We start from the raw sequence: 61,751 nt of genomic DNA on the forward strand, positions 1-61,751 counted from the left end.
ATTTTTCAACATTTTTCCTGTATAGATTTTTTTTTCAACATTTTTCCTGTCAACATTTATTTTTACAACATTTTTCTTGTACAGATTTTTTTTCCCAAGCGGGTAGTGCGGGTAAATTAGGGAACGTCTGGAGGAGGCCCTGTCCAACAGACTTTCAACTCACACCTCCGGCGGAGCTTTTCGTGCATCCCTGTGGAGGCTGGGGGCATTGAACCCGAGTGGACAATGTTCAAAGTTTCCATTGATCAGCACCTCTAAATCGGAGGCCTTGGTTCTCAGCAGGAAACCGATGGAGTGCCTTCTCCAGGTAGGGAATGAGTCCTTACCCCAAGTGAAGGAGTTCAAGTACCTTGGGGTCTTGTACGCGAGTGAGGGGTCAATGGAGTGGGAGATTGGTTGGAGAATCGGCACAGCAGGTGCGGTATTACATTCAATTTATCGCACCGTTGTGACGAAAAGAGAGCTGAGCCAGAAGGCAAAGCTCTCAATCTACCGGTCAGTTTTTCTTCCTACCCTCACCTATGGTCATGAAGGCTGGGTCATGACCGAAAGAACAAGATCCAGGGTACAAGCGGCCGAAATGGGTTTCCTCAGGAGGGTAGCTGGCGTCTCCCTTAGAGATAGGGTGAGAAGCTCAGTTATCCGTGAGGAGCTCGGAGTAGAGCCGCTGCTCCTTTGCATCGAAAGGAGCCAGTTGAGGTGGTTCGGGCATCTGGTAAGGATGCCCCCTGGGCGCCTCCCTAGGGAGGTGTTCCAGGCACGTCCAGCTGGGAGGAGGCCTCGGGGGAGACCCAGGACTAGGTGGAGGGATTATATCTCTAACCTGGCCTGGGAACGCCTCGGGATCCCCCAGTCGGAGCTGATTAATGAGGCCCGGGAAAGGGAAGTTTGGGGTCCCCTGCTGGAGCTGCTACCCCCGCGACCCGACCCCGGATAAGCGGATGAAGATGGATCGATGGATGGATTTCGGTCCACATGTCCGACATTTTTCCTATCAACATTTATTTTTCAACATTTTTCCGGTCCAGATTTTTTTGCAACATTTTCACATCCACTTTCTTTTTTAAGACATTTTTACTGTCAACATTTTTTTTTACGAAATTTTTCTGTCCACATTTCGGTCCACACGTCTGACATTTTTCCTGTCAACATTTATTTTTCAACATTTTTCCTGTCAACATTTTTTTTTAACGACATTTTCCTGTCAAAATTTCTATCCACATGTTCACATTTCGGTCCACATGTCCGAAATTTTTCTTATCAACATTTATTTTTTCAACAATTTTTCCTGTCCAGATTTTTTTTGCGACATTTTTCCTGTCAAAATCTTTTTTGCAACATTTCTCCGGTCCAGATTTTTTTGCAACATTTTTCGTCCACTTTCTTTTTCATGACATTTTTCCTGTCAAGATTTTTTTTTACGACATTTTTCTGTCCACATTTCGGTCCACATGTCCGACATTTTTCCTATCAACATTTATTTTTTCAACATTTTTCCGTCCACTTTCTTTTTTATGACATTTTTCCTGTCAAGATTTTTTTTTACGACATTTTTCTGTCCACATTTCGGTCCACATGTCCGACATTTTTCCTGTCAACGATTTTTTAAGACATTTTTCCTGTCAACATTGTTTTTTACGAACTTTATCCTGTCAAAATCTTTTTTGCAATATTTTTCCAGTCAACATTTTTTTTAAGACATTTTTCTGTCCATATTTCTATCCACATGTCCACATTTCGGTCCACATGTCCAACATTTTTCCTATCAACATTTTTTTTTCAACATTTTTCCGGTCCAGATTCTTTTGCAACATTTTCACATCCACTTTCTCTTTTAAGACATTTTTACTGTCAACATTTTTTTTTACGAAATTTTTCTGTCCACATTTTGGTCCACACGTCTTACATTTTTCCTGTCAACATTTATTTTTCAACATTTTTCCTGTCAACATTTTTTTTTAACGGCATTTTCCTGTCAACATTTCTATCCACATGTCCACATTTCGGTCCACATGTCCGAAATTTTTCTTATCAACATTTATTTTTCAAACATTTTTCCTGTCCAGATTTTTTTTGCGACATTTTTCCTGTCAAAATCTTTTTTGCAACATTTCTCCGGTCCAGATTTTTTTGCAACATTTTTCGTCCACTTTCTTTTTCATGAAATTTTTCCTGTCAAAAATTTTTTTTACGACATTTTTCTGTCCACATTTCGGTCCACATGTCCAACATTTTTCCAGTCAACATTTTTTTTTTACGACATTTTTCTGTCAACATTTTGGTCCACACGTCTGACATTTTTCCTATCAACATTTATTTTTCAACATTTCTCCTTTCAACAGTTTTTTTAAGTCATTTTTCCTGTCAAAATCTTTTTTGCAACATTTTTCCGGTCCAGATTTTTTTGCAACATTTTTCATCCAATTTCTTTTTTATGACATTTTTCCTGTCAAGATTTTTTTTTACGATATTTCTCTGTCCACATTTTGGTCCACACGTCTGACATTTTTCCTATCAACATTTATTTTTCAACATTTCTCCTGTCAACATTGTTTTTTACGACATTTTTCCGTCCACTTTCTTTGTTATGACATTTTATATTAATTTTTGCAACATTTTTCTGTCCACATTTCGGTCCACTGGTCCACATTTCGGTCCACATTACCGACGTTTTTCCTATCAACATTTATTTTTCAACATTTTTCCTGTCAACATTTTTTTTAAGACATTTTTCCTGTCAACATTTACGAAATTTTTCAATCCACATTTCGGTCCACATTACCGACGTTTTCTGCAGATGTTTTTTGGCCATTTTTAGGCCTTTATTTGAATACTGACAGCTTACACTTGAAAGGGGGAGAGAGGGGGAATGACCTGTAGCAAACGTCGGAGTTGAACCTGCGGCCGCTGCGTCGACAAGTAAACCTCTATATATGGGCGCCTGCTCTACCAACTGAGCTAACCCGGCGCCCCGTTTTTACAGTTTTCAACGGTGATCCAGAATGAAAATCAGCAGAATTTACTGTTTGTCTGATTTATTTTTTGACAATTTTTTTTGACAGTTTCAACACTTTTTTAACGTGTTTTTCAACTTTTTTTGACGCTTTCAACGCTCAAGTTTAATTTTATTTATTTTTTACATTTCTTTAAAATCTTGCAGAGACTTTGTGTCTGCAGTGTGACCCTGTTTAAAAATGCCTTGACTAACTGTTAGTAACAGTTAACTAAGGTGTCTAATTTACCATTAGTTAATGTCTTGACTAACTGTTAATAACAGTTAACTAAGGTGTCTATTTTACCATTACTTGATGCAGTAAAAAGCCTTCACTAACTGTTAATGATAGTTAAGGTCTCTATTTTACCATTATGTGATGCAGTAAAAAGCCTTGACTAAGTGTTAATAACAGTTAACTAAGGTCTCTATTTTACCATTAGTTAATGCAGTAACAAGCATCACTTGCCAGTCAATCATACAGTATTGAACATTAGGTAAATGTTAACAATAGTCTCTTAATAACAAGTAAACCCTTAGTTGATGTTAATTATGGTATTTCATAATATAGCATGTATGTCTTAAGGTTCACAGCCAAGCCATCTCATTATGAGAAAACTTTTTTTTATTGTTTATTTAAGGGTTATGGTTGTCCACATACATTTGTCCACTATATGTGTCCATCCTCCAACATATGACTTACTTTTGGTAGAGGGTGAGATCAGTGAAACGACTCGATAGTCTCCATGCAGAGGTTTCCTTGTTCCTTTGTCTTCATGTAGAAATTGCCTTAAAGCCTAACCTATATAAATTATTCTGCATGCTATACAATCATTACTTAACCATAACTGCTCACTTGATTAATGTATATTAATACTGAATAAGCCTTACCAAACCATAACTAAACAGTTATTAATGCTCTTTGGTAGACTTATTGTAAAGTACAGAACATATGTGTTGTGTGGCAGGAAATAATAGGACCCAAACGCAGAGAGAGGCAGGCAGGCAGGAGAAAGGTTGAGCTCGAGGATTTATTTATACAAAAAACAGGGAGCAAACCAACAAAAGGGATCCAAAAAGCAAAGGCCAACACAAGGAGTCTAAAACTGAGGAAGGCAAAAACAAAGTCACAAATCCAAAACGTCCCCAGAGAAAAGGATAACAAAAAACCACAGGGAAGATTTCCAAAAACAAACTTGACAGGACACAGACACAAACTAACAGGGCAAGGACACAAGCTCAGGCAGGACAATGGACACAAAACGATCTGACAAGAGACAAGGGAAATACAAGGGCTAAATACACTGGGTAATGAGGTAACGAGGGGCAGGTGACACAGCAGGTGAAACACAATTTCTCATAGGAGAGACAAGGTAATCAACAAAAAATATTTGTTGAAATATTTTTTCAACAAAAATGTTGAAAAATAAATGTTGATTAGAAAATTTTTGGACATGTGGACCGAAATGTGGCCATGTGGACAGAAATGTTGACAGGAAAAATGTTGAAAAATAAATGTTGAAAGGAAAAAAATCACAAAAAAAATGTTGACAGGAAAAATGTCGTTAAAAAAAAATTTTGACAGGAAAAATGTCGTTAAAACAAATGTTGACAGGAAAAATATCGCAAAAAAATCTGGACTGCAAAAATGTTGAAAAATAAATGTTGATAGGAAAAATTTCGGACATGTGGACCAAAATGTGGACAGAAAAATTTCATAAAAAAAATGGTGACAGGAAAAATGTCGTAAAAAAAAATGTTGAAAGGAAAAATGTCGCAAAAAAAATGTTGAAGAAAAAAATGTTGAAAAATAATTGTTGATAGGAAAAACGTCGCATATGTGGACCGAAATGTGGACAGAAAAATTTTGTAAATGTTGACAGGAATAATGTCTTAAAAAAAAATGTTGACAGGAAAAATGTCGTAAAAAAATCTGGACAGGAATAATGTTGCAAAAAAGATTTTGAAAGGAAAAATGACATTAAAAAAAGATGTTTAAAGGAAAAATGTCGTTAAAACAAATGTTGACAGGAAAAATATCGGAAAAAAATCTGGACAGTAAAAATGTTGAAAAATACATTTTGATAGGAAAAATGTCAGACATGTGGACCGAAATGTGGACAGAAAAATTTCGTAAAAAAAATGGTGACAGGAAAAATGTCGTAAAAAAAATGTTGAAAGGAAAAATGTCACAAAAAAAATGTTGACAGGAAAAATATCGAAAAAAATCTGGACTGCAAAAATGTTGAAAAATAAATGTTGATAGGAAAAACGTTGCATATGTGGACCGAAAATTTTTGTAAATGTTGACAGGAATAATGTCTTAAAAAAATCTGGACAGGAATAATGTTGCAAAAAAGATTTTGAAAGGAAAAATATCACAAAAAACATGTTGACAGGAAAAATGTCGTTAAAAAAAATTGTTGACAGGAAAAATATCGCAAAAAAATCTGGACAGGAAAAATGTTGAAAAATTAATTTTGATAGGAAAAATGTCAGACATGTGGACCGAAATGTGGACAGAAAAATTTCGTTAAAAAAATGGTGACAGGACAAATGTCGTAAAAAAAATGTTGAAAGGAAAAATGTCGCAAAAAAAATGTTGAAAAAAAATGTTTTAAAAAAAAATGTTGACAGGAAAAATGTCGTAAAAAAAATGTTGACAGGAATAATGTTGCAATAAAGATTTTGAAAGGAAAAATGTCATAAAAAAAAATGTTGACAGGAAAAATGTTGTTAAAAAAAATGTTGACAGGAAAAATGTTGTAAAAACAATAAATCTGGATGGAAACATTTTGCAAAAAAAATGTTGACAGGAAAAATGTCGTAAAAAAAAATCTTGACAGTAAAAATGTTGTAAAAACAATAAATCTGGGCAGGAAAAATGTCGCAAAAAAATATCTGGACGGAATAATGTTGCAAAAAATAATCTTTGGTGACGATTTGCGGTGCCTGAGTGCCGCGCAAATGCACAGTCACAAGCAGCGGCGTCCGTCAGAAACCCAGACGCGCAAGGGCCCGTCCAACGTTGCTTGCAGCTTTATTTATTATTTTATTAATTAGCTTTTACTTACAGCGGGTGGAACTTCATCATAAAGCTAGCAATACCAAACCCCGCCCATTTAGAGTGAAGATTTGATTGTCATTTGAAAGAATGCCCTCTGTAGATGTATAGCTTATTCCCTCCAGGATTTCGCGATGTCGCAATTTTGACCAATCACCGCAACTTTTCCGCACATTTGACCAATAACCTGAAGTTTCCCGCGACTTCAACCAATCACAGCAGTCCCACGTGCACTCTGAGAGCCAATGACCAATCGGGAGTGAGAACGGGTTGATGATTTCCTTGTTTTAAAATGTTGACAGGAAAAATGTCCTTAAAAAAAAATTGTTGACAGGAAAAATATCGCAAAAAAAATCTGGACAGGAAAAATGTTGAAAAATAAATGTTGATAGGAAAAATGTCGGACATGTGGACCGAAATGTGGACAGAAAAATGTCGTAAAAAAAATGGTGACAGGAAAAATGTCGTAAAAAAAATGTTGAAAGGAAAAATGTCACAAAAAAAATGTTGAAAAAAAAAATGTTGAAAAATAAATGTTGATAGGAAAAACGTTGCATATGTGGACCGAAAATTTTTGTAAATGTTGACAGGAATAATGTCTTAAAAAAATCTGGACAGGAATAATGTTGCAAAAAAGATTTTGAAAGGAAAAATATCACAAAAAACATGTTGACAGGAAAAATGTCGTTAAAAAAAATTGTTGACAGGAAAAATATCGCAAAAAAATCTGGACAGGAAAAATGTTGAAAAATTAATTTTGATAGGAAAAATGTCAGACATGTGGACCGAAATGTGGACAGAAAAATTTCGTTAAAAAAATGGTGAAAAAAAAAATGTTTAAAAAAAAAATGTTGACAGGAAAAATGTCGTAAAAAAATGTTGACAGGAATAATGTTGCAATAAAGATTTTGAAAGGAAAAATGTCATAAAAAAAAATGTTGACAGGAAAAATGTTGTTAAAAAAAATGTTGCCAGGAAAAATGTTGTAAAAACAATAAATCTGGATGGAAACATTTTGCAAAAAAAATGTTGACAGGAAAAATGTCGTAAAAAAAAATCTTGACAGTAAAAATGTTGTAAAAACAATAAATCTGGGCAGGAAAAATGTCGCAAAAAATATCTGGACGGAATAATGTTGCAAAAATAATCTTTGGTGACGATTTGCGGTGCCTGAGTGCCGCGCAAATGCACAGTCACAAGCAGCGGCGTCCGTCAGAAACCCAGACGCGCAAGGGCCCGTCCAACGTTGCTTGCAGCTTTATTTATTATTTATTATTTTATTAATTAGCTTTTACTTACAGCGGTTGGAACTTCATCATAAAGCTAGCAATACCAAACCCCGCCCATTTAGAGTGAAGATTTGATTGTCATTTGAAAGAACGCCCTCTGTAGATGTATAGCTTATTCCTTCCAGGATTTCGCGATGTCGCAATTTTGACCAATCACCGCAACTTTTCCGCACATTTGACCAATAACCTGAAGTTTCCCGCGACTTCAACCAATCACAGCAGTCCCACGTGCACTCTGAGAGCCAATGACCAATCGGGAGTGAGAACGGGTTGATGATTTCCTTGTTTTTTTATATGAAGACGAGACGTGTGTGTGACTCATTTACCAACAAAACGTACACCGAAAGACCGTGCAAAACATTTCAGACCGTCCGATACATTTTAAAATCAATGTAGACTTTAATGATTTAAAAGTCGCTGAAGTTGCTGATAAGTTAAATGATGATTGATTGCAATGATAAGTTAAAATCCAATAAGTACTTTATCGAACCGTATGAATGTGTGTCCCAGGCCAGGTTAGTGTGTGCGTGTGTGTCTGTGTGTCTGTCCCAGTAAAATTATTGTTTTTTGTCTTAAATCCACCAGCCATTTTCATATTACACCAACATTTGCAGCATCCTGAGCCTTTTTGGTTACTAGGAAAACTCAGCCCAGAGTAATTTTATTCTCCCCAAAACAAAACAAAAACATAAAAAAAAAAAAATCGCAACTTTTTTGCAACTTTCACTGCAACAAACATACAAAAGACATCGCAACTTTTATCACAATTCTTTATAAAAGCTCCCGCGAAATCAACGTCAGCAACAAGCTCAAAAAAGGTTGCGAAATCCTGGATGGACTGAAAGCAGAACTTTTTCTTCTTAGCAACAGCAGAGGCAGCAAAAGGTGGAAAATTAATTTAACCCTTTACATTCCAACACAAAATGACCAGGCAGCTTTGAAGGGTTTATTTCCTCTAAAACACGTTTTTTAGATGTTTGTCAAACAATACATTGACAAAATATAATTACAACTGATGGCTTTTTAAATATGAATTTTCAGAATATCAACAAGGTGCATATGCTTAAATATGCTAACATGCGTATGTATGTGTTAGCATGGCTTGGCATGGCTAGCATATGTAAACATCTTAGCATATGTAAGTATGTTTGCATGTGTATCACTCCAACATTGCATCTAACTCTCTGTCTGTTTCTATAGAAAGAGAAAAGATACGAAGAGGCAGACTCGCACATCACAGCTGTCAGCACTGTGGAAGTTTAAAGATTCATCAGAGAGTTCACACGGGAGAGAAACCATACAGCTGTGAACAATGTGGGGCAGCTTTCAGACTGTTAGGTGCACTCAAAGATCATCAACTCATTCACACCGGAGAGAAGCCTTTCTCATGTGAACAATGTGGAAAAACTTTTTCTCAGAGTGGTAACCTTAAAGTCCACCAACGCATTCACACTGGAGAGAAACCGTACAGCTGTGAACAATGGGTGGCAGCTTTCGCAACGTCAAGTAGTCTTAAAGTACATCAACTCATTCACACTGGAGAGAAGCCGTACAGCTGTAAAGAATTGGGAAAACTTTTTCTGTGAGTGGTACCCTTAAAAGACATGAACACATTCACACTGGAGAGAAACCGCACAGCTGTGAACAATGCGGGGCAGCTTTCGCATGTTTAAAAAGCTTAAAATGCCACCGATGTGTTCACACTGGAGAGAAACCGTACAGCTGTGAACAATGCGGGGCAGGTTTCACACAGCTATCAAACCTAAAGGTCCACCGACGTGTTCACAATGGAGAGAAGCCGTTCTGGTGTGAACAATGTGGGAAAACTTTTTCTCAGAGTGATCACCTTAAAGTCCACCAACGCAGTCACGCTGGAGCTAAGCCGTACAGCTGTGACCAATGCGCCACATCATTTACAACGTTATATAACTTAATATCCCACCGACGTGTTCACACTGGAGAGAAGCCGTTCTGGTGTGAACAATGTGGGAAAACTTTTTCTCAGAGTGCTCACCTTAAAAAACACCAACTCATTCACACTGCCTCCTCTTGAACATTTTCTAAAGCCAAGCTGTTGTTAGAGTGGCGAGAGGGAACAAATAGCGTGAGTCAAGATGCTGTTTACTACCCAGATAACAAAAGAGAGCAGTCAGAGCCCAAAGTAGCCGAGGTCCAGGACCACTTGATAACCTAACCTAACGAACTAACTAACCTGCTTGATAAATATGGAAGAAAAACAAAGTGTGGAATTTGTCAGAGCACATAACATTGGTTGAAAGTTGTCCACACAAAGAAGAGCATGTAAAGATGACAAGTGAAAATCAGTGCAGTGAAAAACACGATGAGTGTGACATAACAGTTGTTTTCCAATGAGTCAGATTATGAGATATTCATGGTTGAAGCTTGTTGGAGAAAATAATTTACCAGTTTTAGTCTCATTTTATCCTAATATCCTCTTTCTGTTCACTGATTAAGTTGATCATATTTTACCATTATTAAAAAAAACATGTTTATCTTGTATTGTGTAACTGAATGTTATTAACAATATATGTCAAGAGATGGAATTGTTTTAGGATTTATGACTGTTATCATTTATTTTACTTTTATTACTTCATGTATTCATGTGTTTTGAAGAATATTGTGAGTTGGGTTTATAGTTTTATTTTTTTTCATCCTATTTTGTTGAAGCTGGTTATGTTGGTTCATACGTGTGTGTGGTCACTTGAAGAGTAGTAATGTAGACTCACTATAATCTGAACACTTGATATTACCCCACAAACTATGAATAAATACTGTTTTGACAAACAAAAATGGACATACTATACTGAATTTTTGTGAATTTTAGAGATTTCATTAACTTTTTATGGCTCTTATGACATACTACACTTCGACCTTCATGCCTTTTTCCATTAGCATGTGTTAGCATATAGGGCTGAACGATTAATTGCATTTGCAATAATATCGCAATATGTTAAAACACAATTTCCTAATCGCAAAGGCTATGATTTGGTCACATGACTCACGAGAGCAAATCAGCACTGCACTCTGCAGAGAAAGCATCAACTTAGCACGCTAATGGCACACCGTACCTTGAGCAGATTTCTGTCTTCAAACAACTAAGTTGTAGTTTAAAACTTTTACAGCCATGTATGCTTGGATGTGTGTGTATGTGTATGTGTCTGTGTGTAATGAATGTTTTTGTGTCCCCCATGTCAGTCATTTTTATTTTATTTTTTAACCTTTATTTATCCAAGTAAGTCGATTTATGAACAAATTCTCATCTGCAACAATGACCTGTCACATTCACACAGTTCCACATTCATACCTGGAAGCTGCCCAGTACAACCACAGTCTGATCTGATCACATTCATACTGGAAGCTGCCCAGTACTACCACAGTCTGATCTGGTCACATTCATACCTGGAAGCTGCCCAGTACTACCACAGTCAGATCTGACCACATTCATACCTGGAAGCTGCCCAGTACTACCACAGTCTGATCTGACCACATTCATACTGGAAGCTGCCCAGTACAACCACAGTCTGATCTGATCACATTCATACCTGGAAGCTGCCCAGTACTACCACAGTCTGATCTGGTCACATTCATACCTGAATGCTGCCCAGTACAACCACAGTCAGATCTGATCACATTCATACCTGGAAGCTGCCCAGTACTACCACAGTCTGATCTGACCACATTCATACTTGGAAGCTGCCCAGTACTACCACAGTCTTTTTTTATAAGAATCAAGTATAATATCATTTTTTATTTTAATCTTTGATATATTTTAATGTGTGTGATATATGCTCTGTGTACTAAAAAGCTTACTGTGGCTTTAAGAAAGCTTTGTTACAGTTGAACGTGTTGGAGCGAGAGACAGGAATGGGGGGAGGGTTGTGGGAGAGACTAGAGGGGGACATGAGGCTATCGGGGCTCAGAGAGAGAGAGAGAGAGACCCAGTGCAGAGCTGCTGGATTTCAGAGACCAGGACCAGGACCAGAACAAGAGCGGAATGGAGGAGGAGCAGCAGAAGCTGGAGCAGCGGAGCAACAAGGTCCCCAGAAGAGTAGCAGCAGGCTCGACCTCTGATAGCAGCGGTGTTCAGGTCATTGTTAGGACACAACAAGTACACTAAAGACACAAGATGGCCGACTCTCATGGAAACAACATGGGGCTCTGTGTGCATTAGCACACATGTTTCTCTCCGTGTGAAAAGGGACCATAGGCGTAAAAAGAGGTTTTTAAAAGTCTTGGTGTGTCCAGCTCTCAGTCCATTACTTAAACCTTAAATTTCTTTTATCTTGAGTGTGCAAATCAAATCCATTATTTTTCAGATGGAAGATTGAGACAACATATGATGAATGTTGCACAATGTGTGCATCTTCGCCGCGGCCCTTGATCCAAGATTCCGAAAACTCAAGTTCCTGTCCACAGACGACATCCTGAAGGTGAAAATAAAACTTCAGACCCTTGCACTTGAAGCCAGACGAGTGCAAGTGAAGGAAGAGCCTGAAGAAGATGACTCCCCCAGTGGTCAGCAAGATCACTCCAGACAAAAGCCAAAGTCTGTTCTGGACACGTTGCTTGGCACAGATGATGAGGAGGAGCTGGAAGATGAAGACCCAGGCCAAGACCAGAGGGAAGATGCTGTCAGGAATGAGCTTCTTGTGTACCATAGGGAGAAACCCCATCCCAAAGGACAAAAACCCACTCCAATGGTGGAAGGAACATGAAACGAGGTTCCCCGGCCTGGCTGTTGTGGCGAAATCCTATCTGGCTGCCCCTGCAACATCCACACCTTCGGAACATCTGTTCTCAGCAGCAGGGACCATCGTGAGCAAAAACAGAGCAAGCCTCACCAAAGAGCACGTGGACATGCTCACATTCCTACACAGTAATTCAGAGTAGGTAGTGTAGAAGAGGAGTAAAGAGTGGTGATGGATGAGGAGGAGAGAAGTGGAGGAAAGTGGACAGTACTATATTGCACACACTTCATTAGCATGTAAGCTTACAGAATAGCAGTTAAGAGAGTCAGTTTGATTGTGCATCAGGTTTTATGTTGGGACTGTTATATTGTGTTAAACACTCTCAGGAATGTCTGTACTGTTCACTGCACATTGTTGGTTTTTGCACTGCATTTTTTTCTTTTGTACAGGAGATATTTATGTTGGGACTGTACAACTGAAAACAGGACTTTTATATTGTATTAAACACTCAGGAATGTCTATACTGTGCACTGCACAGTGTTTTTTTTGTATTGTATTTGGCTTCTATTATTATGTTGCTAACATAGACTCTTACAGTGGGCTTGTTTAGTGATTGCACTGCCTTGAATATGGAACTTGTTGCTTTAGTATAGTACACTCTTAAAGTCTTTTGAGTTTTGTATGTCTTTTGCATTCATTAATCCTTTATTGCTTTGGCAGCATATTCTCTTAAAGTCTGCTTAGAACTTGATCTCTTTTTATAAGAATCAAGTATAATGTAATTCTTTATTTTAATCTTTGATATATTTTAATGTGTGTGATATATGCTCTGTGTACTGAAAAGCTTACTGTGGCTTTAAGAAAGCTTTGTTACAGTTGAACGTGTTGGAGCGAGAGACAGGAAGGGGGGAGGGTTGTGGGAGAGACTAGAGGGGGACATGAGGCTATCGGGGCTCAGAGAGAGAGAGAGAGAGACCCAGTGCAGAGCTGCTGGATTTCAGAGACCAGGACCAGGACCAGGACAAGAGCGGAATGGAGGAGGAGCAGCAGAAGCCGGAGCAGCGGAGCAACAAGGTCCCCAGAAGAGCAGCAGCAGGCTCGACCTCTGATAGCAGCGGTGTTCAGGTCAGTGTTAGGACACAACAAGTACACTAAAGACACAAGATGGCCGACTCTCATGGAAACATGTGGCTCTGTGTGCATTAGCACACATGCTTCTCTCCGTGTGAAAAGGGGCAATAGGCGTAAAAAGAGGTTTTTAAAAGTCTCGGTGTGTTCAGCTCTCAGTCCGTTTGTAGCTTCTAACTGAATCTCTGTGGTTAGTTTAGTTTCTAGTTGATATCTGCTTTGGTTTACATTTCGGCTCCGTTTATAGGAGTCTTGTTAAGGTAATGCTGATGAAGAGCAACATTTCCTTATGTTTCCTCTTCAAAATAAAAGCATGTATGTAACAAAGTAACCAGGGGCTTTTATTGTGAAGAATGTATAGGAAGTTAAACCGTTTTACTGCTTTGTGAACACAGCGCTATGAAGATAGATATGACAATGCTTGACTAATAAATACCAAAGTAGACAACATAAGAGCAGGAATGTGTGAAGAAATAAAACAAGTTAACATGCTAAGGATACACCAAGGCCCTGATTAAAAGATAATCATAATGTCTTCTGAAATGTCTTTAGGTTGAGAGGGAGAGACGGGTGAAGGGAGTCAAACAGTCACTCTCAGAGTAGAAAGGAATGTGGCCATAAAAAGAGGGGGTTGCCACATCTGTTGGTTAGATATCTCTTAACTAGGTGAGGGGTCACAGGGGAACTATATGTTTTATGGCTGAAGCAAAGGATCCTGGCCCCAGCCCACCAATAGGGACGAGGTGACACCCCAGAGTAGAATAGAAAAGTGTCTGTACTAGGAAGTCTGGGCCATTCTGCAGAGCCCCAGGGTGAAGTAGGGTGGTCTTTGTCAGCCACTGACAGGTCTGCAGTACTACCACTAGGGTTGGGTACCGAAACCCGGTTCCACTATATTCCACACTTTCTCTGTAGTCTATGTTAGCTAGCTACCGTTAATGTAGGCTACTTTTACAATGCCATATTTCCCCTCTGGGCTCACCAAAACGGACCTAAAAGCATATTAACCAATCACTGCACGGTATCGCTAGTAAACATATTACACTTACTCTGCTAGTCTATCGTTCAGGACGAGACCCTGGAGCCTGGTGGTGGGGGAGGGGAGGGGGGGGTCTGCCCTTTCTAACTCCTCCTTGTGTGTCCAGGCCTCTTGGACACCATCTGAGAGAGGTTTCTCCTGTGCAGGACATCCATAAGTCAGGAGAGGTGTCTATCTCGCCAGAGAAGGCAAATATGGCCATTTTCCTGCAAAAGAAGTGCTAAAGTTTGAAGCTGGTTCAGTTAGCATACCAACTCAACATTTATTTTGTTGTTACTTGTTAGGGCCCGAGCACCGGCAGCGGTGAAGGCCCTATTGGAACTGAAGGAATTATTATTATGACGGCAAATGAATAGCCTTTTTGAGGAACTTAACATATTCAAAAACTCACCAACATTGGCGGACGCATCAAGTCTGGTGAATATTTACGTATTTTAAGGGTTTCGGGAATAGGTGCACAAAAATGGCTCGCTAGCACCCCTACAAAGATAAAGAAATGTAGCCCCTGCAGTGTGTTTAACGTAGACTCACGAAACTTGGTACACATATGGAGCATGTCAAGAAGTATAATAAACGTCATTGTAGCCATACCCTAAACCCAACAGGAAGTCAGCCATTTTGATTTCAAAGTTCAAAATTAGTGTGATTTTGGCCATTTCGACATGCAGTACTTTAACGAACTCCTCCTAGAGATCTCATCCAATCAACTTCAAATTTGGTCTGAACCATCTTAAGACGTTAAAGATGAAAAATTGTTAAAAGAAAATCTTTTCGTCAGACAGTGTGGGCGTGGCGGCCATTTTGTGTGTTTAGCGATGAATGACAAAGTGGCTGTAACTACAGTGTACATTGTCATATCTGCTTGAAATGTCCCACAATCTACAAGAGTCCAGTCCTGAGGACATCAACAGGCCAATATTGACTTTTGGTCCTAGCGCCCCCCGCTGGCAACAGGAAATGCGCCTTATATGACAAACATCATCCAATATACATGAAACTTATAATGTGCAGTCTACATTTGATACTGAGCCGCCCTCTATACTTTAACCACGCCCACGTATTCAGGCCACGCCCCTTTTATAACAATTAAACCATTTAAGGTAGACCCTTGTGTGACGTATCATTGAACTCAGCAGAGACTTCCTCCTTCATTGGTCATGGTTTAGCCCGCCCCCTATGCTTAAACCACGCCCCCTTTAATAACTAATGACCCGTTTCTTGTACACTATTGTGTGAGGTATCATTGAACTCAACATAGAGTTCTGTTTTCATTGGTCATGGTTTGGCACACCCCCCATGCTTTAGCCACGCCCCCTTTCACAGCTAATGAACTGTACGACTTAGGGTCTTGTGTAAGGTATCTTTGAACTCAGCAGGGAGTTCCCTTTTCATTGGTGACGATTTGCGGTGTCTGAGTGCTGCGCAAATACACGGTCGCAAGGAGCGGTGTCCGCCAGTTACCCCGACGTGCGCAGAGGTGCGAGGGCCCGTCCAACGCTGCTTGCAGCTTTAATAAAGTCTGTGATTGTTTCTGTGTTGATCTGCAGGGCTGTGCCTCCTGGAAGTCGTACTTCCCGTTCCACTACACTCCGTTTGCCTCCGTCTTCAAAGACATCAAAGGCATTTGCACCGACTTTGAGAAGGACACCAAACCGGTAAGAATGGAGTAAACCCTTACTTTTCTACTTCTTTCTTTTGTTGTCCCTGTTCTTTTGTCTCCTCTCCACCTCCAGATCACGATCTTTCAAAGAAGACTATTTTGTTGAGTAATTACAATCAAATGCTGGTAAACTCATTGCAAAGTGAAGTCATTTTGTGTGATGCCACCGTGGAGGCATTATTCTAAAGATCCACTAAAAAGGATCTGCTTTTACACACCTTTTTAAAGCTGGGGTTGGCAGTTTTCAGGAAAAGGCAAAATAAATGACAGGATTGTAAAACTCTTCCTTCCTCCTACAGCTCTCCCCTCTCTGTCGTCAGCCCCTCTCTTTATACAGTAACCTGTATGAGTACTAGTCATTCATTTCAATCATCCCCATTGTCACGGTTATCCCGATGCTGTTATATAAGCTGTTTTCTTTGTAATGTTTTCTTGAGATGACGTACTTTGATTTGAGGCTCTAACTCGCTACAGGACACGAGCTTCTATTAGCCCCAGCTAATCTCCTGATATTTAGGGCCCGAGCGCCGACAGTGGTGAAGGCCCTATTGGTACTGAAGGAATTATTATTATTATTACGGCAAATGAATTGCCTTTTTGAGTGGCTTAACATATTCATAAACTCATCAAAATTGGCGTTCCGCATCAAGTCTGGTGAAAATGTACGTATTTTAAAGCTTTCGGGAATATGCTCACAGAAATGGCTTGCTAGCGCCCCCTACAAACTTAAAAAAATTGAGCCTCTGCAGTACGTTTAACGTAGATGCGATGTTGGCCATTTGCACGTCGTACTTTTTTTGCAACAAAAATTTTGCAAAAAAAAATGTTGACAGGAAAAATGTCGCAAAAAAAATGTGGACAGGAAAAATGTCGCAAAAAAAATGTGGACAGGAAAAATGTCGCAAAAAAAATGTGGACAGGAAAAATGTCGTAAAAAAAAATCTTGAAAGGAAAAATGTCGTAAAAAAAAAATGTGGACAGCAAAAATTTTGTTACAAAAAAAATGTTGACAGGAAAAATGTCGTTTCAAAAAAATCTTGAAAGGAAAAATGTCGTTTCAAAAAAATCTTGAAAGGAAAAATATCGCAAAAAAATCTGGACCGGAAAAATGTTGCAAAAAAGATTCTGACAGGAAGAATGTCGCAAAAAAGATTTTGACAGGAAAAATGTCGGACATGTGTAGAGAAATGTGGACAGAAAAATATCGCAAAAAAATCTGGACCGCAAAAATGTCGTGAAAAAATGTTGACAGGAAAAATGTCGTAAAAAAAAATGTGGACAGGAAAAATGTCGTAAAAAAAAATGTTGACAGAAAAAATGTCGCAAAAACAATTTTGACAGAAAAATGTCGTAAAAAAATGTTGACAGGAAAAATGTTGGATGTGGACAGAAAAAAAAAATGTCATAAAAAAGATTTTTACAAGAAAAATATCGCAAAAAAAAGGTGGACAGGAAATATGTCGGACATGTGGACCGAAATGTGGACAGGACAAATGTTGCAATAAAAATGTTGACAAGAACAATGTGGTAAAAAAGAGAGTGGACGGAAAAATGTCGCAATAAAAATGTTGACAGGAAAAATGTGGTAAAAAAGAAAGTGGACGGAAAAATGTGGTAAAAAAAAAATGTTGAAAGGAAAAATATCGTAAAAACAAATGTTGACCAAAAGATTTTGTGAAAAAAAATGTTGACAAAATTTTTTCGTAAAAACAAATGTTGACAGGAAACATGTCGTAAAAAAAATGTAAGGAAAAATGTCGTAAAAAAGATTTTTACAAGAAAAATATCGCAAAAAAAACGTGGACAGGAAATATGTCAGACATGTGGACTGAAATGTGGACAGAAAAATGTCGCAAAAAAAATGTGGACAGGAAAAATGTCGCAATAAAAATGTTGACAGGAAAAATGTGGTAAAAAAAAAATGTGGACAGAAAAAATGTCGTAAAAAAAAAATGTCGACAAAAAAATGTCTTACAAAAAAATTCGTAAAAACAAATGTTGACAGGAAAATGTCAAGAAAAAAAAATGTTGACAGAAAAAATGTCGCAAAAACTATTTTGACAGAAAAATGTCGTAAAAAAATGTTGACAGGAAAAATGTTGGATGTGGACAGAAATGTTTGACAGGAAAAATGTTGGATGTGGACAGAAATGTGGACAGAAAAATGTCGCAAAAAAATGTGGACAGGAAAATCGTTTTTGACAGGAAAAATGTCGTAAAAAAAAATGTGGACAGAAAAAATGTTGTAAAAAAAATCTGGACCACAAAAATATTGCAAAAAAAATGTTGACAAAATTTTTTCGTAAAAACAAATGTTGACAGGAAAAATGTCATAATAAAAAATGGTGTAAGGAAAAATGTCATAAAAAAGATTTTTACAAGAAAAATATCGCAAAAAAAAGGTGGACAGGAAATATGTCGGACATGTGGACCGAAATGTGGACAGGACAAATGTTGCAATAAAAATGTTGACAAGAACAATGTGGTAAAAAAGAGTGGACGGAAAAATGTAGCAATAAAAATGTTGACAGGAAAAATGTGGTAAAAAAGAAAGTGGACGGAAAAATGTGGTAAAAAAAATCTTGAAAGGAAAAATATCGTGAAAACAAATGTTGACAAAAAAAATCGTAAAAAAAATGTTGACAAAATTTTTTCGTAAAAACAAATGTTGACAGGAAAAATGTCGTATTAAAAATGTTGAAAGGAAAAATGTGGGTAAAAAAGATTTTTCTAAGAAAAATGTCGCAAAAGAAAGTGGACGGAAAAATGTGGTAAAAAATAAGTGTTGACAGGAAAAATATCGCCAAAAAATCTTGCCAGGAAAAATGTCGTATAAAAGAAAGTGGACGGAAAAACGTCATGAAAAAAATCTTGAAAGGAAAAATGTCATATAAAAGAAAGTGGACGGAAAAATTTTGCAATAAAAATGTTGACAGGAAAAATGTCATAAAAAAGAAAGTGGATGGAAAAATGTGGTAAAAACAAATCTTGACAGGAAAAATGTCATATAAAAGAAAGTGGACGGAAAAATGTAAAAAAAAATGTGGACTGGAAAAATGTTGTTTGTGATTGTGAGGAAGTGGGCCAAGGCTTGAGTGTTAAACTGATTCCATCTTTGCATTTAACAGGTTGATTGTTTAGTCACATTAGGTTTAGGGGTGCTGTGAGTATTGTGTTTTGTTTTGTAAAGTACTTTAGTTAGAGAGGATTTTTGTTTAACCTTGTTGTTTTATAAGTGTAGAAATAGTCTTCCTTTTGAGGATCTCTTTTTGTTATAGTCTGTTGTTTATTTCCACAGCACCCACCGGCCCCATTTTTCCTTGTTGTAAGCTCCTTTGTTAAATTTGCCTTATTCAAAATAAATTTCCACTCAAATACCAATTCCATCTGGTTTTATGTTTATGTCCTGATACCCCTAGCTACAGGACGTAACAATCAACAAGGTGCATTTGCTTAGATATGTTAACATGCATATGTAAGTATGTGTTAGCATCGCTTGGCATGGCTAGCATATGTAAACATCTTAGCATATGTAAGTATGTTTGCATGTGTATCGCTCCAACATTGCATCTAACTCTCTGTCTGTTTCTGTAGAAACGGAGAGGAAGAGGCAGACTCGCACATCACAGCTGTCAGCACTGTGGCATCTCCTTCACAACATCTGGAAATTTAAAGATTCATCAGAGAGTTCACACTGGAGAGAAACGATACAGCTGTCAGCACTGTGGCAAGTCCTTCACAACATCTGGAAGTTTAAAGATTCATCAGAGAGTTCACACTGGAGAGAGACCATACAGCTGTGAACAATGTGGGGCAGCTTTCAGACTGTTAGGTGCACTCAAAGGTCATCAACTCATTCACACCGGAGAGAAGCCGTTCTCATGTGAACAATGTGGGAAAACTTTTTCTCAGAGTGGTAACCTTAAAGTCCACCAACGCATTCACACTGGAGAGAAACCGTTCAGCTGTGAACAATGTGGGGCAGCTTTCACAACGTCAAGTATTCTTAAAGTCCATCAACTCATTCACACTGGAGAGAAGCCGTACAGCTGTAAACAATGTGGGAAAACTTTTTCTGTGAGTGGTACCCTTAAAAGACACGAACGTATTCACACTGGAGAGAAACCGCACAGCTGTGAACAATGCGGAGCAGCTTTCACAACGTTGTGTTATCTTAAAGTCCACCAACTCATTCACACTGGACATAAACCGTACAGCTGTGACCAATGTGGAAAAACTTTTTCTCACGTTGGTTGCCTTAAATCTCACCAACGCATTCACACTGGAGAGAAGCCGTACAGCTGTGAACAATGTGGGGCAGCTTTCGCATGTTTAAAAAGCTTAAAATGCCACCGACATGTTCACACTAGAGAGAAGCCGTTCTGGTGTGAACAGTGTGGGAAAACGTTTTCTCGGAGAATTGTCCTTAAAAGACACCAACTCATTCACACTGGAGAGAAACCGTACAGCTGTGAACAATGCGGGGCAGGTTTCACACAGTTATCTAACCTAATGGTCCACCGACGTGTTCACACTGGAGAGAAGCCGTTCTGGTGTGAGCAATGTGGGAAAACATTTTCTCAGAGTGGTCAACTTAAAAAACACCAGCTCATTCACTCTGGAGAGAAACCGTACAGCTGTGAACAATGTGGGGCAGGTTTCACACAGTTATCTAACCTAAAGGTCCACCGACGTGTTCACACTGGAGAGAAGCCGTTCTGGTGTGAACAATGTGGGAAAACCTTTTCTCAGAGTCCTCACCTTAAAAGACACCAACTCATTCACACTGCCTCCTCTTGAACATTTTTTAAAGCCAAGCTGTTGTTAGAGTGGAGAGAGGGAACAAATAGCGTGAGTCAAGACGCTGATTACTACCCAGATAACAAAAGAGAGCAGTCAGAGCCCAAAGTAGCCGAGGTCCAGGACCACTGCAGGCACTAACCTGCATGATAAATATGGAAGAAGAACAAAGTGTGGAATATGTTAGAGCACATAACATTGGGTAAAAAAGAGCATGTAAAGATGACAAGTGAAAAACAGTGCAGTGAAAAACACGATGAGTGTAACATAACAGTTGTTTTCCAAGGAATCAGATTATGAGATATTCATGGTTGAAGCTTGTAGAAGAAAATTATTTACCAGTTTTAGTCTCATTTTATCCTAATATCCTCTTTCTGTTCACTGAGTTGCTAATATTTTACCTTATTTTTTTTTTTAAATACACACGTTTATCTTGTGTTATGTAACTGAGTGTTATTAACAATATACATCAAGAGATGGAATTGTTTTTGGATATATGATACGTTTTGAGTTGGGTTTATTTTTTTCATTTTTTCCTCTTATCATACTCAACATAGTATACTATTACTTTTTTAAACATACTATACTATAACATTTTTATTAATTGTTTCGACATGCTATACTATGTCTTTTTATTACTTTTTCAACATACTATGACTTTTCACGACCTTTCGACATACTATACGGGGTTTTTTAAACTTTTTTTGACATACTATACTATGACTTTTTTTCAAAATACTATACATACTATCAAAATACTGTACTACTGTACTACTACTACTACTGTACTGTGACTTTTTAAGATTTTTTTCCAACATACTATACTATGACTTTTTTTTTTTACATACTATGAGTTTTATGGCTGTTTTTGACATACTATAATATGACTTAATGATTTTTTTCAACATACTATGCTATGACTTTTTTGCAACATACTTTACTGTTGATAGGTTGAATATAGATTGCATGCTTTTAAATATCGCCTATGAATGTATTACATAAGGTTATGTGTGTGTGTGAACCTCACATGCCAACTGATGACTGTTGATGTGGGGGGTCCCGTGTGGTGAGAGTTATGGGAAACATCTGGGTATGACACCATGACAACATCGGGAGACCATGAGAACCAATATTCTCCAGGGGCCTCATTTATAAAACCTGTTATGCAAGAAAAAGTTGCGTGAAGCAGTGTGAAGCAACATTCCTCGCAAATGTCGGGATTTATAAAGAATTTCCATGTGTAAAAATGTGCCCAGTTTTCCGCAACCTTTTGACCACATGTGAGATTGTGCGTAACGCTCCTAAGGTTTTGTAGACTGCGTTTTAGTGAACTCCGACGGGATCCCCGTTTTCCGAACCCAACCTAGTTTTTGTTTTCCTGAACCCAACAATCCCGTTCTTTCCAAGCCGACCCAGAGCCGGTCGCGATGCCCGGCGAGGGGCTGCCAGCGACGGGGAGAGGCAGGGGATCCTCTACCGTGCAGCGGACGCTAAAGGAGACTTTTAGCGTCAATAAGAACGACAAAGGCACCTGACCAAACGTCCGTATTTTACGAGATGGGAGTGAGAATCTGTTGTGAGCAAACTGTAAATTTGAATAATAAAGACATATTATGCTATTTATTATTTCTTCTAACTCAAACTCATTGGCCATTGCTCATTTTCTGTGAAGAACATAACAAAAAACTTATTTTCAATGACTGCACATGGTACACCCCCCCCCCCCCTTCACTTAACTATTACTTATGAGGTGTTCAGGTCGACTGGACCCGTATGTAATAACTGTAGGTGCTATGAAACTTAACGGTGTCCTCCTCCTAACTGGGCCTGCTGTCTGTGTGTCTGTATATGTGTGTGTCTGATTGTAGGTGTCTGTGTGTGTGTGTGTCTGTGCGTCTGTGTGTGTGTGTCTGTGTGTGTGTGTGTCTGTGCGTCTGTGTGTGTGTGTCTGATTGTAGGTGTGTGTGCGTCTGTGTGTGTCTGATTGTAGGTGTGTGTGTCTGTGTGTGTGTGTCTGATTGTAGGTGTGTGTGTGTGTGTGTGTGTGTGTGTGTGTGTGTGTGTGTGTGTGTGTGTGTGTGTGTGTGTGTGTGTGTGTGTGCGTCTGTATGTAGGTGTCTGATTGTAGGTGTGTGTGTGTGTGTGCGTCTGTATGTAGGTGTCTGTGTGTGTGTGTGTGTGTGTGTGTGTGTGTGTGTGTGTGTGTGTGTGTGTGTGTGTGTGTGTGTGTCTGATTGTAGGTGTGTGTGTGTGTGTGTGTGTGTGTGTCTGATTGTAGGTGTCTGTGTGTGTGTGTGTGTGTGTGTGTGTGTGTGTGTGAATGTTGTCTTTCTGTACCTGCTATTCCCACACAAACTTACAAAATGTTTACATTTCGAGCCCTTCCATCTGTTCTGATTGAGTTCTAAGAAATAAGCTCCAATCTATTTTTTACCTTTTTAATAATTGAATTTCCTCGTTTTCTCACAAAAAAAACGAAAATGATCATATGATCGTAACTGTGCTCTCACAGGGGTAAATGGCAAATATGAACCATAAATGATGTAAATATCATTGGTAATTGAGCTAAATCTGTTAAGTATTAAGGCTGTGTAACAAACATATGAACACCACACAGGGGTTAAGGCCTCCAAACAGGATTTAGCTTCGATGTTCGGAGCACCTCGATCTCACAATCACTGAATCATGTTTTGTCATGATTGGTCATCAAGGGCTTCTTTACAAGGCTGCTATATTCATTGATTGATTAACATGGACCTTATTAGGACAAATATGGGACGACCTTGGGAGGAGCGTGACCGCATAAGGTAACACACGTCCGTATTTATAACGAGAAGTTTTATAAACGAGGCCCCAGGTGTAATTATTTTTTTTCAGTTTCACGTGAAGGAGAGCTGAAGGACAACTTCAATGTAATCTTCACGTGTGACCTTTGGAGGGGGCCTACCCGACAGCAGAGACCACCTAATTGGGGGACCCTAAGTTGTTATGGTGACGTGATTGACAGCTGGTTCTCCAGATGTGAGGTCTAAACTGTATAAAGGACTGTGTTCACTTCGTGTTCAGTGAGAAGCTGATCTGTGCATGTGACCGTTCTCTCACTCGAGCGTATGTTATGTATCTGAATAAAGCTGCATCTGAATCTGTGAAGTCTCCTCAATCTATTTCCAGATATCAACTATGACGTTTTTGACTTTTCTCAACATTCTATAATATTACTTTATATTACTTTTTCGACATACCATTATATGACTTCATTAGGGCTGTCAAACGATTACATTTTCTTAATCGCAAGTTTATTTTTGCAAAATTATTTTGCATTTCAGAACAGTTTTTAAGTCCATATTAACAATGGAAGCCGTTCTTACCAGAGGATCTTAACTGGGAATCAAATGGATGCAAAGAAAGTCACTTTATGAACTTTAAGATTTGTATTTGTTTATTATTTATTTAATCTAGTCACACATCTGAATTTAACAATAACTTCAAATGCACCATGAGGCTGTAGTTTACCAGTTTCATTGAACACACCGTCTGTGTTGTTTCTCCGACGGCAGCTGCAGATTGTTACATCCCGGTGTTGAATCCTCTACAGTAAAACACAGTCACACTTTACACCGTTTAGTGTTAGCTGTCAGCATTTAACCCTGTTTAATCCAGCTACTAGCTAGTGGTAGGCTAACGTTAGCTGCTGTCGAGTATAGTGTTAACTAGCTAGTGGTAGGCTAACGTTAGCTGCTGTCGAGTATAGTGTTGACTAGCTAGCGGTAGGCTAACGTTAGCTGCTGTCGAGTATAGTGTTGACTAGCTAGCGGTAGGCTAACGTTAGCTGCTGTCGAGTATAGTGTTGACTAGCTAGCGGTAGGCTAACGTTAGCTGCTGTCGAGTATAGTGTTGACTAGCTAGCGGTAGGCTAACGTTAGCTGCTGTCGAGTATAGTGTTAACTAGCTAGCGGTAGGCTAACGTTAGCTGCTGTCGAGTATAGTGTTGACCAGCTAGCGGTAGGCTAACGTTGGCTGCTGTCGAGTATAGTGTTAACTGGCTAGCGGTAGGCTAACGTTAGCTGCTGTCGGTATAGTGTTAGCTAGCTAGCGGTAGGCTAACGTTAGCTGCTGTCAGTATAGTGTTGACTAGCTAGCGGTAGGCTAACGTTAGCTGCTGTCGAGTATAGTGTTGACTAGCTAGCGGTAGGCTAACATTAGCTGCTGTCGAGTATAGTGTTAACTAGCTAGCGGTAGGCTAACGTTAACACTATACTCGACAGCAGCTAACTAGCTAGCGGTCGAGTATAGTGTTAACTAGCTAGCGGTAGGCTAACGTTAGCTGCTGTCGAGTATAGTGTTGACTAGCTAGCGGTAGGCTAACGTTAGCTGCTGTCGAGTGTTGTGCAATCCACACATTACATTTCAGATGACTGTCTATTCATTTCATTACAATCATCTAACTATCAATCGATACAACTGCTCACAATGATGAGTACCTGTTGCAGTACTCTTAATGTATAGTTGTATAGAAACAGACAAACAATACTCCATGTTTAGATCATGAACGTTTCAAGATAACCAGATTTATTGTCACCAATTAGTGTGGAGCATGAACCAATCAGAATACAGTATCTATGGATGTAATATTTCATCATCATTCTTTACTGTAATGTACTACTGTTTACCAGACACTGTTACTATGCTCCCATGTACTACCTTTGCTGTAATGTACTACTGTTTACCAGCTACTGTTTCTATGGTCCCATGTACTACCTTTACTGTAATGTACTACTGTTTACCGGACACTGTTACTATGGTCCCATGTACTACCTTTACTGTAATGTAATACTGTTTATCAGACACTGTTACTATGCTCCCATGTACTACCTTTACTGTAATGTACTACCGTTTACCAGATACTGTTTCTATGGTACCATGTACCACCTTTACTGTAATGTACTACTGTTTATCAGACACTGTTACTATGGTCCCATGTACTACCTTTACTGTAATGTAATACTGTTTATCAGACACTGTTACTATGGTCCCATGTACTACCTTTACTGTAATGTACTACTGTTTACCAGACACTGTTACTATGGTCCCATGTACTACCTTTACTGTAATGTAATACTGTTTATCAGACACTGTTTCTATGGTCCCATGTACTACCTTTACTGTAATGTACTACCGTTTACCAGACACTGTTTCTATGGTCCCATGTACCACCTTTACTGTAATGTACTACCGTTTACCAGACACTGTTACTATGGTCCCATGTACTACCTTTACTGTAATGTACTACTGTTTACCAGACACTGTTTCTATGGTCCCATGTACTACCTTTACTGTAATGTACTACTGTTTACCAGACACTGTTTCTATGGTCCCATGTACTACTACTGTAATGTACTACTGTTTATCAGACACTGTTTCTATGGTCCCATGTACTACTACCTCTGAGACTATTTACAGTATTGACAGTACCGCACTGTATGCATGCAGGCCCTTGGAATTGCTTGTCCAATTCTGCCAACTCGTTACTGATGATTGAGATTGTGTATATATATATATATATATATATATACACACACATACATACATATGTATAGTCGTACCACATTGTTCGCCATGCCGAAGGTTTTTTCCAAGATGTTTGGCCAATTGCGATGTAGATGAGAACCTGCGGCCAAATCCACAAGACGGAGTTGATGAAGATGTAGAAGTACAGTAATCACTTCTTTGTTTTGCTTTTTACAGTACAAGCAAGTTGAGGAATACTGCATTTGATGTTTTACAGTACTACTGTCTTTCCTTTTCTATTTTGTAGCTAATTATTTAGCTTATTTTTTATGTTGTGATCGTACTGTATTGCTTTCATCAATACATTTCAGATTTTGTTCAATGATTCCACTGTGTCTGTAGTATTCTCTCTACTACTGCAGTACTTTTACAGGGATGTATGTACATGTATCACCTATTTTGTACTACAGTATTTAATGATTGTACCAGCGATGACCCAGTGAAACTACAGGTATCTTGTGTGTGGCTGATTTGAAGTAACGGTTCAGTAGTATTTCACTATATACTAGTTTTTTGAACCAATGATTGTGCGAGATGTATTTAAAGATATGAATGATGTCATGTTTTGAACATTGGACATCCTGAGTTACAAGTGATGATCGTTCTGAAATTAGTAGCAAAGTGATTATAAAAAACTGTAACAAGCCCAGCGCAGTTCTGCATTGCATTCAGTTCATTTAAACGGGTCTGGGCTAAGACCTGAACCTCCTCAAGTCCTCCAAACGCCCCTGGCACCAAATGTTGTGATTGTATTATGACTATTCAAAATACTAAACTATGACTTTATATTTTTTTTGGACAAACTGTATCATGACTTTTTTTGACATACTATAACATTACTTTATATTACTTTTTTCGACATACTATAACATGACTTTATATTACTTTTTTCGACATACTATAACATGACTTTTTTCGACATACTATAATAGGACTTTATATTACTTTTTTCGACATACTATAACATGACTTTATATGACTTTTTTCGACATACTATAACATGACTTTATATTACTTTTTTCGACATACTATAATAGGACTTTATATGATTTTGTTTACATACTGACTTTTTTTTTTACTCTTTTTGACATACTATACTATGAAATTTTAGGATTTTTTTCAACATACCATACAATGACTTTTTATTTACTTACACATATATATATATATATTTTTTTTTTAAAGATTATTTTTTGGGGCTTTTCCCTTTATTAGAAAGTGGATAGATATGAAAGGGGGAGAGAGATGGGGGATGACACGCAGCAAAGGGCAGCGGGTCGGATATTTCCATATTTAACCTTTATTTAGTCAGGGTAGGTTCACTGAGAGGCAGCTGCTCTGCAGGACGCCCTGATCACATTTACACAGTCGCAGGGCCTTGCTCAAGGGCACCTCAATGGTGGTAATGAGAGAGGGACAAGCACTGCCCTTTCACTTCCCCCACCCAGATTTTATCCCGTCGGTCTGGGGATTGAACCCACGACCTCCCGGTCACGTGCGTCTCTAACCTTCAGGCCACCACTGCCAAGCTGTCTTCTCTCCACTGTTCCAATTGGATTTTATTGTACTTATAATTTTGCAATGCAATTGTTAAATAACCATTCCTTCATTTATCTAGTTTGGTTTGTATTTCACTCCAGATTTTCTTATCATAAGAAAATATTCTAAACTCAGCGATGTTTCCAAATGTTATTTTTCTTACCATCCATTAAAACAGTTGTCCATTAACCTGTCTGTGAATAAAATGTGACTGTGGCTGGATGTTCTGACTGTCCAGCGATGTAAGAGTCCCACTTGGATGTTTACAGTTGTTTCTGTTGAGTCAGCAGAGTGTGGCTTAAAAAATATATTTTTTGTCCAAACTAAGAAAATTAGTCCAGGGTACAAGCGGCCGAAATGGGTTTCCTCAGGAGGGTAGCTGGCGTCTCCCTTAGAGATAGGGTGAGAAGCTCAGTTATCCGTGAGGAGCTCGGAGTAGAGCCGCTGCTCCTTCACGTCGAAAGGAGCCAGTTGAGGTGGTTTGGACATCTGGTAAGGATGCCCCCTGGGCGCCTCCCTAGGGAGGTGTTCCAGGCACGTCCAGCTGGGAGGAGGCCTCGGGGAAGACCCAGGACTAGGTGGAGGGACGTCCAGCTGGGAGGAGGCCTCGGGGAAGACCCAGGACTAGGTGGAGGGACATCCAGCTGGGAGGAGGCCTCAGGGGAGACCCAGGACTAGGTGGAGGGACATCCAGCTGGGAGGAGGTCTTGGGGAAGACCCAGGACTAGGTGGAGGGACGTCCAGCTGGGAGGAGGCCTCGAGAAAGACCCAGGACTAGGTGGAGGGACGTCCAGCTGGGAGGAGGCCTCGGGGAAGACCCAGGACTAGGTAGAGGGACGTCCAGCTGGGAGGAGGCCTCGGGGAAGACCCAGGACTAGATGGAGGGACGTCCAGCTGGGAGGAGGCCTCGGGGAAGACCCAGGACTAGGTGGAGGGATTATATCTCTAACCTGGCCTGGGAACGCCTCGGGATCCCCCAGTCGGAGCTGGTTAATGTGGCCCGGGAAAGGGAAGTTTGGGGGTCCCCTGCTGGAGCTGCTGCCCCCGCGACCCGACCCCGGATAAGCGGATGAAGATGGATGGATAAGAAAACTAGTGAATTTTCTGAATCAATGCTTTGAAGACTAAAACAATGAAAATGCTTTCTGCTGGGGCGGCCTCTAGCTCCCCCAGTGAGAGCGTCCCCCCATGTTGGCTGAGTCCTGCAGCGGTGCGGGTTCTAATCCGACCCGCTGCCCTTTGCTGCGTGTCCTTCCCCCATCTCTCTCCCCTTTTCATGTCTATCCACTTTCAAATAAAAGGGAAAACCCCCAAAACATTATCTTAAAAAACATAATGCTTTCTGCTTGAAACAATCTTTTTTGTTGACAGAACTGTGACACACGCTTTATGAAATAAACCTCAAATAGTTCAAACTCTTTTATTAGGAAGTGGTTTTACAGTCTTTCAAAATAAAACATTCATGCGACAAAACTTCAATGTTGGATTGAACAGAAATAAGTGGCTCCAGATGTTTCCATTTCCATTAGTATTCTCTATCAAAACTACGTGTTCTTCTGATGTTCCTGCTGCAGACATTTGTTGAAATTAATTCAAACTCTTCAAAGTTCCACAACAAGAAATCGGAAGAATAAAAGAATCCAAGTCAGTGTGTTGTTTATGATGTCGTGTTCGCCCACGGATCTTTCCCCGTCTTCTCCTGGAAAACAACGTTTCACGTTCAGCGGTGTGAAACCAGCACACTTTAAATCATGTGTAAAAGTGATTTTAAAGAGTTTAACTAGGGCTGTCAAACCATTAACATGTTTTATCACAATTAAAAATCTATTATTTTGCATTTCAGAACAGTTATTAAGTCCATATTAACAATGAAAGACGTTCTTACCAGAGGATCTTAACTGGGAATCAAATGAATGCAAAGAAAGTGACTTTATGAAGTTTATTATTTATTTACTGTAAACAAATGTGTGAATCTGTCATTATTGTACAATTCCTCCAAGTCCCTAACTAACTGAGATGTAACACTAACAACCACCGTTAAGGCAAACGAGCGGAAAGTCCAGCCAGAGTCCATCTGGTGTTTAGTAACTCCTAAATAATGTAGATTCCTCACTGACGTCCAGTGATCAGCGGTTAATGAGACAGAGTTTGGACTCTGCAGCAGTTCCAGTGTGGCTGCTTTCTCCGTGTCCTACAGGCTGTGTGGGGCTGCTGTCCCCCCCGACGTCAACGAGACGGGTCAGAACATGCCAACCGTAGTACGTCTTTAAGACCTGAGTCCTCTACATGCTGACAGGTCTGCAGTTATTTGCCACCCATTTTGCAAGAGCTGTAGTCATTTTTTTGGATTTGGTTTCATCAACAGGTCGGCGAGTAGCACTCTCTAAAATACTGCTTAGCCTGAGTCCGCTAGCATCAACCTGAGTCACGTTAATTAGCTCGTAGCTGGTAGCTCCAGCTTGACGTGCTTCGTGATATTTTAATTGGCTTTACACAACGTGCATATGGCTTAGACTTGTCTCCGAGCCGTCCGGGAGGTTTTTTTTTAAAAGAAAAGCGCCATCAGAAGTGTGTTGCTGCTGTCTTTCTCCGTGCCGGCACGCGATTAATACGATTAAAATAAATGAATCGCATCGCGATTAAGGCGATAACGCCGACAGCCCTAGTTTTAACCTACCTGGTACTTCCTGTAGTGCGTCAGGCTTCTGCAGTGCTGCAGTTTGGCTTCGTCCTCATCAGCGTAGATCAGCTGACACAAGTTACAGAAGTAACCAACAACCGGTCGAATAAACTCCGCTCCTGGAAGAAATATAAGATAATGTGCATTCATATTTGCACAAATAGAAAATAATTTTGAACTATGAACATTGAACACTGAGTTTTTTCGACATAGAATACTATGACCTTTTTGTTTTAAACTTTCGACATTCATACTATGACTTTCTATGAAATTTTTCAACATACTACACAATGACTTTTTTTTTTACTTTTTTCGACATACATAGTATAGTATGTCGAAAAAAGTCTAAAAAAGTCAGTCATTGTCAAGTCAGAGTTTTTATGACTTTATTCAACATACTATATTAGAACCTTTAATGACATTTTTGGACATACTATACTATGACTTATTTCAACATACTATGACTTTTCGATATACTATACTGTATTTGACATTTGTATTGGGGTATACTAAATCTTTTTCTGGAGTACTAAATAGCATGGTGGTGGTCTGGGTAGTAAAGCTCAGGGAGTCTAAAGTCGCTTTTCCATCACGTGGTACCTGCTCGACTCACCTCGACTCTACTCGCCTTTTTTGGTTTTCCATTACGAAAAAAAGTCCCTGGTACCTGCTAACAGGTACTTTATTTAGTACCACCTCAGTCGAGGTTCCCAGCGAGCTGAGGCGATACCAAAAGGTGACGTGAAAGTGACAGACGGGGGTGTCCTGAACAAACCCCCCATCTTTAAATAGTTCAGCCAGCTGTGTTTATTTCTGCTGCCTCCAGCTTCATCTGAAACTAAATGTGTCTTCTGGCAACAACAACACACCTTCCACGTTCTGTGTCGCGTTAGGTCACGGCAGTTTCCTGCGGCGCCGCTTGTTTTCCAGTTCTGCGGAGGCTCCAGGCAGAGCTTTCTCCGTAGCCACGTACACACACACGTGGCCGGCTCGACGCACGCACCAGCACACAAGTATAAACATCAGGCCACTTACATAGGCTACGGAGAAAGCTCTGCGTGGAGCCTCCACAGAACTGGAAAACAAGCTCAAGTGGCCTGATGTTTATACTTAACGACCAGCCACGCTGAGGCGGTACTAACATCTGCAACGGAAAACGGACGCACAGTGTCGAGTAGAGTAGAGGTGAGTCGAGCAGGTACCATGTAATGGAAAAACGCCATATGTTCTTACCAACAGGTCTGGTGGGTTCCTGCAGCTCTGCAGCGCCCCCTGCAGGTCCAGGCTCTTGCTCCGAGACCTGCAGCTCTGCAGCGCCCCCTGGTTCAGATGGCTCCTCCTGAACTTCAGGGGACTTTTGAGTCTTGTCCGTGTCTGGAGTCTTTTTGCCTTTACATACGTCCTCCTTTGGAGTATGTTTTTCTTTACACCCATCTGTCTCTGAAATCTCTTTGTCCTCACACTCGTCTTTCACTTGAGACGTCTTGCCTTTACATACGTCCTTCTTAGACGTAGGTTTGTCTTTACACTCATCTGTCTCTGATATCTCTTTGTCCTCACACTCGTCTTTCACTTGAGACGTCTTGCCTTTACATACGTCCTTCTTAGACGTAGGTTTGTCTTTACACTCATCTGTCTCTGATATCTCTTTGTCCTCACACTCGTCTTTCACTTGAGACGTCTTGCCTTTACATACGTCCTTCTTAGACGTAGGTTTGTCTTTACACTCATCTGTCTCTGATATCTCTTTGTCCTCACACTCGTCTTTCACTTGAGTCTTTTTGGCTTTACACTCGTCCATCTCTGGACTCTCCTCAGTCGATCCTTCCTTTTCATGGATCTTTAGCTTTTCTTTCTCCGGAGTCTCTTCACTCTTCTCAGTGGCTTTCTTGTCTTTCTTTTTAGTCACTTTGGAGTCTTCCTCGTGGGTCCTTTTTCTTTTTAACGCCTTGTTTTCTGGACTGGTTTTAGACATGGATTCTTTTTCTGAAGTGGTTTTACTGCCCGAGTCTTTCTCTGGTCTTGTTGTGGTGGTCTTTTCTGACACGGTTTTGGCAACAGGTTCAGTTTCTGGAGTCTTTTTCGCTTCCGGCTTCTTCTCTGGAGTCTGTGACGCAGACTCCTTTTCTAAAGATTTTTCTTTGACAGTTTTGGATTTGGACTCTTTCTCTGGAGTCTCTTTAGACAAGTCTTTCTCTGGTGTGTTCTTAGACATGGACTCTTTCTCTGGAGTCTTCTTCGAGGAATCCTTCCTCCCCTTAGACTTCCTCTCGTCAGACTTGTCCCTGCTTCGTCTCTCGCTCTTCTTGCTGTCCTTCCTAACCTCCTTGTCCTCAGCCACTGGAACCGGCCAACTGTGTAGACTAGGGGTGCAAGAAAACATTGATATGTTTGAGTATCATGACATTGTGTGTTGAAAAGAATCGCCTTGCTTACAGTATCCAAAATATATGGAATAGGGCTGAGGGTCGAGTATTCTACTGATTATTCCATCGATTAATCGAAAAAAAAAACTAACGGAGCCCAACAGCCCCCGGTGATCCCCGAAGGCAACGCAAGTGGGGCCTGCATGCCCGCAGATGGGATGTATGTTACAGGTTGAGAGAAGTACACCCAAATTTTGAGAACAGCACCACTTGTGGCCGATCTGCTCCATATTGTGCACACAGCCTCAGAGGACCATGAGACGCACACGCGCGCACACACACACACACACACACACACAGAGTAAATGAGCAGAGAAATGTGAAAAGAAGAGGCGTCTCTGACCCGTCGCTGAGTCTCTGGTATTTGGTGGAGATGTAGGCACAGACTTTGTGGCCGTTGATCCGGACTCGCTCAGTGGCCAGCTCATTAACAACTCTCCGAGCCTCAGAAGAAGTCGACATCTCGATGAAAGCCTGAAACACACAAGAGATGTCATCATACGTAAACTTCATTTCTTTTCACATTGGTTTTATTCCCGCTCATAAAAACAGACACATTTTATAATCCAGTCATAACTTATTGGCTGTATTATCTCTCAGATGATACAACAAACAGAAGTCAAAACTAACTATACTTCTAACTGAACTGCTTTGAGGTGCACAAGTAGGGCGGTGTGTATCGCCACTGATTTCCCGAACTGAATTCCCTCTAATCTGCTGACAGGATTGATGTTTACATTACGAATTGACCCAAAAACAGTTACATGAATGTACTTTTTTATTTAAGATAAACACAATGAAGTGCAGCTCTACAGACTCCACAGTCAGTGAGTTTTGGAAGATGTCATTTACATATCTGGGCCCCATCTTGCACCTGGCGCAGCACAACGTCCGACCCAAGTATCTTTGCTAGTTTAAAGGTGCTGACACACCAACCAGACGGCCGACCGTCAGCAGTAAAGCCAGTCGGACTGATCAGTCAGGTCCCTGAGGTCCAAAAAAATGACTCAAAACACATTGAGGCGACGCCGACTTGAGCGAACGAGAAACGTAATACGCCTCCATAGCAGCAGGCGGCGCTGCTCTGTATTGTTTCCCAGAAAATTAAAACCGGCAGCTGATTGGACGAACGCGTCACGTGGGTCTGGTTTCTCCAGAAATTCAAAGCCAGACTGTCATGGCGTCTCGTTCAGAATACGATCTCATGTTGGATTCTGTTTCTGAAAACATTGTAAGAGAGAAATAGGCCGTGCAGTTGCTGAATCTGTCTTCATTTCAAATCAACGAAGGTCAGTTTGAAAGATCATCAGATTTTGAGAGACTCTGGTCACGCTCATCCTGCTCTCCGTTTCCAGGTGAGTCCCGACTGCCCTGTCTCTGACTGAACATGTCAGGTCGGCCCAAATGAAGGCCGACAGCTCCTCAACGGACGACGGCACGGACACACCGAACAGACTCGAGTCACCGACCTCGCCAGACTGTCAGATGGACGATTATCGGGTTGGTGTGTCAGCTCTCTAAGACCAACGCAGTTGTCAGTTTCCTGTCCATCGCCCACGTCGTTTAAATAACAAATGCACCTAACTATGCTCCCATCTGTTGTCCATGGGCGTGCTGGTCTTACAGGGAGGTGTGTTCAGGTGCATTCTGGGCGTGCTGGTCTTACAGGGAGGTGTGTTCAGGTGCATTCTGGGCGTGCTGGTCTTACAGGGAGGTGTGTTCAGGTGCATTCTGGACGTGCTGGTCTTACAGGGAGGTGTGTTCAGGTGCATTCTGGGCGTGCTGGTCTTACAGGGAGGAGTGTTCAGGTGCATTCTGGGAGTATTGCTATCTTGAGGCAGTGGGAAGTGATGGCACCATTGACCAACAAAAACCTGGTCTAAAGTCAATAACGCAGCATTTCATTGTTATTTTAACAGAGCATTAGTAAAATGCTCCTAGGCTCGTGCACAGCACGTGCACACTATGCTTGTTACACACACAGGGACGCACAGCAGCACACACACACACACACATGCAGAAGATTACAAATACAAATATTAATGTGCAGATCCTCCATCATAACAGCAATGCTCCAAGGTCCAAACGCGCCTGGCTTTTAAAGGGAATGGGAGATGATCTCTGATTGGTTGATTACATGTTACGCCCAAAACACACCTCTGATTAATGAAGACACTAAGGTCAACCCTTTAGAACCATGCGCCCGGCACACGGACACTTTTTTCCGCCGTCAAACTAGCAAAAGTGGATTTGGACACGCCCTAAACACACCTGCACCAGGCGCTTCACGCTGTGCCCTTACAGTTGTGTTCGAAAAATAATAGCAGTCCAACATCACTAACCTCATAAATCTAATTTTTGGGTAGAAATGATATTTCTACATGGCAAAAAAAGTGTTGTAGAGTCATAGAAAACCAACAGAGCCAACAGTCATGACATGCATGCTGCTCATTCTTTGTAATTGAATCTGTAATTGAAAGGGGCATGTTCAAAATAATAGCAGTGTTGTGTTCAATTAGTGAGGTGAGAAACAGGTGTCAGTTATGGCCCATATTTAAGGAAGGAAGGAAGCAAATGTTGTGCATGCTGGTTATAGTGCTTTTCACACTGAAATATTCAGCAAAATGGGTCGTTCCAGACAATGCTCTGAGGAACAGCAGACTTTGATTAAAAAGTTGATTGGAGAGGGGAAAACATAAAGTAGTGCAGAAAATGATCCAAAATCATTTCAAATGCCTTTGAAATGGCATCCAAAGCCTGAACGACGTGGGAAAAAACGGTCAACTACCATTCGAATGGATGGAAGAATAACCAAAATAGCAAAGTCTCAACCAATGATCAGCTCCAGGAAAATCAGAGAAGACTTAAAGTTACCTGTGAGTACTTTTAGCATCAGAAGAAGGCTATGTGAAGCTAAGCTATCAGCTAGAAGCCCCCGCAAAGTCCCATTGCTGAAACAAGACATGTACTGAATAGGTTGAAAGTTGCCAAAGGAGAAATGATGCAGCATTCAGTGGACTGATGAGAGCAGAATGGTTCTTTTTGGGTCTAGGGGCCGCAGACAGTTTGTCCGACGACCCCCATGCACTGAATTCAAGCCACAGTACACTGTGAAGACAGTAAAGCAGCCAACCCCAATTAGCGGCCCGCGGGCCAAATCCGGCCCGCAAGAGCCAAATGTCTGGCCCACACTGACAGCATTGGTATTCACTTGTTATAATAAACATGAATTTAATATCCCCGGCTCAGCTTTATTTTGAAATTATCCCACACCTTCCACTTCACCTGTGGCCTTTACCGCGTGCATACGTAAGACGTGCTTCGCGCGCTTTGCGTACTCGTCTCCACTCAACTAGCTAGTGTAGTATCTCTCACACACAAACACACACACACACGCCGCTCGCCAGCTAGCCCTCTTTCATCAAAAGGACTGACCACTTCCTCACAAAAAAATATTAAATGCAGTCAAACCAACATGGCATTCGCCAAGATACGCAAGGTAGACCAAGAGAACCGTCAGTTCAAAACTGACTGGACTGAGAGGTATATATATATATATATATATATATATATATATATATATATATATATATATATATATATATATATATATATATATATATATATATATATATATATATATAGTCTCAGGACTGTGTACCTTACCCCCCCCCCTTTCCTTTGCAGTACTTATTTTATTACATGTTCATTTCTCCTGCGTACATGTTGACACTGAAAAAGGAGTTGCTTTCAATCTCGTTGCCACGTGTATAACGACGATAAAGGCATTCTATTCTACATGGAAACAAGACCTTTTAGGTGTGTTTCAGGGAATAGTTTCTGACCTTATTGCCTCTGGGGACCCTGTAAAAGTAGACGGCCGTCCCCAAACCTTTGACCAGATTGAGGAAGTTGGCGTCGCTGTAGGGAAGTGACGGGATGTGGTTGAAGAAAACCACTCGGCCGGACCAGGAAGAAGACTGCAAACACACAGAGACACAATGTACAACCGTAACGACAGTCTGAACCAGCACCAACGGCATTATCACATGCGGAGTTGTTCCGATACTTTCTAAAAACGCTGGCATCGTGAGTTTACGCATCGATCCGGAACCGCGTAACTTAGCCCTGAAGAAAATCTACCTTAAAGAAAAGTATTGATGTTTTTATTCCGTTACGACTGACTGTTAGTACATAATAAAACTAAGGTCTACGGCGTTCATTCTCTGCATTCTGGGTCTAAAAAAAAGAAAAAAAAAAGGGTTTTAACTGAGCATACAGCTGTTAAAACATAATATATATATTTTAAAGGCAGGGTTGGTAACATTTTCCAATATAGATTTATATTTACTGTTTGAAATGGTCTTCACACTCTGCCAGCAATAAATAACTTCTGGGCTCTGTAGCTGCCACACACACACACACACACACACCTCTAGCTGCTGTAATCCTGTACACCAATACGCCCAAGGAGAAGGTGGAAGAGGATGAAAAGGAGGAAGGAGAGGAGAGTCGACACAACACACTGAAACATCACGTTTTAATAGTATACGCGCGGCTGAAAACGTAAAAATATTTTATCAAATGTGCCTTTCGTTTAGACGGCGACAAAAAAGTGAAACCACCCTCCAGACTGGAAATCTTAAAAACACTCCACCGTCACGTTCCCGTCTAAAGAGTAAAAACGTACTCTGTGTGTGTGTGTGTGTGTGTGTGTGTGTGTGTGTGTGTGTGTGTGTGTGTGTGTGTGTGCATTGTTTGAAGCAGTAACTCCACCTCCTCGTCTGTCCAGACTGAACTGTCAGCTTTTGCTGTTCTCTTCGCCATGTTTTGTTTGGTTTTACTAGGGAGTGAAGTAGAAGGAAGGTTCTACGTGGGCGCGTGGACTTGGTGGCGTTGTGTGTCAGTGCTTCACACCGCCACCTAGCTGCCTGCCGTGCATACTACATGGAATTTCACACACTTTTGCGTCACCATATGCACCAGATTTCCCCCCCAAAACGCTCGTCTAAACGCGGAATAAAAAGTGAGAACGCAACGCCACTTTTGCGTTTTCTCTTCAGACTGTTTCCGTCTAAACACAGCCTCAGTGAGGACCTTTTCCTGCTTTTAAAGCTCTGGTATTGGATCTGTACTCGTTACCGGTTGATACGCAAGTTCAGGTCTCAGAATCGATAGCAGGAAGGAAAAAAACATCTCTGGAACATCTCCATTCACATGATGCCAATGTGTGTTAGTTACGTTTTATAAGCATTAATATTTACTACTTACTTTGTGTTTAGCTTTGACTTCTTCACCTGCAACAAACAGACCAGAAGATACAAATCTAACGGTAATGAAAACAACATTACTAAAAGACTATATGTTACATTTGATGATCTCTGCAGTGAGTCTGAAATGAAGGACTTTGCAGAGCTCCTTTCAGTCCCTCTGGGTTTACCTTTAACGTCTTGGGACTGGTCTTCTCCCAGTTCATCCAGAGTGATGCAGTTCTCCAGGTCGACTGGGAAATCTCGCTCCTTCTGGAGACCACACACACACACACACACACACACACACACAGTTGAGGACTAATCCATTCATCTTTGAGCTGTAGCCTGAAACTGATAAGTCTGGCAATGAGAGACTAACTAAAAATATTTAAATATAACTCGCTGTAGATACTTCAACTTCCTGTTGCAGAACGTAAGACTGACTTAAATATCCTGCAGCGTAAACTGCATTTTATTGCTCTTTATTAAAATGTGATGTTTCAGTGTGTTGTGTCTGTACCCTGTTATCTTCCAGCCGACTCTCCTCTCCTTCCTCCTCCTCCATAGATTCCTCCTCCTCTTCGTCCTCTTCCACCTTCTCCTCCTCCCCTTCCTCCTTTTCGTCCTCTTCCACCTTCTTCTTCTCCTCCTCCTCCCCTTCCTCCTTTTCGTCCTCTTCCACCTTCTTCTCCTCCGTTACTTTCTCCTGTTCGCCAGCCTCTCCATCCCTCATCTCCTCCTCTTCTTCTTTATCTGAAACAGACATCAGAACAGTTGTTTTAAAGGGCGACCTGCGTTCGCTGAACCCACCAGACTCCATGTAAATAAACAGTAAGTTTAGCATCTTTAAACACACTTCATTCAAAGTCCACAGAAACAAAATAAAACTATGAAAAGCCGTTTTTGGTCGTCTTTCCACTTTAACCAACCATCACAACTCTAGTTTTGATTGAAATAAACACATAGTTTACTGATTTACATGTGCAAACATGTTGGCTCTATAGACGCTAAAAGTATAGTTTTTCTAAATGGAGTCTGGTGGGTTTAGCGCTAGCGACTTCAGAGCTGTTTCTGGTTAAACAGAAAGGTCTCAAAGAGGTTTTTAAAGGTCTATCTCTGTAGGGATCCTTTCATAATGTTGTCAGACACTTAGAATAACAAGCAAAATAGGGTCCAGGTTGAAAATAAAACGAAATTACCCATTAAAATCTGTCTCTGTTGGAACATTTTCTGTTTTTCTTTTCCAGAACACAGCTTAGTTTGTAGTTCTACCTTGTTCAGGTGAGTCTATTGTGTCTGTTTGACAGATGTCTTCCTCCTCTTTTACATCAACGTCTCCCAGAGTGTCTACATCTTCATCCTCCACGCTCTCTCCATCCTCTCCGATCACCTCCATCCCCTCGATGTCGCTCTCCTCTGCAGACGACCTGCAGGGGATCACAGCCACGTTTTTACACACAAAGTCAGAGAAACAGCAGCCGGCTGTTTGAAACTACAGCTGTGCGAAGGACAAAAATATGCGATGATAATAATATATATATAAATAAATATATATATATATATATATATATATATATATATATATATATATATATATATATATATATATATATATATGTGTGTGTGTGTAAGTGTGTATATATGTGCTATATGTATGTGAATATGTACATAAATTAATAAGTAAATCATGAAATTGTTTTGTGTTTAATTAAAGTACAAACATAGAAAAAGTGGGTAGGACCAGAAGAGTTCTTTAACTTCTTCCTGCATCATTATCTGAATCAGTTATTGTGAAAGATATGTTTGCGGAGGATTGTTTTTGTTGGTTTTTCTTGCCTGTTCTGAAATAATTGCGCCAATGACGAAGGAAAAGCTATTGTGAGGCTCTAATTTAAACGTTTTAAAACAGGAGAAACTCACTCTGCTTCCTCCTCCGTCTCTTCTTTGTTTTCGGCTTCAGGTTTGGAGTCTCTGACAGGATCTGGATCAGGATCAGGATCAGTCCTGCACTCGGAGACTGAGGAGAGAAGTAGTAGAAGACGGTGATATATCAAGTCGACTTTATCGCCCGCTCTGCAATACATGCCAGACATACAGAGGAATACGTTTCTCTCGGAGCCGCAGTGCAGTAAGGACACGTACAACAAGTATAATATAAAAGATCAGTAATATATACAGTACAGTAATACATTCTAAATAGTGAAAATGTAACACAGACAAACTAAAACTAAAGCAATACAGGATTTAACGCTACGGTTGTCCGTCAAAAAATAAATGTCACACGACTAAAGCGTAAAAAAACATTTAAAAACCTGTCAAAAAGTGTTAATAATGTAAAAAATGTCCAAAAAAAGTCAAAACGTTGAATGCATCAAGTGCCAACTCAATTCTTGATTGGCCAACAGCACATTTAAATTAAGGGTGGGGGAAAAAATAAAAAATAATCGATACAGCACACAGGTAGTATCACGAATCGATACACAGACGCCAAGAATTATACATGTGTTGGTCAGTTTGTCTGCTTGACAATCCCATTTTGCAGCAATAAACTTGAAGTGAGATGAACAAACAGAGACATGGATCTTTTTAGATAAAACAGATGTTAAAGTTTCCTTTTGGGGACATCATTTGAAATTGGGAAAAATGTGAAGTTGGAAAAAAGGTCATGAATTGCAATATAGTCGCAGAATATTAGCCTAGAAATCTAGACCCCCCCTAGCAGCAGATGTAATCTGCAGCAGGGTCGTCTAGCAACTCTCTGTTGGTTTGCGAGCTGGAAAAACCAAACTCTGGTCAGGCCAATCACATCGTGTATAGAGTGGGTGGGCGGGGCTTATGGCTGCTGCTGCTGCTGGAGAACAGCGTCTCTGGAAGACTTGGAGTTCAGCTTTTCTTTGAGAAAAGAACAAAGAACGGCCCTGAAGTCATTCTTAAAAAAGGAAGATGTGTTCAGAGTTTAAAGTGTAATCTATCAGCTAGCCTTGCTCTGATTGGTTGGAGAGCTGTCCTATTGGTGCAGAGGGAATTTGAAAGACAACCGTTTGTCCCGCCCCTCAGATTGAGCTCAGCCAATGGGGAGTTCCCAGACCCAACATCTGGACGTGGGTCAGACCCAGACCCAACATCTGGACGTGGGTCTGCCTTGTCAGGCTAGCCGAATATTGCTTGTTGTTGTTGTTGTTGTTTAAAATCACAATAATATTGTATCGTGACATAAGTATCGTGATATCATATCGTGGGGCCTCTGGTGATTTCCCAATTCATTTAAATAAATTATGATGCGATGACGCCTTAACGGGCAACGTGGTTGTTATATTAACTTGCCCCGGGCACCTGTCTCTGCTGTTCATCTCGTTTTCTTACCCGTCGTCTCAGTTTTCTCTGGTACCCCCGGCTTTTCTCTGGACCGGTTCTTCCCAGAGTCCCTGCTGCGGGACTTTTCTCTGGACCTGGATTTAGATCTGGACTTCCTGTCTCTGTCACACTTTTCTTTAGATTTATCTCTGGACCTGGATCTGGTGTTTTCTTCTTTTGTCGACTTTTCTCCAGACTTGGACCTGGTTCTGGCCCTCTTGTCTCTGCCGGATTGATCCCTGGACTTAGAGCGGGACTCCCTGTCTCTGCTGGACTTTTCTTTAGATTTCTCTCTGGATCCAGACTTAGTGGTGGCCCTCTTGTCTCTGCTGGACTTATCTCTGGACTTAGACCTGGACTTCCTGTCTCTGCTGGGTTTCTCTATGGACTTAGACTTAGACCTGGACTTCTGGTCTCTGGACTTTTCTTTAGATTTCTCTCTGGATCCAGACTTAGCTGTGGTCCTCTTGTCTCCAGTGGACTTATCTCTGGACTTAGACCTAGACCTCCTGTCTCTGCTGGGTTTCTCTCCCTCCTCCTTCCTGTCCTCCTCTCTGTCTCTGCTGGGTTTCTCTCCCTCCTCCTTCCTGTCCTCCTCTCTGTCTCTGCTGGGTTTCTCTCTGGACTTAGACCTGGTCTTCCCGTCTCTGCTGGGTTTCTCTCCCTCTTTCTTCCTGTCCTCCTCTCTGTCTCTGCTGGGTTTTTCTCTGGACTTGGACCTGGTCTTCCCATCTCTGCTGGGTTTCTCTCCCTCCTTCTTCCTGTCCTCCTCTCTGTCTCTGCTGGGTTTCTCTCTGGACTTGGACCTGGTCTTCCCGTCTCTGCTGGGTTTCTCTCTCTCCTCCCTGTCCTCCTCTCTGTCTCTGCTGGGGTTCTCTCTGGACTTAGACCTGGTCTTCCCGTCTCTGCTGGGTTTCTCTCCCTCCTTCTTCCTCTCCTCCTCTCTGTCTCTACTGCTCCTCCTCTTCTTGGTCTCTGTCGTCTTGTCTTCCGTCTCTCGGCTAGGACTCCTCGTCCTCTTGCCCAAACTCGTTCCTTCTTCGTACCTCTTGGCTGAAGCGACCCGCCTGCAGGGAGAAGGAACCAGTCACAGTGATCAATAATCAAAACTCCCGGATCACAATCAGCCCGTCGCCCCCCCCCCGTCGTGCGTACTCACATCAGACTCTTGTATTCTCCGGAGAAGGAAACGTTGATGATTTCACTGTTGATCTTCAGGGCTTTGGAGGAATAATAATCCACCAGCTTCTGAGCATCGGGAGTATTTTTCATCTCTACAAACGCCTGAAAAACAAACACAGCTCATGTTACAGTCACGGTGTGGTACAACTACAAACACAAAGACCAACAATGAACTAAAGACCTCTATATCTCCTGCCTAATATGAGGAAAATATGCAATAGAGAGGAGAGAGAGAGAGGCCAGCCAGCGTGGTAACTTTATTGTGAATGGAGAGAAGCGAGAGGTGAAGTGAGGGAGAAGGAGAGAGAGGCAGGGCAGTTTTGGGCAGTGGTGGCCTAGGGGTTAAGGAAGTGAGCTTGGGACCAGGAGGTCACGGTTCAATCCCCAGACAGACAGAATCAAATCTCCACCACCACTGAGGTGCCCTGCACTGTGTGAATGTGACAGGTCTGGGTGAAAGAAAGGAGGCCAGGATGGAGAGAAAAGGAAGAATAAATAAGGAAGGAGGTAAAAAGGGAAGGAAGGAAAGACCACAGAAGAGGAAGTACGTAGGGAAGGAGGAAGGGAATAAATGCAGAGAAGGAATGATGTCACAGAGGAGTGAAGAAACTACAAAAAATCCACCTTAAAACAGACTTCTCCTGAAAACAGGTCAGTAATGAAATCACTTATGACATTTCACATAGCTTTAAAAGGAATACGCCGACTTACCTGGATAAATAAAAGGTAAAATGCATATGAACACATAAAACACAAACAAACCTGGTAAAATACGGTATGTGTCGGCACATTTTTATTAATTTGTTATTGAACCTTTATTTATTCAGGGGAAGGTTCACTGAGAGGAACACCCTGATCACATGAGTACGGCTAAAACAATATATAATATAGAAAGGTAACGCAGGTGCTGATCACTGGAGGTAGACTTGAAAATAAGAAAGTGTCGCACACTATTTGGAGAAGGCCTGAGGGCCAGAGTGTGCGACACATTCATCTTATTTCAGTCGACCAATGATCAGCACTTCACTACAACTCTGTAAAGTGTAAAAAAAGCACTATATAAATAAAATGCATTATTATTACTTATCTATCTTACAGTATATATTGTGCAACACTTTGTTATTCTCAAGTATGGCTGAAACAAACAACAACGATGGCGATATAAAACAAACAAACCTGGGAAGGGTGCGTCTGCAAATGACCGATCAATGATGGCTAAAATATATATTTTTTTAAATAACACACTTTACGACGACGTGTTCTCGCCCTGGGAAGACCTAATGAAATATGTAAACATATGTCTGGTATATAAAGTCACCCACAACCTAGCTCCACCGCTACTTGTTGCCTATATCAACAGAAGATCAGACACTGCTCGAGTCACAAGGGGCATCCTCAAGAGGAGACGGTGTTATTCCGCTGCGGAAAAGGTTCTTGTAGTCAGTCAGCCTGGTCCATCAGAGGGTCAAGAGAGTGGAACTCAATCCCAAACCACAGACAGTTAAACACATACCGTACTTTCCAGACTATAAGTCGCTCCGGAGTATAAGTTGCATCAATCAAAGAATGCGTCAACAGCAGCCAGAACAAGGGGCTGAATACGGTGTCTCTATGTTAACGTAACACATTAACAGTTATTAAACTACCCAACAGCCCCCAGAACAAGGGGCTGAATACGGTAGGTGTCCTCTACGTTAACGTAACACATTAACAGTTATTAAACTCCACAGCAGCCCCCCAGAACAAGGAGCTGAATACGGTAGGTGTCCTCTACGTTAACGTAACACATTAACAGTTATTAAACTACCCAACAGCCCCCAGAACAAGGGGCTGAATACGGTAGGTGTCCTCTACGTTAACGTAACACATTAACAGTTATTAAACTACCCAACAGCCCCCAGAACAAGGGGCTGAATACGGTAGGTGTCCTCTATGTTAACGTAACAGCTCTGTTGACGAGCCTCTCCCAGCAGCACGTTGTTCAAGCCCCCATCTGTGGACTCCTTCCTCCAGCTCTGGCCATCTGGATTTCAGCGACTAGCTTTCTTTGTTTTCTTCATTGCAGTAAGACTAACCTTTTCTCCAGTCCCTCACAAGTTTCTCTCTCACTCCAAACTCTCCTTCTGCTGCTCGATTACCGTTTTCGGCTGCGTGTTTTACTACCTGCATTCTCCTGCAGCTTCTTTTCTTTCTCAGTTGTCTTTAGGAGCAGCATATAGTCGTCACGAGCCTAGAGCGCCTCTCGCGGCTGTAGACGGTGATGTTTTCAGCATGAAATAACATTTAAAACATGTTACATTATATATATTTTGATATATAAGTCACACCTGACTATAAGTCGCAAGACCAGCCAAAGAATGAAGAAAAGTGAGACTTATAGTCCAAAAAATACTGTAGTTTAAAAACAGCTTCTACATGTGAATTTCATGTGAAGAAAGAGTTGCACCAACAGACCTTAGACGGCAGGAAGAGCGTGTAGAGCGGCTCTCCGAAGCGTTTGACGATGGTGATCAGGTCCGATCGGCTGTCCTCGTCTGTCGGAGCCGGAGAGAAACTCAACACCCGGGAACTCTGGGAGGACAAGCACTTTGTTTAACTCCTGCAGAGGGCAACATCAGGCTTCATCTTTATTGGCCCAAAAGGGGAAATTATTTGTGTGGACCTCTTCGCTCGCACACAGACACACAGACAGACACAGTGACGCGCACACACACAGACGCACACAGTGACGCGCACACACACACACACACAGACACACAGTGACACACAGTGACGCACACACACAGACGCACACAGACACGCACACACACACACACAGACGCACACAGTGACACACAGACAGACACAGTGACGCACACACACAGACACACAGAGAGAGAGGGAATCTAACATAGGGGTGTACTGACTTATGCCCCCTGTATTTTAAGGAAGAACATTTATTTATTTACGATACATTATTCATTCACAAAGAAAATTGGTGTCCTTAAAAGTTGGATTTTTCCTCATTTTTTAATTAAGGCATTAAGATCATTTTCCTAAAGATGATTTTTTTTATTCCTCTTTTTAGTCAACTTTAGCATGGGTGTCCTCATTTGTTCACATGGCTGTATCTAAACTTACAATGTATAAACTACAGCTGCTCATTTAAAAAAATAATAATCAGGATTATTTTGGTCAATATTGAAATCCGGATTATTTACGCGTTGACTTCCATATATTCCAACTTTTACCCCCAAATTATTCCTGACTGATAAGACCCAATCAGGAGGGGAAGACTGGCGTCCGAGTGCCGTTTGTGTCCGTCCAGACTACCAAGCAACCTCGGAGACTTTGGAGAAAGAACAATGGAGGACAGTAAGAGCAGGGATGTATTATCTTGGAGCGAAGACAAAGTGGAACTGGTACTGAAAGGTCTGGAAGATACCGAACTGATTAAAACTGACTGACGCATCAGAGACAGACAGACAGAGAGAGAGACACAGACAGACAGACACAGACAGAGAGAGAGACAGAGACAGACAGACAGAGAGCGACAGACCGACAGACACAGACAGAGAGAGAGACAGACAGACAGAGAGCGACAGACAGACAGTGAGAGACAGACAGACAGAGAGAGAGAGAGACCGACAGAGACACACACAGACAGACAGAGACACAGACAGACAGACTCTAGACAGACAGGTAGACAGACAGGTAGACAGACAGACAGACAGACAGACAGACAGACAGGCAGGCAGGCAGAGGGTTAACAGTCAACGGTCTGGGTGACGAGGGGCTTGAATCTGCCCTTGTGTTGCCTCAGTGTTTCAGTCATCATAAAGGAAGCGCTGTGGTTGGTTGATGAATATCTACCTGGAGGAAGTTGAAGGTGTGGGAGACGCTGAACTCCATCAGCTCTCCGTTCACAGTTGGAGGATAGTTGGCGTGGAACTTCACCAAGTCCTTGGCCTGATCGACAGAGCCCAGCTCCACAAACGCCTGCAGGGTTCACCACAGGTTGATTAGAGACATTTGTCACAGCAGACATGTTGACATGTCATAGTAGGAACAGCACAGGTGTATTCAAACCCAGTAATGATGGCTGCATTCCACTTAGGAGAGGCCCTGGTATTGAGCATGCTGACTCACTGAAATAGCTTCCTGGGACACTAGATGGAACTGAGCCATCGTTAAGGTGATCAATCTCAGCTGTGCTCTTCCTACTATGACAGGTCAACATGTCTGCTGTGAAAGAGGTCCATAAACAGGGTACCAGAGTCAGGATTCACTGAGCTGCATGTGTGTCTGAAGGGGGGGGAATTCTTACCAGAGTCCAATCAATCTTCATTTGAATGATCCAATATCAATATATTAAATCCTAAACCCTCCTGTTGTCCTCGGGTCGAATTTGACCCATTTTCTATATCAGAAAGGGTTTTCTTTCTACCCAATTGTTAAAGAAAAGTAACGTGGATGGTTCTCTACAATGCTCTTCACAAGTTAAATAAATGATCAGTTCCCTACTTTCATTGCATTTGGTTGTTTTATTCAATTTACCGTATTTTCTGGACTATAAGTCGCTCCGGAGTATAAGTCGCATCAGTCAAAAAATGCGTCATGAAGAGGAAAAAAACATATAAGTCACACTGGACTATAAGTGGCATTTATTTAAAAATGTATTTCACAAAATCCAAGACCAAGAACAGACATTTAATCTGGAAAGGCAAGTTATTAAACTCCACAACAGCCCCCAGAACAAGGGGCTGAATACGGTAGGTGTCCTCTATGTTAACGTAACACATTAACAGTTATTAAACTACCCAACAGCCCCCAGAACAAGGGGCTGAATACGGTAGGTGTCCTCTATGTTAACGTAACACATTAACAGTTATTAAACTACCCAACAGCCCCCAGAACAAGGGGCTGAATACGGTAGGTGTCCTCTATGTTAACGTAACACATTAACAGTTATTAAACTCCACAACAGCAGCCAGAACAAGGAGCTGAATACGGTAGGTGTCCTCTATGTTAACGTAACGTAACGGCACTGTTGACGAGCCTCTCCCAGCAGCACGTTGTTCAAGCACCCATCTGTGGACTCCTTCCTCCAGCTCTGGCCATCTGGATTTCAGCGCGACTAGCTTTCTTTGTTTTCTTCATTGCAGTAAGACTAACCTTTTCTCCAGTCCCTCACAAGTTTCTCTCTCACTCCAAACTCTCCTTCTGCTGCTCGATTACCGTTTTCGGCTGCGTGTTTTACTACCTGCAGTCTCCTGCAGCTTCTTTTCTTTCTCAGTTGTCTTTAGGAGCAGCATATAGTCGTCACGAGCCTAGAGCGCCTCTCGCGGCTGTAGACGGTAATGTTTTCAGCATGAAATAACATTTAAAACATGTTACATTATATATATATATATATGTTGATATATAAGTCACACCTGACTATAAGTCGCAGGACCAGCCAAAGCATGAAAAAAAGTGTGACTTATAGTCCAGAAAATACAGTAACAGCATTTAGAGAGAAATAAAATGATAAAAGGACGTTGAAAAAAGTAAAAAAGGCGCTGAAAAAAATCGACAAAGACATCGGAAAAAGTGAGAAAAACTGGGTTCCTGGGTGGCCTAGTGGTAGAGCAAGCGCCCATATAAAGAGGATCAGTCCTTGACGCAGAAGTTGCGGGTTTGATTCCGACCTGAGGCACTTTCCCTGCATGTCATCCCCCCCCATCTCTCTCCCCCTTTTCATTTCTAAGCTGTCCTGTCACTAAAAGGCCTAAATGTCAGAAAAAGACGACCAAAACGTTGAAAAATGCAACAATACGTTGCGTGGTTGACGAGAAGACAACAGGAGGGTGAAGACAACAGGAGGCTGTGTGTTAAAGCTGGAGTGAAGATGTTGGTATCGTATGGAACTAGACGATAACCCTTGCCTTGTCTTCCATTGGACCGTGCACTTGTCGATGCTTTGGTCCCGTTTTTCTAGGCGCTTTTTTCAATGTTTTTGGCGTTTTTTTGCCGTCTTACACTTCTTTTCACTAACATGTATGAACACCACTAACACCAACTCATTACTAGTTTCACACTTTCTGGATTTCATGCTCAATAAACATAATTTATTAAGGAAATGATACCTAATCCTTGAGTTCAAAAAGCTGAAATTATGAATTATTTTGACTAATATTAAAAGGAAGGTCAACGTTCAGTCAGTGATTGGAGTGATTTACACCTCCAACACCTGAGAAGCCCCGTTGTTACTCTCTGCTCCTCACCACGGGGCTCCTCAGGTGTGTAAATCACTCCGCCCAAGTAGCAGTGCTTCGCCTTCTGAGAATATAGTTCCCAGTATGTATACGGTTAGAAGATGGCTGTGTGTCATGTGACCTTGTTATTTGTTCACGCTGTGACTCTACAAATCACAACATGTAAACAGGAACATGTTGGTGTTATTTTGTCACTTATTGGGAGCAGTAGGCTAGATGGAGCCAGTTACCTCCAGGATCTGTGCTAAGCTAGGCTAGATGGAGCCAGTTACCTCCAGGATCTGTGCTAAGCTAGGCTAGATGGAGCCGGTTACCTCCAGGATCTGTGCTAAGCTAGGCTAGATGGAGCCATTTACGTCCAGGATCTGTGCTAAGCTAGGCTAGATGGAGCCGGTTACCTCCAGGATCTGTGCTAAGCTAGGCTAGATGGAGCCATTTACGTCCAGGATCTGTGCTAAGCTAGGCTAGATGGAGCCCATTACCTCCAGGATCTGTGCTAAGCTAGGCTAGATGGAGCCAGTTACCTCCCAGATCTGTGCTAAGCTAGGCTAGGCTAGCTGGAGCAGGTTACCTCCAGGATCTGTGCTAAGCTAGGCTAGATGGAGCCAGTTACCTCCAGGTTCTGTGCTAAGCTAGGCTAGATGGAGCCAGTTACCTCCAGGTTTTGTGCTAAGCTAGGCTAGATGGAGCCAGTTACCTCCAGGATCTGTGCTAAGCTAGGCTAGGCTAGTTGGAGCAGGTTACCTCCAGGATCTGTGCTAAGCTAGGCTAGACTGGAGCTCAGTTACCTCCAGGATCTGTGCTAAGCTAGGCTAGATGGAGCCGGTTACCTCCAGGATCTGTGCTAAGCTAGGCTAGATGGAGCCAGTTACCTCCAGGATCTGTGCTAAGCTAGGCTAGGCTAGCTGGAGCAGGTTACCTCCAGGATCTGTGCTAAGCTAGGCTAGATGGAGCCGGTTACCTCCAGGTTCTGTGCTAAGCTAGGCTAGATGGAGCCAGTTACCTCCAGGGTTTTGTGCTAAGCTAGGCTAGATGGAGCCAGTTACCTCCAGGATCTGTGCTAAGCTAGGCTAGGGCTAGTTGGAGCAGGTTACCTCCAGGATCTGTGCTATGCTAGGCTAGCTGGAGCTGGTTACCTCCAGGATCTGTGCTAAGCTAGGCTAGATGGAGCCAGTTACCTCCAGGATCTATGCTAAGCTAGGCTAGATGGAGCCAGTTACCTCCAGGATCTGTGCTAAGCTAGGCTAGCTGGAGCCATTTACGTCCAGGATCTGTGCTAAGCTAGGCTAGATGGAGCCAGTTACCTCCAGGATCTGTGCTATGCTAGGCTAGATGGAGCCAGTTACCTCCAGGATCTGTGCTAAGCTAGGCTAGATGGAGCCAGTTACCTCCAGGATCTGTGCTAAGCTAGGCTAGATGGAGCCAGTTACCTCCAGGATCTGTGCTAAGCTAGGCTAGATGGAGCCAGTTACCTCCAGGATCTGTGCTAAGCTAGGCTAGCGGTGGGGGTGTCAGACAGAGACAACACGCACTGAGATGAGAAGGGTATGTCTGGACTTATCTAACTCTGGTGGATACGGGGAAAAGGACAAAGTCCCAATAAGTCGCCGTGTTCCTTTAAACACAAAAAACATATCGATCCAAAAGAAACATCAAGTAAATATTTCAACACACTAATTTTTAGGAGTGTTGAGGTGTTTTGTCGGATTCATGTGCAGCTGATTACAAACTGTTGCACGGTACAGTATGCGTGCTGTGTTACGCTGCTGTGTGAGGAACCAGGTGGACTCACCAGAGATGGAAACATGAGGATCTTGACGATCTTTCCGAACGGTTCCACCAGTTTCCTCAGGTACGCCTCGTCCACAGACTGAGCCGGGAACTTCACACACACCACTTTACCTTTCTCTGCCGTCTGACAGGACAGGACACACACACACACACACACACACACACACACACACACACAATGTATTATTGAAGAGTTCACGCAGCAGCAGATAAAGTTACCTTTAATGCCGTCTGACTTCTTGAGGAGTCTTTACCTTCTTTTGGGGTTTTTTATGTGGCTGTTCTGTTAAACACACAGAAAAACAACACGTTAGTGCAGAAAACAAGAAGGCCAATCGGACAAACACTGATAGAAAACAACAAGGTGTCTTTACTGGAGCTCTGATTGGCTGTCTGGGGCGGCTGGGCGGGTTTTTCGTCATCCTTCCTCTGCTCCGATTGGTTGTCGACGCTTAAATGACAGAACAGTTGTATTTAAGATTAGAGATGCACCAATTACAATTTTCTAGGCCGATTCTGATTTCTAACCACTTTACAGCACACAAATATTTATTTTCTATCTTTTCTTTAATAGAACATTTTACATTTTGCATAGAACATGAACAGATAATCTATCGCTATATAAAACTCTAAACTTCTGTATGAAAACAGCAATGCATGTATACAAAAGGCCGTCTATCAGCAGTGATTGCTAAGGTAGTTACACACCAACCAGACGGCCGACCGTCGGCAGTAAAGCCAGTCGGACTGATCAGTCGGGTCCCCGAGGTCCAAAAAGTGCCTCAGAAAGACGCCGACTTGAGCGTACGCTCTGCGCGTGCACGAAACGTAATACGTCTCCACAGCAGCAGGCGGCGCTGCTCTGTATTGTTTCCATTAACAGTCTGATTGTTTCCAGAAAATGAAAACCGGCAGCTGATTGGACGAACGCGCCACATGGTTCTTTTTTTCTCCAGAAACTCAAAGCCAGACCGTCGTGGCGTCTCGTTCAGAACACGATCTCATGTTGTCCTAAAACAGTTCACCGAAACGTGTTTCTGGAAACATCTGAAGAGAGAAACAGGCCGTGCAGCTGCTGAATCTGTCTTCATTTCACATCAACAAAGGTCAGTTTGAAAGGTTTTCATCAGACTTTGAGAGACTCATCCTCATCATCATCATCATCATCATCATCACGCGTGCCACCCGGCGGAAAGTGGAGATCGCGTGTGTGCGTCCTTGAGAACTGTAAGTTGTATAGCTGATGTCAGTTCATTGTTAGCTGGTGATTTAGTTTTGCGTTCTTCACCTGCTAGCTAGGTTGCACGTGGCTGTTGATTCGATATAATGGCAATTGTTGAACGTTTGTATTTTAGGTGCATTATTTACATGCTACAGTAGTTACACTGCATTAAGATAATGTCGTTATAGTAGGTTTTATATATGTGGGTTCAAACATCATCTTTAGTTTTCTGTTTGTCTGTCATACATTTTCACTATTTAGAATGTATTACTGTATTGTATATATATATAATAATAATAATAATAATAATAATAATAATTCCTATGCATTGTGTATGGTAGCCTTCACAATGTTATTTATTTACAGCATTTGACCAGCATAAAATCAGCATATGTCAGACTGGCCAATCACGTGAAAATCAGCCAGTTGGGGTGGTGATGGCGCAGTGGATATGACACGTGTGGGAGACCTGGGTTCGATTCCCACTGCCATACATCAGCCAATGTGTCCCTGAGCAAGACACTTAACCCCTAGTTACTCCAGAGACGTGCGGCCTCTGACATGTAGTGTAATGTAATGTAATTCCGGTCAATCGGTGCATCTCTATTTAAGATGTTGATCTGTAATCTGAGCATCTCTTTATTAAACCTTGATACCAGTTCCTCCTTGTTAAATAGTGTTTAGTTATTACGTCCACAGTTTTTACAGACAGAGCACAGAGCATCAGTTTGTTGCGTTAGGTTGAAGTGACATGGGACACTGACCTGTTGATTGTCTCCATGCGACAGTCCCAGCTAGGAAACCTGCAGAAGAGACGGGACAGAGTGATGAACACACAAAAAATAAAATAAATCAGATTGTCTAAGGCTGCATCTCCAGCGCTACGTTTTGGTTTTTAAGCGTTTGAGTTTTGAGCCCAAAGTGATCTCAGTGCACCAAGAGGTTTAATCTCCAGTAGAAAAACTGATCTCTGTTTAAACTAACACGCCCAAAACCTCATATTTCATCATCATCCTGGTATACTGGGCATAAACAGGAGGCAGCGTGGAGACTCCGCCCACTGCTGGTAGTTAGGTAGGTAACGTTGGTCGCTTTAAGTCTCAGATCGTACCGATAAGTATCGTGACCGATAAGTATCATGACCGATAAGACCCAACCAGGAGGAGAAACGCTGGCGTCAGTTTTGGTGTTGCCAAAGGTCTCCGTTAGGAGACGTTGAGACTGCAATACAACCCCGCAGATTACCAACCAAAACGGGTCAGAAGTGTTTCCAAATGTCTCCGGTTTGGGGGCTCGGAAGTTAAAGCCCGAGCAAGAACAATCTTTGCTGAGTTGTGTTGGGGGCCATGATGTTGTGGCCCTCCCCTTTCCAGCTCGCTCCGTTAGTGGTGAAGGAGTTGGCTAAGGCTAACGCTAGCGATGCTAATGCTAAATATAAGCCGATAGTTGTCAGTCTCCCCTCTTGTTGCACATGCGCATGACATACGTCACGACCAAACGTTAGCGATTGGTTACGGCAGATCCAGAGTGGCTCTGGGCAGATCCAATAGTTTTAAACTTCAACAGAGTACCCGCCTTCAGGGAAGTTAACACTGGTCAATGGAGAGTGGCCAGACTCTCTGGACCAATGAAATGGACCAGAGTCTAGTAGGACCAGGCTAGTGGACCAGAGTCTGGTAGGACCAGGCTAGTGGACCAGGGTCTGGTAGGACCAGTCTAATGCACCAGAGTCTGGTAGGACCAGTCTAATGCACCAGAGTCTGGTAGGACCAGGCTAATGTACCAGAGTCTGGTAGGACCAGTCTAATGCACCAGAGTCTGGTAGGACCAGGCTAGTGTACCAGAGTCTGGTAGGACCAGGTTAATGGACCAGAGTCTGGTAGGACCAGGCTAGTGTACCAGAGTCTGGTAGGACCAGGCTAATGCACCAGAGTCTGGTAGGACCAGGCTAATGCACTAGAGTCTGGTAGGACCAGGCTAGTGTACCAGAGTCTGGTAGGACCAGGTTAATGGACCAGAGTCTGGTAGGACCAGGTTAATGGACCAGAGTCTGGTAGAACCAGGCTAATGCACCAGAGTCTGGTAGGACCAGGCTAATGCACCAGAGTCTGGTAGGACCAGGTTAATGGACCAGAGTCTGGTAGGACCAGGCTAGTGTACCAGGGTCTGGTAGGACCAGGTTAATGGACAAGAGTCTGGTAGGACCAGGTTAATGGACCAGAGTCTGGTAGGACCAGGTTAATGGACCAGAGTCTGGTAGGACCAGGCTAGTGTACCAGGGTCTGGTAGGACCAGGCTAGATCAGTCTTGGATGATCTGGTGCTTCCTGCTATCAGTCTGGGTCTTGTATGGTTTCGTCTGTATCATCTTTATGAGTTCTGAATTTTGTTTTAATGTACAGTATGCATCTATTGTTGAGTTTGTGTCCTGTTCCGTCTCTTATGTATTGGTTGCTGAGTTTTATGTATTTTAAAAGGCCGATAGGGACGGGCACTGCAAAATAACTCTGGCTATATAAATGTGGTTTATGCTACATACTTGTCCCTAAAATAAAATAAATCAGGGGATGCTTTAAGCTGGGCGGGAGTTTCCATCTCTTTGACCCTGTGTTTTCACCTTATTAATTTAAAAGTCCTATGACATGCTGCTTTTTGGATGCTTTTATATAGACCTTAGTGGTCCCCTAATACTGTATCTGAAGTCTCTTTTATATAGACCTTAGTGGTCCCCTAATACTGTATCTGAAGTCTCTTTTATATAGACCTTAGTGGTCCCCTAATACTGTATCTGAAGTCTCTTTTATATAGGCCTTAGTGGTCCCCCTAATACTGTATCTGAAGTCTCTTTTATATAGACCTTAGTGGTCCCCTAATACTGTATCTGAAGTCTCTTTTATATAGACCTTAGTGGTCCCCTAATACTGTATCTGAAGTGTCTTTTATAGAGCCAGTCCCACAATGAGCTTTCTTTGGGACGTCCCATTTCTGTGTCTGTAGCTTTAAATGCTATTGAGGAGGAGAGAGGGGGGGGCCAAGGTGGAGGGTGGGGGTGTGGTCTTGACCAACTGCCACTTTGCTTGTTTGTAAGCCATGATGTCTCTCTCTCTCTCTCATGGTTGGGCCAAATTCTCTGGTTGGGCAAAGCAGAGAAAGGGGAGGTAACCTTTCCCCTTATGACGTCATAAAGGGAAGATTCCATATCGGCCCATCTGAGCTTTCATTTTCTCAAAGGCAGAGCAGGATACTCAGGGCTCGGTTTACACCTATCACCATTTCTAGCCACTGGGGGACCATAGGCAGGCTGGGGGGACGCATATTAATGTTAGAAAAACCTCATGAAGTGCCATGGGACCTTTAACATTTTGGTCACCTAAAAATATACTTAAAAGACACTCGAAGGGGTCAGCTGCCGGCTTTGCAGCTCTGCAGAGAGGAACTTACTGCTGCAGCAGGTTAAGCTGTCCGTCTGCATGGTGAGGCCCGTTTATATGTTTCTCCCACACCTGAAACAAAACAAGAAGCAGCAACATGAATAAATCGGTCTCACTCGACTTGCTTCTGACAGCTGCAGCCCCCCCATCAGACTCTGTAAACAGAGAGGTTTCGAGGAGCAGGTCAGGACAGGTGTACTTACCTTCTTGGACATCACAGTGATATCACACAGAGCGCACGAGTAAGGGAACGTTGGCGGGGACGCCCCGTGGAAGTCCAGAGCTTCTTTCTTGGAGGGCATGGAGGCGGCGGTCCGGCTGCTGCTGCTGGCGCTGGCGCTGTGGATGGAAGGAGTCTCAGACTGATGGGGAGGTTTCGGACGCTGCTCTTCAGGAGGCAGAGCCGGGCCCGGCTGAGAGAAACGGGAAGGACGAGTTCTCTTGTCTCGCCCCGCTGCTGAGCTGAAAGAGGGTGGACCCTGAGAGGAAACTGCACCAGCGTCTGTGCCAGTCTTACCATAATCAGACAGCAACGGTCTGTGGTCGTAGTCCAGAAGAGGCACTGGAGCCCTGTCTGAACCTGTCCTGATATACTCAGAAAGCCCTGGTCTAAGGTTGTAGTCTTGAGAGGAAACTGGGCCGGCGTCTCTGCCTGTCTTACCATAAGAGGGTCCAGAACTAAAGTTGAAGGCCAGAAGGGAAACTGGAGCGCCATCTCTGCCCATCTGGCCGTAAACGGAGGGGCCTGGTCTGTGCTGGAAGTCCTGAGAGGAAACTGAACTGTTGTCTCTGCCGGAGTGGCCAAACTCAGGCGGTCCCGGGCTAAAGTTGTAGTCTAGAAGGGAAACTGGAGTGGGATCTTTACCCTTCTTACTGTAGTCAGAGGATCCTGGTCTAGGATTGTAATCTTGAGAGGAAACTAGACCGTAGTCTCTGCCGGTCTGGCCAAACTCAGAAGTTCCCGAGCTAAGGTTGTAGTCTAGAAGCGACACTGGAGCGGCATCTTTACCTGTCTGGTTATAATCAGAGAGTCCTGCTCTGTGTTGGAAGTCTTGAGAGGAAACCGGACTATAGTCTCTAACCGTCTGGCTGTACCCGAAGGGTCCGGGTCTGTGTTGGAAGTCCACCACGTAGCTGGAGGACAACAATGACGATGGTGGGTCAGTTCTGCCGGAGCTGCCACCGGTCCTGGGATTCCCCCAGTGGTCCAGCGCCGACGACTCAGGGCCGGGTGTCTCTGGATCCAGCGGGTAGCGGGGCAGATGGCTGCGGGGGGGATTCCAATCGCCAGCGGTGCCAGCGGAAGAGGAGGGAGGGTTGACAGCAGGGAGGCGGGAAGAGCTGGAGGGATATGAGGAAGAGGAAGGAGAGGGAGCAGCGGAAGGGAAAGGTTTGATGGTTTCCCTCTTTCCTTTGACGTTGACGGGACCCCTCTTTCCTTTGATCTGCCTGAGGACCTGAGGCAGGGACTCGACGGTGAGGACGTCTTCGGGAAGCTCGGCCAGCAGAGCCAGGTCAGCGGGCTCCAGCCCACAGCTGCTCAGGATGCTGAGAGCGCCGTCCTGCGACCACGGAGCACCTCTAGAGGACGAGGACTCCCGAGGCGGCCTGGAAAAGTCACGCTCCGATGACGAGGCATGGTGGCGGTCTGAAGTGCCGTACGGTCTGTCACGTTCTGATGATGAAGCATGGCGACGGTCTGAGGAGCTGTACCGTCTGGGACCAGGTCTGAGATCGGAGTCAGAAGGCGGGCGTCTGTACGGGTTGTTGTTGTTGTGAGACATGGCGGGAGGAGAAACGCTCGGGGCGTTTCCTGCAGACAGAAGGTGTCAGGGAAGACAGGAGATGTAAAAATCGGACTTACAGTAACGTAAAAGCTTGCGGAGGATTCATGGCGAGAGGGAAAATCTCTGCTGAAAACATGAACACAGAGGAAGACGAGCTGCTCAGGGCTCTGGGAGCGAAGACGTACACAGGATGAGTGATCTTTGGAACATCTGAGACACGCAAAGAAAAATAGAGTTGATTGTATGAAATACTCCAAATAACCATCTTACCAACGTGTGTTACTTGCACTTTACTTAAGTACAGTTCTTTAGAAAGAATAGGCTCCTGCAGCCATATTGCAACGTAAACATTAATGCAGCAGGACTATTAATCCAGAAACATCAGAGAGAACAGCAGAACACTGACAGGGGACATTTTCCTGCAACTTACACATTTTTACTTCAGTAAAGTTCTGATTATGGGACTTATTTTCACACACACTCAGACGCACGCACACACACACACACACACACACACACACACACACACAGCCTGTTTTACGCACACACAGCCTGTTACACACACACACACAGCCTGTTTTACGCACACACAGCCTGTTACACACACACACACACACGCACGCACACACACACATACACAGCCTGTTTTACACGCGCGCGCGCGCACACACACACACACACACACACACACACACACACACACACACACAGCCTGTTGCACGCACGCACGCACGCAAGCAAGCAAGCGCACACACACACACACACACACAGCCTGTTACACGCGCGCGCGCACACACACACACACACACACACACACACACAGCCTGTTACACGCGCGCGCGCGCACGCACACACACACACACACACACACACACAAACACAAACAGTGTTTTACTGTATTTTTTGGGGGGTATTTTGTAATTTGGTGGTGTTGTACTTAATATCTGCAGTAAAGGATCAGAGTACTTCCCCCACCTCTGGTTTATTATTATTATTCATTATATAAATAGCAGCTTTGATGAATCTGCAGTCTTTCGTCTTTAACTAAAGGCTCACAGTAAACCTGCTATAACTATGAAAAGCTAATTAATCATTAAACCATCAATAGAAACATGTACGTGCTATGTGTCAAAAAGAACAGTATTTCCCTCTGACTTGTCGAGGAGATAAAAGTATAAAAACAGAGAACTTTTACTTGTAGTGGAGTGTTTTTACAGTGTGTAGTCATACTTTTACTGCAGTAAAACATATAAATGCACGGCTAAACACCGACAGAAACATACTTACCTTCAACTAAACACTCAGATTAAAGTGTAGATCAGAGAAGTGTCCAGTAGATCTCAGTCGGAGCTACTGTGTGAGTTCAAGGTAAACAAACTGTATGCAGGAAGCTAACAGCGTTAGCTTAGCGAGCTAACGTTAGCTAGCATCATCAACAACAGTTAGCTTGGCGGCTAACCAACCGACAGAGACATGTTTTCCACCGGTTCTTACCTTAAATTAAACTCCAAACTCTGTCGCGTTAAGCACGCAGTCACTTCAGAGAGAAACGTTGTTTTTGGCGAAGAGAAATGCAGAAAGGCGAGCTGTGGTTGACAAGCTAACTGCTAGCTGCTAGCTGCTAACTGACTGAAGCGTCCTTCAGGTCTTCTTTGATTTCTTGACGTTTGGTAACAGCGCGATGACGCATTTACGCCACCTGCTGCCGTGGAGGCGAACGTAATAAAATAAAAATAAAATAAAATAAAATAAAATAAAATAAAATAAAATAAAATAAAATAAAATAAAATAAAATAAAATAAAATAAAATAAAATAAAATAAAATAAAATAAAATAAAATAAAATAAAATAAAATAAAATAAAATAAAATGAAATAAAATAAAATAAAATAAAATAAAACAAAATAAAATTAAATTAAATTAAATTAAACTATACTGAAAAATATATAGCTGTATAGGCTACCTATAGCAAAAAGAAACAGGTACACATTTTTTGTTCCCTGTGCAATTAAAGCTTCATTTAAAAGCTTAAATGGAGTTTTTATTAGTGTCACGTTGGGCCTTCTCAGTGACACGCTCAGACAATCTCAGGATTTCATCAGACACGGTTTACTTTTTAATTGATGAAAGGGTTCTTAGTCAAGAACTGTGAACTGAACTCAAGAGAGAACAATACAACATTATTACAGTCACAGACGCACACACACACACACACACACACACACACACACACACAGAGAGACACACACAGAGACACACACAGACACAGACACACACACACAGAGACAGACACACACACACACACACACACACACACACACACACACACACACACACACACACACACACAGAGACACACACACAGACACACACAGAGACACACACACACACACACACACACACACACACACAGACACACAGAGAGACACACAGACACACACACACACACACACACACACACACACACACACACACACACACACACACACACACACACACACACAGACACACACACACAGACACACAGACACACAACACACGCACACACACACAAACGCATGCAAACACACACTCACAAACACACACACACACACACACACACACATTAGTCTTCATCGTCATGCAGTTCATCTTCACACCATCAGAGGGCGCCACGTCATTATAAATAAAGAGAAATGACCCTCATACAGTATAAATAATAATTTATGACATGGATTATTATCTTTCTCTGAGAATATGCCAGCTTTATTCTCAGTTTGTTTTCATCCTATCAGAGCCAGAGATGATCTGTTGTGTGAGAAACTCGTTATGTTGGAAGAAGCATTAGCATTAAACTCAGATTAGTGTAAATATTCTTCTTCTTCCAGGCTGTGTGGACATATGTCATGTAGTCAGTTAGAACAGCAGGTGGCGCTGTGGGACTATCATTCACAGCTGTGACATCTGACCTGGACACGTTAGTATCTTTGCTCTTTTATCTGATTCTCTCGAACGCTACAATGTATAACTGTTTATTTAATCCCAAAAAGGCGTTATGAGCTTTCTCTATATGCTGTATATACAGGATGTGTTCACTAACAGGTCCAGAACAAGAAACCATTGCAGTGAGCAGTGTTTGAAATGCACCAGACTGAAATCCATTCTGCTGTGAATGTGTGGTTATCAGCTCTATTACAGTTCTTCTCAATTGTTTACACACTAATCCTGCTACTTGAGACACAATGACCACAACATGCACCCCATGCACCAACCCCCTGAACCAATGTTGCTAAACTACAAGCACAATTCCTGCTTTACACTCCAATTGCACTTCTAAAACACACTTTTTTCAAAACACTACACACAATTCTCTGCATTTGGCACAATTTTCATGAAGAAAATCTCTTGTTTTCACATGCAAATATGCACCCTGACCCATCACATGGGCAAACACCTGTCAACCTGTTTTACAATTAGCAATCAGAGCTTTAGCATAAAAGGGCAACAGGTGAGCTCTTCTGTTTTGGAGATGTTTTTCTGCCTGGAGATGGAAAGTGTATGACCGAAATGCACAAACGTGTATCCCCCTTCTCCAAGCTATGGAAGACGCATGTGGAGATATAGCAGGTGATGCTTTTCATGGCTGGATTCACCATGTTGGGCCATATTTCCCCCGCTGCTTGGCCAGGGGAAACACTGCTTGTGATGTGGATGAGGTGCTGCGGCCAGACCCAAACACAAGAGAGGATGCAGCATCGTTGTATTTATGTTTTACTGTAACTGCATACAGTACACTCTTCTGTTGTTTTGTATGTAGACCAGTGTATGTGCAACGTTGTGTTGGTTGGGATGTACACTGTGTACATTGTTTTTGTGGGAAAATGTTGTATTTGTTACCGTGTATTTGTGTGTTTGAGTATAAAAACAATATTGTAACACACTTACAGTGGTGTGAAAAAGTGTTTGCCCCCTTCCTCATTTCCTGTTCCTTTGCATGTTTGTCACACTTAAGTGTTTCGGAACATCAAACCAATTTAAACAATAGTCAAGGACAACACAAGTAAACACAAAATGCAATTTGTAAATGAAGGTGTTTATTATTAAAGGTGAAAAAAAATCCAAACCATCATGGCCCTGTGTGAAAAAGTGATTGCCCCCTAAACCTAATAACTGGTTGGGCCACCCTTAGCAGCAACAACTGCAACCAAGCGTTTGCGATAACGTGCAATGAGGCTTTTACAGCGTCCTGGAAGAATTTTGGCCCACTCATCTTTGCAGAATTGTCCTAATTCAGTTACATTAGAGGGTTTTCGAGCATGAACGGCCTTTTTTAAGGTCATACCACAACATCTCAATAGGATTCAGGTCAGGACTTTGGCTAGGCCACTCCAAAGTCTTCATTTAGTTTTTTCTTCAGCCATTCGGTGGTCGACTTGCTGGTGTGTTTAGGATCATTGTCCTGCTGCAGAACCCAAGTTCGTTTCAGCTTGAGTACACGAACAGATGGTCGGACATTCTCCTTCAGGATCTCTTGGTAGACAGCAGAATTCATAGTTCCTTTTATCACGGCAAGTCTTCCAGGTCCTGAAGCAGCAAAACAGCCCCAGACCATCACACTACCACCA

The 61,751-nt window shown here is 42.1% G+C and overlaps 2 protein-coding genes and 1 pseudogene across 6 annotated transcripts; 2 read left to right on the plus strand and 1 right to left on the minus strand.

Annotated features, from left to right (window-relative positions):
- The first annotated feature begins 8,422 nt into the window (after window positions 1–8,422).
- On the plus strand, window positions 8,423–9,829 carry LOC144513677 (uncharacterized; annotated as a pseudogene).
- A 3,149-nt stretch (window positions 9,830–12,978) lies between these two features.
- LOC144513680 (uncharacterized) lies at window positions 12,979–21,122 on the plus strand. 2 transcript variants are annotated; one of them, XM_078244859.1, is made up of 3 exons: window positions 12,979–13,179; window positions 19,476–19,986; window positions 20,062–21,122. In XM_078244859.1, exons 1-3 carry the CDS (start codon window positions 13,087–13,089, stop codon window positions 20,679–20,681), a joined length of 1,224 nt encoding a protein of 407 aa, XP_078100985.1. In that variant the 5' UTR covers window positions 12,979–13,086; the 3' UTR covers window positions 20,682–21,122. The 2 variants fall into 2 exon arrangements, with proteins under 2 accessions (XP_078100985.1, XP_078100984.1); XM_078244858.1 differs by having other exon boundaries at window positions 19,476–21,122.
- Window positions 21,123–29,192: 8,070 nt separating this feature from the next.
- LOC144513679 (uncharacterized) lies at window positions 29,193–58,804 on the minus strand. Of its 4 annotated transcripts, none has more exons than XM_078244855.1 (21): window positions 58,643–58,804; window positions 55,565–57,174; window positions 55,372–55,433; window positions 52,696–52,734; window positions 51,084–51,160; window positions 50,964–50,992; window positions 50,711–50,833; window positions 46,535–46,660; window positions 45,137–45,253; window positions 42,660–42,784; window positions 41,510–42,567; window positions 40,067–40,163; window positions 39,419–39,573; window positions 38,667–38,899; window positions 38,335–38,413; window positions 38,166–38,191; window positions 36,740–36,874; window positions 33,238–33,368; window positions 31,702–32,831; window positions 30,466–30,587; window positions 29,193–29,487 (listed from the first exon to the last, which is right to left on the minus strand). In XM_078244855.1, exons 2-21 carry the CDS (start codon window positions 57,143–57,145, stop codon window positions 29,446–29,448), a joined length of 5,487 nt encoding a protein of 1,828 aa, XP_078100981.1. In that variant the 5' UTR covers window positions 57,146–57,174; window positions 58,643–58,804; the 3' UTR covers window positions 29,193–29,445. The 4 variants fall into 4 exon arrangements, with proteins under 4 accessions (XP_078100981.1, XP_078100980.1, XP_078100982.1 ...); XM_078244854.1 differs by having other exon boundaries at window positions 38,335–38,416; XM_078244856.1 differs by lacking the exon at window positions 36,740–36,874 and having other exon boundaries at window positions 38,335–38,416.
- Window positions 58,805–61,751: the final 2,947 nt, after the last annotated feature.

The sequence above is a fragment of the Sander vitreus genome, unplaced genomic scaffold (genome assembly GCF_031162955.1).
Source record: "Sander vitreus isolate 19-12246 unplaced genomic scaffold, sanVit1 ctg315_0, whole genome shotgun sequence".
Classification (NCBI taxonomy): domain Eukaryota; kingdom Metazoa; phylum Chordata; class Actinopteri; order Perciformes; family Percidae; genus Sander; species Sander vitreus.

Bases quoted from the DNA above. Each gene is read 5' to 3' on its own strand.
- LOC144513680 (XM_078244858.1), top strand. From the start codon at position 13,087: ATGGAGGAGGAGCAGCAGAAGCCGGAGCAGCGGAGCAACAAGGTCCCC. The intron at 13,180-19,475 runs GTCAGTGTTAGG...CTGTTTCTGTAG, and splicing joins CTGATAGCAGCGGTGTTCAG to AAACGGAGAGGAAGAGGCAG.
- LOC144513679 (XM_078244854.1), bottom strand. From the start codon at position 57,145: ATGTCTCACAACAACAACAACCCGTACAGACGCCCGCCTTCTGACTCC. The intron at 50,993-51,083 runs GTAAAGACACCT...TGTGTTTAACAG, and splicing joins GACAGCCAATCAGAGCTCCA to AACAGCCACATAAAAAACCC. The intron at 29,488-30,465 runs GTAGGTTAAAAC...GTTGTTTTCCAG, and splicing joins CGCACTACAGGAAGTACCAG to GAGAAGACGGGGAAAGATCC.